Raw genomic sequence first — 72,089 nt, 5'->3', positions numbered from 1 at the left:
AGTTGGTTTTAACAGAGTACAGTTCAACCCTGCGACAGACTGGCGACCTGTCCAGGGTGTACCCCGCCTTTCGCCCTATGACAGCTGGGATAGGCTCCAGCGCCCCCCGCGACCCTGAAAAGGATAAGCGGAAGCAAATGGATGGATGGATGTTCAGAAACAGTTACCACGGTGATTCAGCCGGGTAAAAAGAGCCACTTTTATGGCAAAGAAAACTGATTTCATCTCGACATAGCTCGCTAATGCAATAACCTCACATTGTAGGTGCTCCTTGTCCTCCACCTGCTCCCCCCCCACCATAGTAGTGGGAGAAACAGAGCTGTAAAAAACACCTCCATGTTTTCATAGCTGTGGACTCACTCAGACCAAACGGTGGCTGCTAGGCTAATTAATTTTTAAGCTGACATTTGAAAACCTTTGCTGAGAGTCGGCTCCAGGCTAGCTGACAGCCTGTCAAGGAAGTAGTGAATGTGGCTGCAGCGTAAACTGTTGAACATATCAAAACTGACATGTTTCAGTATGTTTGCTCATGCAGTAGTTTTCTAACGGTCAGTAGACACATCCACACTTAGAACAAGCTCATCTAAATAGACGACTGGCCTGTTGTATATTTATTATGTTTGTTTTTGCAATGCATGCTTTTTATGTGACTGTATGTCATTTAGACTATGAAGGAATTAGTTTAGCTTTATCAGGGAGTAGTTTCATATGCAAGGCAGTTGTAGGCTTTTGCACACTAATCAATCTGCTGTCAGTGCATTTAGGGCTTTAGATGAGGGACATTCAAAAAAATCTATTCTGGTTTTGCTCTTTTGCCAATTTTTTGCTCTATGATGGATCACAACCTAAATGTCACCCATTGGGCAGAATACTGGAAATTCATGGTTTTCCATTAGATTATATACCTTGTGCTTGTTCCAAAGTATGTTTAAATTATAATTTCTTTAAATTTGATGGCCTCCTTATATACTGCAGGGGAAGTGCTCATTATTTTATTATATTTCACATAAATTTTAGATATGTGGTATCTGTTGATTGCAAAACAACTTTGATTACAAAAATCTTTTCCCAGATTCTCAGCTTAAAAGTGTCAGGACATAAAATCTAATCAGATTTATTTATTTAGTATTTATTTAGTAAAAAACGATAAAGCACGAGTGTCGCAATGTGAGTGCTTTCGTGCCTGCGAGTGCATGCGTGTTATCTTAAATGATGTAGCAGGTCCTTGTTGTACTCCAAAAGCAAACACCTCCACACATTTCCCCTGAGGTCCAAATAATAAAGTCACCTGCTAATACTAACTTTATTAGTCCAGAGAGCCGCCGCAGTCTCAGAATCTTTCACGAGTGACGTGTTATTGTTTTTAAAGCTCTGTTTACTCTGCACAGCCCTTCAAACCGAGCCTCTCTCTGGGCTGTGACCCAAAAGGCTTTATTAGGTAGATGAGCGGGTGGCCAAATCCCAGTGTGAGTTTGTGCGGGTGTGTGCATGCAGTGTAAGAAACTGTACAGCATTGCTCACTATCTATATATTTACCCCCCTGCTGCGTGTATTATTATACGTGTGTGTTTTACTGTGTGTTTCTGGCCAGCTGCTGTGGCTGTTGGTGTGATTCAATTCATCTCTTAAAATGTTTGTGGGCAGGTGATTATTGTGTTATTTGTTTGTTTCTTTTACAGAGTCTCCAGTGAAACTAGGCAAGTGTTTATCTCAGCTAGCTATACTTTGACCTGCTGACAGATGCAATGCAGCACTAAACATTTTATTTTTATTTTTAGAGCTTTAGGTGTTTTACTTACTTACAACAATATACATTTTAAGAAAAAAACACAATCAGACACTCATCAAAAAGTTGGAGACTTGTGGCGGGCAGTCATGCTGTCTTTTGAACAAGTTAAGGCCTCATTTATTGTTTTTATATAAGACAGTAAGGCATGTATTGACTTTTAAGGGGTTTTGATGAAAACAGTAGCTTGTTGCTGCTGCTTTGTGACATTTCTGCACTGACAAAAATATCTAAAAGCTATTGCTATCCTAGCAACACCCCACCTTTGTTTTTCAGGTTCCCCTTTATTGTTTTTTTTTTTTTTTGGCAGTTTCACATCAATACACAAGGAAAATGTGGGTACAACAAATCCTCCAGCTGAATCCCTTCATATTTTGTTTGATTGCACTATGTGATATGACAAATTTTGGAGAAGATGAATACAACAATTCTCACCTTTAAGGAACATCAAAGTTTATGGTAGTCAGTTATTTACATCATTTTCCAGTTTGTCCATAACTTCACCAGATACAGGACATGGATGCTTTTCTGTTTTTGAGTCATCTCCATAATTTCCCTCATAAGTGCTTCGATCCTTTGCTCATACTGAGGCTGCCGGCTTGTGGTTGGCTCTGAACTTGGGATAGCTTCAGCTTTAGCTCCTTTCCCTTTGTTAGCTTCTTTAAAATGTCCATGTTCAGCTGTATGTTGGTTTAAGTGTCTGATTAGGTTTGTTAGTGTGAATGTTTTCGCTCCGATAAAGCAGTTTACTTTGGCTACTTCCACACTAACAACCTTTTAAATGTGCTGCTGTGAGTTGCCTTTGCCATTGTGCTCATGTTGTGTATGCCTGAAAAAGACCGGCTCTTATGCCGGTATTTTTTTTATGTTTTTATGATCAACGTGTTGCTTGCGTCACACACCGATTTTGACGTAACATCACGTCCCACGTGACACAATCTTTGTGGCAGATACACCGGTCGCGCATCTCTCTTTTATAACTTGGCACATTGCGCCATTTTACTGATATTGCAGTACAGAAGCTCAAAAAATGTTGCAAAAAGCACTCGACACAAGTCTTGGCTGAGTGGATGGTCACTGGTCAGGGCTAAGAGAACTGACAATCAGCCAGTTCCAGGTGTTACACACCCAAAATTCCTTTACTCATCATACCTGTAAAAATGGACACAAATGCACTATCATGAATCTGTATTTGCTTATTCAAATGCTTCTTTTACTTTAAATTGTTGCTACAGGTCATAACAACAGCTTAAGCAAACAACCTCTGCTGTCATTTGTTGGGGGCGACTGTATCTGTGTTTACTCTGACACATTTGTGTTATCCTGCAAAGAAATGAAGAAAAAGGCTAGTTTGGAGGTAAGCCCAGACAACATTCTTACTGAACTAGTATGGAATGCTTAGATAGAGATGAGGAAAGAGAGCAGGCTTTGGGACACAAGCGGTGACTCAGTATTTGCTGTTATTGTGGCCTCGTCTGCAGTTTCTTCTTTGCAGACTTGTTTGTGACCATGCGGGATTACTTGTTCACATTATACTTGTTCATTACTTCTTAAGTGTCTCATAAACTCAAATTGTTTCTCTGTACACAAACAAATACAACACAGACAAGTAATGCAACATTAAATGTTAAAAGAGAGCGGTTCTGGGATTTCTCCTCCTTCTAAAGTGCGTGCAGCATGTTGGAGCTTTTCTTCACTTAGAGTCGGAGACAAAGGTTAAACACTGAAATCAATTTCTCACAAACCTCTTGTGTGAAATAGGGAGTCAAGACTTGCTAACTTTGCTAAGTCAACATTCGCTCCATTGACAGATAATGAAAAACTGACTTCACAGGCACCCACAGTACCAGAGGAAACTTTAGAGTATGTGGGTACATTCGGGTTCATGTCAACACTGCAGTGAAATAAAGGATGCAAAGTAAAGTTCAAACACAGAAATATTTGGCCTTCAGTTCTTTCTTAATTCATCTGGCTTCAGGCTTTGCAGAAATGTATTCTTGTTGACTATCAGGCCTTTCAGAATAACACACAGTAATTCTGTTTAGAGTGACTTTTCTCTTCAGTATGGAGCACGTCAGGACTGATTAAGCCGACGTCGTGTTGAGTGATTTGTCCACATGCGGTCTGTTTTAAATGCTATAAAATAAATGCCAGATATTTATGATAAGATAGCACACAGTGACCTGCTAGAAACCACCAAACAAATTTAGAATAAGCCTACACCAGATCCAAAGAGCTGTTATTTCTTTCTGTTGTACCTAAGCAATTTTATCTGTCTCTCTTAGGACTTTCTTTCTCTTCTTTTTCATGTCTCTCACCTTCCCTCCATCTTTGCATTTCTCTCTTTCGTGCTCTCTTTCTCTCTGTTTAGTGGGTCAACATGTCCTGCCTCCTCTTCACATTAATTGTTGTCTTGCTGTATCACGCAACCATTCACAGCTGGGATCCATTAAACCTGTGTCTGTACAAGTGTGTGTGTTCACCAGGCCAGGGTAATTCCCCCTCTGTTTCTGATGAACAGGTTGGTCCAAGGCTCCGGGCTGAGTTCTGAAAGATGCTTCACACTTGGTTGACACGCTGGTGTTTGTAGTTTTCCACGCATTGCTTCTGTCTCACAAGCGTCGTGTCAAAGCGGCGGCTGGGAATTCTGGGAACTTGAGGAAACATGAATGTAGGGTTTTTTGATGGCCTGCGGTTTATGTTTAAGTAGTGCACGAAACTAGCCTGTCGTGGGCTGTTTGTCCTAAGGGTAACAGGATAATGTGGAAAACCACATGAAGAGACCACACAAATACATCTGCTATATGTAAAATTTAATGCACTGCATTGTGGAATTGTATGTGCTGAAAATGTCTGCATGTTATTTCATATTTTTCTCTTTGTAATTTCATACAGCAGGACCTTCTCTGCAGCAGAAATCCAACAAACACAAAACAGAGGAAAACCCAAATCCAGGACAGATTCAAACTCACCTGAGCCAAAAAAAGACTAATGCCTTTTCCCCACCGGTACTGGCTTGACTGGACTTGACTCCGATTTTAGGGTCATCCATTATGTGAGAATACCTGGTACCAGGTACTTTTTATTACCCGGTTCATCAGACTTCATCCCACAAACTGGCCAGTCGCTGATGTCACTCGATGAGTGATGAGAGCAACTCCTTTACAGAAATCAAAACCGCCATTTTTGAAACCTGATAATGACGGAAATGGCAACACAAAACACATCAGCATGGTTCATGAGTCTGAGATAAAGCCATAGATTGAGCAGCAGCTATACTGTCACCTAAACGTCCTCCACTGTTGTTTTTGTGTTGCATAACAATGACATCACTAATGTACTAAAAATCGTGTTGAATTGAGTCGAGTGGAAAAGAACTAATGGAATAGAAAAGAAGTCAACTTAAAATTTAGGGTCAATTGTCCGGTTCCACCACTCTATGAACAAAAGTATTAGGCCACATCTTTTAATCTTTGACTTTAGATGCTTTGCCGGGTGTATAAAATCAAGCACGTAGCTTTTCAGTCTGCCTTTACAAACATTTGTGAACGAATGGGTCCTTCTAAAGCACTGACTGAATTCAAGTGTGGTATTGTAGTAAGATGCCACTGACTCAGTATGTGAAATCTTTTCCTTCCTTATTATTCAGCGATCACCTGTAAGTGGTTTTATTGCTAAGTGGAAGCATTTAGCAGCCACAGCAACTCAGCCACAAAGTAGGAGATCATGTAAAGTTACCCTGGGGTTGCTGAGTGCTAAGGCGAATAGTGTGTAAAAGTTGCCAGTGCTGACTCAATGACTGCAGAGCTAAACACTTCCTGTGGCATTAACGTCAGCACAGAAACTGTGCACCGGGAGCTTCAGGGCATGGCTTTCCATGACCAAGCAGCTCTTGTAGGTGTAATACGTGGTCGCATTGCGCTTTTGTATAATGTCCTGTGCCATAACCCAGGTTTTTGAGTTTTTATTTCATTATAGATTTTCAGAAGTGGTTTTGTTCTATTAATGTTTTGGATTATTGTGCTTTTGAGTATTTCAGACCCCTGTATTAGGTTCCTATTGGATTTTTTTATGTCTCTAGTTTAGTTATAAATTCAGGTTTATTAGTTCCTTTCCTGTTCCCTGTAGTTTTTTCTCTGTCTCCCCTAAAAGTTTGTCATGTCTTCTAGTTTCTTTACCTTTCTGTCTTTGTGCCAATTCTGTGTTTCTTTCCCTAAGTTCTGTCTATTCCTGTTTTATTTTGACGTCTGTCTGTTCCTTGTATCTTCTCTCTAGTTCTACTTCCTCTGTCTCGTCATCTGTAATTGGCCCCAGCTGTGCTCCCACCTGTTTCCTTTCCATCATTATCCTGTGTGTATACAGTAGTGTCTTTCCTTGCTCTATGTCGTGTCTCCTTGACCATAGACCTTAAATATAAAGAGTAAAAGTCACAGAGGAAAATGGAGAATTTTACAGTGCATGCAAATTTGTTTGCTTTTACAATAAACTGCTGACTTACCAGTATGACTGATCTACAGCTGGACGTTTGTGAAAATTAAGCTGAAAATGGCCTTTAAAATCTACTTTTTGTACTCAAGTGGCTTCTTGGTTTTAGAGAGACACTGTCTGAGAAAAAAGTTTGGGTTTTTTTAAAGTTTTCTTTTTCAATAACTTTATAATTGCAACAAAAATAGGAAAGTACCAAATAATAACTAAACCAGCCAACTGCAGAACAGTAACATGTGCTATTTCAGTTATTTATACCTACTGCTGTAAGTTTGATAGGTTAAATAGGCTATGTTACTGTCATTAACGTAACACTAGAGAAGATACACTTATCTGATTTGTTACAGCAGGTAAACAAATTAAGCTCAATAAAATAGGCATATAACAAACATGTTTGATAAGTCGGCACTGTAAGGCTCCGTACATATTAATTTTGCCTTAAAATTGGTCTTATGTTAGTAAAGGTTGTCAAACTGTGTCATTTTGTTTTGATTTTAGTGAAACTTGAGCTAAGTTTGTCCTAAGGGGTCATCGTCCAAATTGTGCTTGATGTCAAGGTCATTTTTGTCATTTTAGGGGCACTTTTCTCATTTTCACAAGAATCACTGCTCCTAAAAGTATTGGTCAGATTTTAGGGTGACTGCATTCATTTCTCCAGGATATGACTCACTTTGAACCTCTTGACTCCTCAGTAGTTTTTAATTCTCATTAGTTTATGCAGTACAGTCTGCCAGTGACTGTTATCCTATTTTTTCAATCTATTGATTTAAGCAATGCTTGTGCTAATAGATGGTTTCATGTCCACTCATAATCAAGGGGCAGAACTATTAAATGCATTATATCATCATCATCATCATCTTGAATGGGTGGACGGTTGAGATCAGACATGAATACAATACTCAATTTCTTTTCTTTTTGTTTTTTGCTAACTCAAAGTAGGAATATCCAGCTGTATAATATTCTCATTACAGACCACCGTTTTGCTTCAGTTTACTCACAGGTTACACACTAGAATATTTATCTTCCTTAAACACATTATTAGATTTGCCAGAATTACACAACATTTTTACCCTCATCCAATTTCAATAGTCTTGCTTTCCCTTCATTTGCCATCTATTCAATCCCAGTCCCACATTTGATGGTCGATCTAAGGTTTCTTTTAAACTCACACAGGTACTTGGACAGAAACGGATACGTGAGATGAATTTTAATCACAAAGACAAAAATTTAGAAAATAGATTTGCATATTATCACTGTCATATTCTGTCAACAGACATGCACGCTTACCTATTAGTCAGCCTAAATGTATGTGTGTCTGTATGTGTGTCTGTTTTGCGTGTTGCACTAGAGAGGAGCTGGATTTCAAAGATTGAAAATGATACTTAATCAGAGGACTAACCCTCATTATTCACAAGGATGGATGTGTTGTAAAACACAATTTTCTACTGTACATGCAGCTGCAGTATTTGTGTACTCAAAGTGATACTTGCTACAGATGGATGTGTATTCAGATGTATCTTATCCTCCAGCAGCCTTTGAATACACATGAGAATTTTTTAGAAATGGCACGTGTGATGAAAACTGACATTTAGTTATGAAACAGAATCAGCCAAACATCATTAAGTGTTAAACTGATTATAAAATATTCAGTCATGCCTCAACCTTAGCATAAAATATGCATTCAAATTCCCCACTTAATCCATGCTATACCATTCTGCACAGCTGTGTGTCGAGCATTCGTGTTGGGGAACATTAACAAAGCTGCAACAGTCACTGTAGGATGCATCTGTCACCCCCATTTTCAGCTCTGCTTCCATTTCGCTTGAACAACTTTAAGCTTGTGTTCAAACAGGAATTAGGAGGAAGACCACATCAAAACCCTGTGGGGAGCTTCAGTGGTGCAGCGGTGGTTGGACATTTGATTCGCCCAGCTTTGTTAAATTATAGGTCAAACACACCTCAAGGTTTGTGACCACAACCAATTCAAAGGTGGAAACCCCCCGGAGGGTACCTCCCGCACTGTAAATAACACAAGCCTGAAAATTTTCTCTAGCTGTCCTTATACAACTGTTTGTGGAGCACTGCAGTAAAACATCTGCAGATTTGTGTGTTAAGTAAGATACCTTATTCCTGTGGTGGAAACAGAGAAACAGGCAGGGAGTCCTGTGGTTTTACGGCAAGATTTTTTGTCAATATTTCCCAACCTTAGTGATAATTCATTGTCTATATCGCATTCCTTTAGCACTATCACAATTCCCATCTTTGGCTATATGGTTCTGTTTTTGGACAAACTGTACAAACGTTTTGTGTGTCGTGACCAGCAAAATTAAAATGAGCCACTATTTTTCATAAAATGGTACATTATCTCAGCTCAAATATTTGATTTATTTTCCATGTTCAATTGTAAGCAAAATACAGGTTCATGAGATCTTCAAATTATTGCATTCTGTTTTTAATAATGTTTTACAATTTTTCCAAATTGGGTTTGGTTTACATGATAATCCCCATGACAATATCTACAGGGGAATATTGCTTCATTGCTTCACTTTGATATTAACTGATATCTGCTTTTAAATTTCTTTAAAATTCTTGCCTTGCTTCCTCTGTGCCCAGAACACCACTGGTGAAAAATATGACAACATGTTACTGTTACAATATTATTGCAATGAAATCCTCCCATCAAGTGTCACATCCAATGTAACTGTGAGCTTGAGTTCAATTAATGTTGCTTGATTGCCTGCGCTTTTTCTGCCTCACCAGTTACTGCTGCTAATTAACAGCATAATACGTACAGATTTGAACTGAGTACATCCGTCCCTTAGAGTCCAACGTTTTGAAATATGTAACATTAGAACTTTATTGAGTGTGTAGAAGAGAATGAGTTCTTCTTTTTCAGCCACTGCTGTTAGTATCTTCCCAATGAGCCCAAAAGAATGATTTGTTGTTTTCATTCATGAAAATAATTTTCAGATGTGTTGTTTATTTACACTACATTGTGTCATTCTTGGAAATCCTGGGAATTAGCCTGAACCTACTGCATAACCAGGCTAGACTGTGATGTAATACACCGCATGTGGTTAAGAAAGGAGTTTGAAGCTGGCTTTTCATGGTTTTATTCCACCAAATGTAAAGTGAACAGATCATGAAATGCTTGTGGCCAGACATCTGTTGTTGTAAACCCCACCCTGAACTTGTTAAGACCCAGTCCCTGCAGTTGCAGATTTGTATATTCTGTACCTGCTGAAAGCAGGTATCAGAAGACGCATATATTAATGTTCTCATAAAGCGATGGACACACTCAGGTAATCTGTTCTGTTTCAGTGGTGCTCAGTTGGTACTAAAGTCTAAATGCAGTGTAAGGGGGCCCTTGTTGCAACTGCTGTTTATTAACGTGCGTTTCACGTGTTTTCGTGAGTTGCTGTTTCCTTCATGTCAGCTATGAGCAGTCTGGCCATTCTCCTCTGATCTCAAGGATCAACAACGTCATTTTTAAGCTGAGAGCTGCTGCTTTTCTACAGTTCAGATCATTCTCTATAAATCCTAGAGATGGATGTGTAGGAAAATCCCAGTAGATGAACAGTTCCTGAAAAAGAGACAATCCCGTCTAGCCATGCCACATTCAGAATCACTGAAATCACCTTTCTTCCCCAATCGGATGCTTAGTTTGTACTTTGCGTGATCAAGATGAGCTACTATACATTCTTACATGTATTGCTTTAAGGTAAAATATTTTGTAACCCCTATAGACATGGTTACTAGTAGAGCTGGGCGATATGAGATTTTTTCATATCACAATATGTTTTTTTCATTTCAGGCGATAACGATATCTATCACGATATAAGCCAAATAACTATATTTGTAAGATTTAAATGTGCCGTTGCTCACAAGTAAAATGTGAAATAATCAGCAGCTTGTTTTTATTTAAATATTTATTTCCCATAATAAGTTCAACAGGGTAGATGTACTTAAGGAACATGAGACTTTTTCAGATAAATAAAGGCAAATATTGCAAACTACACAAAAGGCAGCCAAGTTTCAAAATAGAACAAACGAAACAGACTAAATTGTCAATTCCACTTAGAAACAAAACATTAATTCTAAAAATAAATCTTAGTTTGTTTTACAGAAGAACAGACAAAATTGACTAACTTTTGTCAATATCAAATAAACTGAGAACTAAAAGGAAATTCTCAATCTCTCCTTGTATAGCTGAGCTTTTCAAACAGTTTTAACAGTTACTTTAGTCTGACAAAAGCCGAATGACGAATTAGCGCTTCCAGTCAGAGACTGAGGCTACGTCCACACGTACACGGGTGTTTTTGAAAACAGAGATTTTCCGTTTCCGTTTTAAAAAATAATCCCGTCCACACATAAAGGCAGAAATGAAGGAAAACGCTGCTATGAACATGCCAAAGCAGCAGGTGGCGCTGGATTCCTAACCGTGCGGAAATGTTGGCCAATCAGAAGTCTAGAAGCCTCGGTGGGAAAAAGTAAACAAAGCTGCGGCATAGAAGCAGAACCGAGTCGTATGTGTGGAGGGACAGTAACTGTGTGTATATGTAAGCATTTAAACACTGCAGAGAGTAGAATTAACAGTATTGTAGAAATTCATTTCACCGAAACAATAACGTGGCGCACAGTGTGACGCATGCACCAGTTTATTGTATTTCCAGACTTGCTTTCAGCACAATTTACAGTGCACGCTACTCTGTTTTTTGTCAGACTTGAAATAGCCGAAATACCTTCACACTACGGAACTTCTATGGTTCTTCCGTTCGACAATCTCTCTGGCATTGGAACCATCATCTGTTTTCTCTTCGGTCATGCTCGGTTGATTTTTCTAGTCGGCACACTCATTTCCTCCATTACCCGCTGGCTGCTTCCCAAACAAACACATGTGCGGCTTGGCACTTGTGCTGTACGTAACAAGTCACGCGACGTGACGCTGCGGCTGTGATTGGTTCGGCTCTGCGCTACTTAATTTGGATTGGCTGACCTTGTTTTTTTTTTTTTGTTTGTTTTTTTTTTTTTTAAGAGGACAAGAGCGGCGAGGTCTATCGCGATAGCTTAATTTCTCTATCGAGTAAAAGTTATATTGCGATACATATCGCTATCGTTCTATCGCCCAGCTCTAGTTACTAGTATTTTTTGTTTTTTTACCTTGTGTATTACTTCTGACACCCCTTGAACACACATTGATTTTCCGTAGTTCAGTGAATGCAACAAAAGCACGCTGCTGCATTAAGCTAGGCAAAACGGAGCAAGACACCCGAGAGCAATTAACAAGCTACACAGTGAGTCTTTCGGTATAAAATAAGTGTTATAAAGTATTTTAACAGTCTCTAACTTAAAGTTATGTACTTTTCAGAGGCCTTTATGTGTTTTACTCTCGACCAAAACCCGGCAGAGCGTGTGTTTGTTCTTGGGAACTCCAGTGAGTTACTAAAAATGATAAGTTAGCAGGAAAACTAGGGCTGAACGATTATGGAAAATAATCTAATTGCGATTTTTTGCCCCAATATTGCGATTGCGATGCGATATGCGATTATTTTTTAAGGTCTTTGTCTTCTGTATTATTAAACAAAGACAAGCAATACATCATATAGTATGGCCAATACTATATTACATTAATTTTAAACTGTTCTTTCCTGGAAGACAGACCTCTGTTATGATGACATGAGGTGATGCATGAATTGATGACTGACATTTTTATTTAACTTCTTCAATCACAACAGTATATTTGAACATACACAATAGTTTATTTTTAGCTTACAAACATCTGAGCATAAAGTGCTGACAAGGAACCCTGGTGTAAACATTAAAATGAAAGTCAGTACAATGTGCAGATTGCAGAAATATACATAAACAAAATCAGTGGCTTTACCACACTCAGTTTTTCGACATCTGTGAACTACTAGACAGTCATTCAATTAAAAAATAATATTAAATAAATAAAACTAATAAATAAAAAATACACACATCTTACTGATCTCTGCAGTCAGTAACATTACACATAAAGTGCAAACATAATAGCAATTGTATAAACACACACACAAACACACCTTTAAAGTTTAAAGGCGTGAAATTGGACGGTCTAGCCTTCTGAATCAGAAGGCTAGTTCTGATTAGTGTCACCGCTGTCTCGGTGGAGTTTAATAAACTCGGCCGTCTGCTTCTTGCTATCTAAAATATAACCAGACACTGGTGTAAATTCTCGACTGTCTCATACTTCTGTTTAATAAGTTTTCTGTTTGACGTTTAGTCAGCTGTGTGAAAACCAAGGAGGAACCCACCCGGGGATTAATAAAGTTTTATTTTATCTAATCTAATAACTTTAATCTCAGCCAAACCGATTTACTCACGAACAAACAAAACACTGAAAAAAGCCCAACAATAACATTTTTAGGTTTTTACGTTTAACCCGAGCAGCGAAACTCCGCGGTGATCTGAAAATGATGTGCCGGGAGTTGTGCCGTTCTCGGCCGCATCAGTAACCCTCGAGCTCCCGGCTAGCTGTCGAGCTGGTGGGTAGCAGACGCCTCTGAAAACGTCGAAGCACTTTTGCAAATATGGGATATCTTGATAAACCCAGAAAGATTAGTATGAGTAATTTTAAAACTTAGTAGCGGCCGCCATTGTTGGAAACTGGAGTTTGGCTGGGCCGCGCTATGAATTCTGGGATATGGTAGTAATTTGGACAGCCTTCGGCGCGTCGCTGTGACGTAATCGGTCTACAAATGCGGCCTCAGGAGGATGCAGCCCATGAATTTGGACATGTCCAGAGTATAATCGCAGCCTTTGCGGTTAGAAAATTGCACTTGATCATGTCGCGATATTATCGCAAATGCGATAAATCGTTCAGCCCTAAGGAAAACCTACGCTAATTTTACATGTGGTAACTACTGCAACAGTGAAAATTCTGTATTGTCTAAAAAAAGATAAAACCAAAACCTAAAACTTGAATTGTGTGTGAAATGGAATGTCGTATTTTATTTTATTGTCTATTTGATTGGGCATCTTCACAAATGCGCAAAACTAATGCAGGATGCACTTTTCTTTTAGCCATAAATGTTGTTCAGTGCTTTTTCTGCACTTTGTCATTTCAGGTATGGGTTGATTCATGTAAATAAGTTATTTAAAACTAGTTACGTTACAAACATTTCATGATGTGATTACATATGCCTTAAAAAGGGGTATATAAATACAATTGATTGAAATGCTGTAAAGCAGTACAGATTGAATTCATGGAGACAGAACAATGTTAAAACAACAGTGTACTTGATTTTGAAAACTTTATGAGATCTCATTTTATTTAGAAAAACTGTTAAGAACTATTCCGCTCATTGCTTTGTACTGTATGTGCAGACTGGTTTTTGTGATCCTCGACCTGATTCTGAAGTGGTTCTGGATAGGGATGGCGAGCCAGACCCTGTGAAAAGCAGTGTGCCAGCTGTTCTGGATGCAGGAGTAGAGCTACAGTCTGAATTACTTCAAATCGCAGGATTTCAGATAAGCAAGAGCAAAAATTGCTTACTTCATACGGATCGTTTCTCCGGGAAACTATTGAACTCCCAATATCCTGCTCATCAGGAGTCAGGTCTAAAGAGACTACTCATTTTATTTTATTTTATTTTGTTGTTATTTTCAAAAGAGCGCTCTTCTCTGTCGATCTTCGGTATAATTTTCTTGTTGTTTACATTAGTTTATTGCACCATTGTAACATTGTAATAAACCTGCCAGCTGTTCAACACTCAATTCTCTCAAATTTATTTTACTCCTCTCGAATCTAGTCTATAAGCTTAACCTTACTATACTAAGCAGGTGTTACAATTTGGTAAGTGAACAGTAAATTAAATGGTTAAGCAGTTGCTAATAAATATTGAAAAGCATCAATAAAGACATCAGGAGTAGTTCTTTAATTAGATACTTAAAACAATGCATTGTAGCAAGGCAATAAAAGTATGGAAAGATTCTGTAGCCTGAAGCCACACTTAAAAAATGAACATATCATCCTTAGTCAGCTTTTGCCTTTTTCTTCTCTCCCCGAGGTGCCTCATCTTCTACTTTTGAAGTCTTTCCTCAGTTCCTGACTCATATAGAGGGCCAGATTTTTAAAGCCAAGGTAAGATAAACTCTGAATATAGAGTACATCTGGCTGGAAGAGCATGCTAGTAAAACAACAGGAGACAGAAAGGAGGAGAGAGCCAGTAAGATGTCAGGGCAAGGGTAACTGCCAGCAGAGCAGGATGAGCAGCACAGGAAGCTGATTAGAAAAGTATAGAGTATACAAAAGATGACTAGAACATCGGCCTACGTAGAAACGGGGAAATGGAAAGGTACGTTTTTAAAACTTCCATCACATTTCTTTGAGATTGGATGCCTATTACAGTGGGGCAAAAAAGTATTTAGTCAGCCACCGATTGTGCAAGTTCCCCCACTTAAAATGATGACAGAGGTCAGTAATTTGCACCAGAGGTACACTTCAACTGTGAGAGACAGAATGTGAAAAAAAAATCCATGAATCCACATGGTAGGATTTGTAAAGAATTTATTCGTAAATTAGGGTGGAAAATAAGTATTTGGTCACCTCAAACAAGGAAAATCTCTGGCTCTCACAGACCTGTAACGTCTTCTGTAAGAAGCTTTTCTGTCCCCCACTCGTTACCTGTACGAATGGCACCTGTTTGAACTCATCATCTGTATAAAAGACACCTGTCCACAGCCTCAAACAGTCAGACTCCAAACTCCGCCATGGCCAAGACCAAAGAGCTTTCCAAGGACACCAGGAAAAGTATTGTAGACCTGCACCAGACTGGGAAGAGTGAATCTACAATAGGCAAGCAGCTTGGTGTGAAAAAATCAACTGTGGGAGCAATCATCAGAAAATGGAAGACATACAAGACCACTGATAATCTCCCTCGATCTGGGGCTCCACGCAAGATCTCATCCCGTGGGGTCAAAATGATCATGAGAACGGTGAGCAAAGATCCCAGAACCACACGGGGGGACCTGGTGAATGACCTGCAGAGAGCTGGGACCAAAGTAACAAAGGTCACCATCAGTAACACACTACAACGGCAGGGAATCAAATCCCGCAGTGCCAGACGTGTTCCGCTGCTGAAGCCAGTGCATGTCCAGGCCCGTCTGAAGTTTGCCAGAGAGCACATGGATGATACAGCAGAGGATTGGGAGAATGTCATGTGGTCAGATGAAACCAAAGTAGAACTTTTTGGTATAAACTCAACTCGTCGTGTTTGGAGGAAGAAGAATACTGAGTTGCATCCCAAGAACACCATACCTACTGTGAAGCATGGGGGTGGAAACATCATGCTATGGGGCTGTTTTTCTGCCAAGGGGACAGGACGACTGATCCGTGTTAAGGACAGAATGAATGGGGCCATGTATCGTGAGATTTTGAGCCAAAACCTCCTTCCATCAGTGAGAACTTTGAAGATGAAACGAGGCTGGGTCTTCCAACATGACAATTATCCAAAACACACCGCCCGGGCAACAAAGGAGTGGCTCCGTAAGAAGCATTTGAAAGTCCTGGAGTGGCCTAGCCAGTCTCCAGACCTCAACCCCATAGAAAATCTGTGGCGGGAGTTGAAAGTCCGTGTTGCTCGGCGACAGCCCCAAAACATCACTGCTCTCGAGAAGATCTGCATGGAGGAATGGGCCAAAATACCAGCTACTGTGTGTGCAAACCTGGTAAAGACCTATAGTAAATGTTTGACCTCTGTTATTGCCAACAAAGGTTATGTTACAAAGTATTGAGTTGTATTTTTGTTATTGACCAAATACTTATTTTCCACCCTGATTTACGAATAAATTCTTTACAAATCCTACCATGTGGATTCATGGATTTTTTTTTCACATTCTGTCTCTCACAGTTGAAGTGTACCTCTGGTGCAAATTACTGACCTCTGTCATCATTTTAAGTGAGGGAACTTGCACAATCGGTGGCTGACTAAATACTTTTTTGCCCCACTGTATGTGTCATGTTTTATGTACAATCTTAGTCATGGTGCCATATATGAGCTAAAATGAAACCCAGTAATGGGGATATCTCTCCGTATTCACGGACAGACAGGCATCTGGTACAGCATATGAAACTGAAGCTTCGAACAAGCTGAACAACAATTTCCTCTGCATAAACCTTGCCAGCACATTTTTATTCGTTTATTTATTTAACTTTCCAGCTGTACTTTCAAAACTTCAGTAGCTTCTACCTTGTCCGTTTTTCTCTGTAACGTCATCATTACATACATCTCTGTACTAACTGTGACATTTGAAATCCTTTAATTACCAAATAATAATTCAAATGTGGCTTAGTACTTTGTGCCATGCATAAAATGGCAGATTACTTTCATTATAACCTGACAGTCCCAACACAGGCACCCTTCTTTCCTCACATGTCTGCACTCCTGCGGTTATGCATTGCAATGCATGCAATTCAGCTTAAGTTAAAGTAATGTAAAACATTTTAGCCTGTGCGCAAAGGCTAAAATGTCATAATGAAAGTGCCAGCTGTTTCAAAAATGCCTTTCTTATTATGGAGTCGGCCCATGTGTAGGTTTTCCCGTGCTTTTAGGTGTCCTCCTCCTTCTTTAGCATTTTAGGATAGGTAACACTTGTAGGTGTATGCTGCCTCCAGAGGAATTTTTACCTTAGTTCCTACAGTCTGTACAGTACGAAATAAAATCACGTTTTCATCAAATCTTGATTTCAAAAGTATCATTAGCTCTGTTTTATGTCCCGATTTCAGTTAAGCTGTACAAAAGTTGCAGTGGAATAGTTTATTTAATCTGTTAGCACTTTGGCCATGGGAAATGACAGAATACAATCAAAAACAGATAACAAGAGTGACTCATAACTGTTGAGTTGGGACAGACCTGCTTCCTCAAAGGCACATGGAAGTGGAACCTGCAAGCACCGCTTGTTAAATGTGTTTTTTTGACTATGTGCGAATAACCATTGCATGTGTGTTTTGAATGTTAATTATGTGTGTCATTTTCTTTTAGTTTCTTGTACATATACAAATATTTGATGGGATATTCTGCATTACAGTAAGTGTGTGTGACCAATCCGATGCATGCATCATGCAACAAAAAGCCCAACACTGTAACGCATGCCATATGGAGGTTGTTATGATGAATGACGTTTTGTGTTGTTTTGTTTATCTAATAATACGAGCGCAGCCATCTTAATTATTAATTATATGTTATTCATGCTGATGTTTAAAGTTCAATTTTGTTGCTTGTTCATTTAGTTTTTATTTATTCTCCCTTTTCTGCCAGAGGATCAAATAAAATCTTAGCGTAAAAGCCACATTTCTGGTACTCCTGCCACTTTGAATAGTTGCAGAAACAAAATGAACAAATCTCCTGGTTCACTTGAACAGGTTTTCCTTTCCAGTAAAGTTTCCAACCTTACTGAGACTTTCTGGTTAAATGTAGTTAAAATTACCAACAACAACTACAACAAAAAAACCTAAATAAAGATTCTGCAATAATGCATAACAATGAGTTTTAAGTATGTTCACGTTTTTGTTGTGGGTTTTTTTTAAGAGATAAATTGTTTTTCTATGACATACCAGCTGTGACGTTAAAAACTCTTCTGTTTATCTCAGTTTACTGTAGAGCCTTGCAGATGAAAGTCATTTCATTATAAACAGTTAGGGTGGCTGGATTAGCAGGGATACATCTGACGTCTTGAAGACAAATGGAAGTGGAACCTGAAAGTGCTGCTTGTTAAATGTCTCTGTGACTGTGCGCGAATGTCCGTTGCGTGTGTTTTTGTGTTTTGATTGTTAATTATGTGTGTCGGTATCTGCTTGTAGTTTCTCGTACATTTTCCTGCGTTTGAGGGGATATAACTGTTTGTGATATAACAACTGTGTGTGATGTAAGGTCAGGATGTCATCATCATCAGCGGCTCTCTGATGCGTTTCATGCTAGAAAAGAGCCCAACACTGTACCGCCTGCCATATGGAGGTTGTTATAATCGAAAGCAAAAGAGTCTGCTTGTGAATGCAAGTTGCGCAGACCGGACTCTGCAGAAGTAGAAGAAGCACACACAGACACACACACTGAGATACTAAGGATATTGGACAGTTACCAGAGAGAATCAGAGATAAGGAAATTGAAGAGTCTCTTTCCTCTGTCCCATTCGGGTTGTTTTCTCTCTAAGCAAACAGCCGGCAGCACCGCAGTATTTAGGAGCCCTTTATGAAATAGTCCTGCATCCTTTACGGGACACACAGACAAACACGCACAGGTTTCTGATAAAATCGACTCTGACACATGTGCAACAGAGGTTAACTAATTCCAGCAAAATGACACTTCCCGCCAAATTCAGCAGCTGCATACTCAAAACACTTTAAGCTGCTGGCGGTCCCCAGCGGACGCCACCAGAGTCACAAGCTATCTAGCATCTGGATCTGAAAGTGACCAGAGGGGATAGGCAAGAATGGCAGTCTAAATCACCACTGTTATTGCACCATGAAGTGGCAACAAAAGGTGGGTGGTTAGTCGTCCCATTGCAACTTGAGGTGATAGATAGATAGAGAAAAATGCACACATGCTGTAAATGCACATGCAGGACACAATTTTACAACACATGGGAATGTCTTTTTTGCATGCGTTCCCTCTTGTACCCACACGGAGTCTGGGCACAGTGCTGTGAGTGACATTGTGGTTGCCCCTCCTAGTCTTGTTCTGTCATAACCACCGTTTTGGCCTCAGGAAAAAAGTCTGTGAGCCCGACTGCACCAGACTCAGGCTGCAAAAGCCTGCGGTTCCTATTAGCTGGTCATCATTTTTGACAGACTAATAAAGCCAAGCCTTTCCGGAAGGGTTTTTCTTTTTGTTTTAGGCTTTAGTTTTGAAGTTCCTATTGTCCACAGTTCCTAGACAAATATGGGCAAGAATGTAGCGTGGAAGGGTTTTATTTGTTAAAGCTGTGGGAATAATGATTTGTGAATGAGGGTGCGAGATGAACCGGGACACCCAGAGGGCATTAGCCAGCCTAGAACACAATATAGCTGTCAGTGAACACACCAGCTATGGTGAAGTCACCCGAATTGCCGGCCTTTAAAAAGGTTAAGGTCCGACTGCAGTTAATATAAGAAAAGTGTTGTGACGAGGCAAGAATGTTTAAAAAATGGTATAAAAACTTCACAATAGTCATATCAAAACCAAAAAAACAAAACACTGAACTCATTACTGATATTACACTAAACTGTTACACATGACTTTGGTTAGGATTTCAAAATGTGTGATTAGCAGTGAATGATTGTGTCTCGTATAACCTCAAGGGCTGGAAAGCACCATACTAAATAATTAAATATTATAAATGTTTGTTGGACACTCATCGTTGCACGCCCTGTATGATGGCTGGGATTGGGGACATGGGGCCAGAAGCTGTTTATTGCTTTCATATGGAGCCAACATGTGTTTCACATTTGCCACAGGATTTTTTTTTACTGTGTACACTCACGGTACCATTGAGACATCATCGCAGTACCTCTACTGCACTGCTATCATTTGTCAGGAAAACTAATCATCAGCTGCACTATATTGTTTTCTCCATGTGTTTCTCCAGTATAAATGGATTACAGAGTTTTGTAACAAATGGGTGCAAATCAGCTTTTGATGCGTACAAAGGAAAAGCTGCAGCGAAGCCAAAGTGTAGAGTTCCAATACGATGTGTGTATCACCTACTCAGAGATGGCTGTGGTTCCTCCATGATTCATCGGGCTTCTTTTGATTATCCTTTGCGATTTATAATGCGGACAGTCGGTGGGATCTCTGCAATGCTAGTGATACACTGGCACGGAGCATGTGCAAACTCTGACATCAATGAGACATCTTCTACAGTGTTGAAAGGCTAAGCGCATCGCTGAAAACCTCATCAAGGTTCCTGTGTGCTCTGCACTGGCAAGGCCACATCATTCATATGCGCACATGTGTGCACTCAAACACACCACAATCAAACCATCACAGGGCTCATCTTCTCCATGATGAGCCTTCTGTGAGGCCCAGCAGGAATATTTTTGGTTGGCATTGTTTTATTCTCAAGCTGGAGGGAGATAAATGGATGAAATTATTTTCTCAGGGCCATGTTCCACTTACCCATGTGAGATTAGTGGGTTTACAAGTTAACTCAAGGCTTAACCCTGGCCATTTGGTCTCTTGGTGGTGGTTTGTGCTGTTACAGATCATATAATTATGGTCACTGCATAACTAATCTGATTCCAAGGAAGTCGTGTCAAGACTCTGTTCCTAAGCCTAACTTTGAAGAATTTTTAAAAAGTTCAGCGTCAGATTGGAGCTGTGTCTGCAGTGATGCCAATTCTGTTCTGGTCTGTTGTGATGACGAGCGGAGCTAGCTCGATCTACGTCCCTCCCTGAGGCTCAGAAATAGGGTGAGGAGTCCAGTTTGGGATGGACTCTGAGTGAAGCCTTTACTCCTCCACAATGAAGGTGGCTGGGGAGAGGGAGGTCTCGACTTCTCTGCTTAGGCCTCTGTCGACGCAGCCTGAATAAGCAGAAGAGGATGGCTACACAGAGAGAAAATGTAATAATAATTTTAATATTAATTAAGATCTGAGTCTAATAAATTATAATTTGTCACAAAATCAAGATAAATGTTGGGTAAAGTTGTTCTTCAGTCTAGTTTAAAATGACAACAAACTGCCCTCACAAGTAATTTTACTGTATACACAGTTCATATAGTTCTGTTGATTATTCATGTTTGAGATGCAAAAGAGTAATGCCTTGCTTTCATTACAACCACTCTGTTTTTTCCCGATGGTTGACTTTTTTTGTTCCTGCTAGTTTTTTTTTTTATTATTATTTCTGTTACTTCTTTCTTTTCTAAAAGAGGAAAATTGGACTGTTTCTTTTGAATTTCAACTTTAAAATTGACAAATAAAAGCTTTCCTCTCATCCTAGTGATTTAGTATAAACTATCTTTTCTGCCATCTGACTTATTGCTGCAGTCAACTGTAGTTCCGTTATTCAGATTGGCTTTTAATTAGATTTGTGCTGTATGTTTGATTTTTAATGTATTTTATGTATTTCTGTTTTTATATTACTGTGAAGCACTTTGTGGTTTTTATCCTGTGAAGAGTGCTATATAAATAAATTGAATAGTTTGAATAGTTTGTATGGAAAACAGCCACTTGTCTGCAAACACTCACTAACCATTACATAAAGTAAATTTTGTGTCTTAGAGCTGCAACCAGTATGTTTAAAAAGGTGCAATCTGGCCTGAGTGACCAGGGCTTTAAATCTGGGGGGTCAGTTGGCAACTATCTTTAATTTGACATGAATTAACAACTGTTGGGGACATGTCTGTAAGTTATCTTTGCTTCTGCCTTTCTCTAATATACTTATGCAATCCTTGCTCTACTCTGCCTCTTCTCACTAAGGACAGCAACACTGTGTTGACATGAGATGAGGACACTTAGATTAGAGAACCCCAAAAGGTTGATTCTCTTAATCTGAACGGAGCATTTTCAGTGGAGAAATTTTTTGTCACTCATCCAAGTAACTTCTTCAGTCTCAGCTGACTGCAGGTTTCCCCAAACTTATAAACAGTACATTTACACAATGACAGAAACTAGCACCACTGAATGAACAATGGGCTGTAAGGTCAGTTCCTTGATCATTAATATGTTGTCATGACCACGGATCAACAACCACTGATCAAAGTCCAGCAAAATCAACGAAAACCCTTAGTGATCCCAATGTATCAGCAGCATCGGAACAGTTGAGACGCATTTTTTCTAAACACTGACTCTGTGGTTTTTAAACCCCAACACACGCTGTGCCAAAAAATGGTCTACCCCAGGTTTCCCGACACAAACAGAGTAATATAGTGTACGCAGTTAAGTGCCAGGCAGATTGCCTCGATTTATACATCATGATTTATACTCTGACGAAACAGATGGCACAACACAGAAGAGCTACCTCATCAGGCCTGGACTCTGCAGTCTACTCACACCTACAGGCCAGTGGACACTCTTTCAGTGATGAGGATGTACACATCGCTGGTTTGAGCGGGAAGTCAAGGAAGCCATTTACGTGAAAAGGGAAAAACCATCTCTGAATCGAGGAGAGGGCCTAAGGGTACATCACCATCTTACAATGCTGTGATTGCAGCCGTTCCCCAACTCTCTCTGAATGGTACTCATGGCCATTGATCAGTGGTTGTTGATCAATGGTCATGACAATTTGGATATTAATCATCAAGGAACTGACCTCACAGCCCATTGTTCCTTCAGTGGGCTGGTTTCAGTCATTATGCAAATGTACTGTTTATAAGATTGGGGAAACCTGCAGTCAGCTGAGACTGAGGAAGCCACTTGGATGAGCGACGAAACGTTTCTCCCACAAAACGGACCGGTACCAGTCCGTGAGTCGTTTGGTACCGGGCCGCGAGAGTTGAGGCTCGGGTGTGAAATGTATGGTGTTCAGGGTTTTTATCGGTTTTCAGCGTTATTTTGTTGTCGTTTTTATCGTTAACTCGGTTTTTCCTGGGTCTTTTCACGTGTGTTATGAATAAATCTTCTTTTTTTTCGGTACCGGTACTAGTTTTATTTTGTTGTATTTATCTGCGACACCTTAAAGGCCGGTCCGTGAAAATATTGTCGGGCATAAACCGGTCCGTGGCGCAAAAAAGGTTGGAGACCGCTGGATTAGAGAACTTTTTTATCTGTTCATTTTTCTGTAGGCTCAACAATCTGGCTTCACTATGCCATCCAAACACCTGAAACGGGGCATCCAAACATTCATATTAACAGTTCTTACTAATAAAGCATCCAACACTGTCACATCAAACTACTTTTATTCTCACTCTAAATCCAACTGAGGCAAACTATCAAACTTCATCCTGGTTCAAGGGGACACTTGGACCTAACAATATGTATAAATTATCACGCATGACAAGTTTCAAGAGTGTACCGGACTATCTCGTTTTTTTTTTTCCCCCAAATGTGTTGATTTTCTTGGCTTGTGTGCCGTGAAATAGTTCAGGAGCCTCCAAGAATGAGCTCAATTGTAGCAACAGCCAAAGTGAGCTTAGCTAAGGGGGGAGTAATTGAGAACAAACTAAAAAAAGAAAGCACTTAACTCCCACTTTCACAGTCACAGAGATTTTCAAGTACATGATGTCATTTTAGCACAGTTTGTGAGGAATAATATATATTGTGGGATTATATTACACAGGTGCCATTAGGTGACCTTATATTCACAATTCAAGCTTTTTGACTAGTGATGTTTGTGGCCAATGGAGGAAAACCAATAACATTAAGACAGAAGCATTTGCTCAGGATGCTGAGTAAAGGGTAGATATTGAACAGAGAAATCTTAAACTCACATGGGAAAAGAAAAAAAATGCCCCAGGTATATTTATAGTCCATCAAAGTACAAAATAATGTTGGAAATATTGGAGTATTGTACAAGTTCAAATTATTCAGATTAAAATAAATAGATTTATGGAAACTAACTGATGGACCTTTTTGCATTTTACAGTAGGTCTTTGCTCATTTCACCGTCCTGTGCCAGCTTTCTGTTTTTGCTACATGCATGTCTGTCCCTCTCTTCTGTTCTGCAAGTGAAAGCGCGCTCTAAGAGTGGTGCATGTTGTGGTGGGTAGACGTAAGAGACGTGCTGTCGCTTCTGGCTATTTCTGAGTGATCATTTTACATATGGTGATTTTTTTCAACAAGGTTGTGGTTAAATACCTGTAATACCTGGAAATGCCAGACCTCAGAAATGGGATAGCCTTAATTTCTCCTTCTCTTTTGATTAGTCTGATTAGTGCATTTGTTTTCTACAGTCATTGTTTACAACTGGGGGCTTTATGTTATATTAAAACATATAATGGCAAAATGGAAGAGGTTAGGGTTAGGGTTATGGTGGACTTAGTGTAAAATTATTTGTTCACTTAAATGACAATCAGTTTCATTACCAAGTGAGATCTGTTTAGTTGTTATTTAATGACAAATGTAGTAAACAAAATATCAGAATTTGCCTTTCAATGTGATTTTAAGTAAAAGGCCCAACGAGACATCAGCGCAAGTGAGGGAGGCCGTCTTTGGGTGAAAACTTTATTGTAATCTGCTACATTCTTCAAAAGACTGACTGCTCTGGCGAACTCAGCAGCACTATATCATCTATCAACCATGGTGACAGGTGATGCTACAGCCAGAGGTGGGACCAAGTCATTGTTTTGCAAGTCTCAAGTAAGTCTCAAGTCTTTATCCTCAAGTCTCAAGTCAAGTCTCAAGTAATGTCAGGCAAGTCAGAGTCGAGTCTCAAGTCACTGGTGTAAAAGTCCGAGTCAAGTCACAAGTCTGAAATTTTGAATTTCAAGTCCTTTCGAGTCTTTAAAAAAAAACAACAAAAAAAGCATGTTGCAGTTATATGCTAAATGTAAATATTAGACCATGTAATTTTTAAATCTGTGTTTTTCTCAACACATGACAAAATAGTGAACTTAGAAAATATACACAAATTGTGAAATTGCACCTCTTTAAAATGCAGCTCAATTAAACCTAGCTCCAAGAATAATTTTCACCGACAGTTCTGAGATAAGCTGCATGTTATTCTTGGATGCGGTTGTAGGACCGGCTTTAAAATCGCATGACAAAAATATCATACATAAATAAATGATATATTTTTTTAAAATATCATTTAAAAAAAAAACTGCATCACCAACGTAGCCTGGAAAACATTTGCTAGTTAGATGGAGTCAGCTATCTCATCTTAGCATATTTATATGCATATTTATAATCATACGGCTCTTGGAGTGAGTGCATACACTCATGAAGTTTAGTAACTTCAGGTCACTGCAACAAGCCCAGGTACAGTTTACCGACGGATGGATGCAGGACCTTGAAATGTACCGTGTAGAACGAAAGACCATCATACGTATCATAAGTTTACCAGTCTCACAAATCGTCTTCATAAATACACATTCCTTAACCGTTTATTAATAGGACCTTTGAGCTCAACGGTAATTAATTAGCAGTGGAAATAATTTCTGGTAGCGTCACAGAAATGTAGCAGTGACAATAATATTGTATGCTGTAATCGTACTGGACAATTAGTGATACAAAACAACTGTTTTACCCTGTGAATAAAAGTATATGTTTTTGTCAATGTACCATAATAACAGAAGCGAAACGCAATATTGTGTCAGGACAATTCACTATTTATGCACAATAAATAAAGGAGCATAGCGCGACAATTTCTGTTCAGCGCCAGACTTGCTTGTAACCTATATCACCAATTATGTTAAGAAAATGACGTATTAACTACTAAAAAACACTGACCTTCGTGTAAATGCTTGGAGCAGACTAACCTGTGAGCTGGAGTGTTCTGGGACGTTATAATTGGTCTTTGAATGGCTGCAATCCAGTCGCGTCTTTGTTACTTCGGAAACATGGCTCGAACAATTTCTCTTCAACGACGTAATCCGATAACAACCGATCTCTTTACCCGTCGGCTTCCCGTGGCTGTCATGCGACCGGCTATTGCAGTTAATAATACAACGGCTTCTTGACATTTTTGTGTTTCTTTTTATCGCTGTGTGACTGATTTCAATTGAAAGCCTGCGTGCGCTAGTACCGCTTGCCACGAGTTCCCAGAATCCTTTGCGGTTCTACCCGTGAATGACGTCACATTTTCAATCTCTATATAATATGCATGTTAAATTTTATATTTGGGGTGAAATATCAAGTCTTTTCAAGTAAACCGGTTCAAGTCCAATTCAAGTCCCAAGTCATTGGTGTAAAAGTCCAAGTCAAGTCACAAGTCTGAGAACATTTTTTCAAGTCAAGTCTAAAGTCATAAAATTAATGACTCGAGTCTGACTCGAGTCCAAGTCATGTGACTCGAGTCCACACCTCTGGCTACAGCATTACCTGCCAGTGGAATCAGGTCCCTAGTGTCTATTGATGATGTCACAGCTGATAGAAGTAGCAGGATGAACTGTGAAGTGTTCAGGGCCGTACTCTCTGCTCAGATACAATCAAATGCTGCGAAACTGATCAGACAGTGCTTCGTTGTGAAAATGGATAAAGCATACTGCAAGAGCATCGCAAGACTTTCTCAAGGCAAAGAAATGTCTTCAATGATCAAGTCAGTCACCTGTCTCAACTAAATAGAGCATATGTTCTTTTAAAAAAATACAAAAATGAAGACAAGTGGGCTCAACAAAGGCCTGGTACAGCATCTGAAATAAGGAAACATCTGGTGATGTCCATGTTTACTAGAGTTCAGGCATATCAGTCACTGCAAAGGATTTTCATCCAAGTATAAAAAAAACAATTATGTTTACAAAGTTTTGAACATTTGAAAATGTTCAGGAGCCTCCAAGAAATATTCATTTCACGCACATCTTGATTGTCTGATTTTAAAATCCATTGTAGTGGTGCACAGAGGCAAAACTACAAAAATGTTGTCTTTGTCCAACGAATTACTGGCCAGTATTATGTTTAATACTGTGGTCCTTGATTCATGTAGTACATGATGAGGAACAGAGACAGCGTTACAAATACAGTGACCTTGTATATGTTTGCCATTATCTCTTTGTGAGTGTCTGGTATTGTGGTGTCAGAATGGATTAAATACATCAGCCAAATACAAACGTCTCTGTTCGAACTCTACTTTGGAGATCTGTGTGGTTAAAAAACAAAGTGAGAGTGATATTGTGATTTTAATCCTTTTGATGACACTTTTCTACATGTGAGTCCACTTGAATCGATAGCAGATGTTAAAAGCATTCTCTATCATAACAGCTTCAGATTCTATGTACCGCAATCTTTTCCCTGCAATCTAAACATGACATTCAACTAAATCCTTTTTAAATTAGCAAATGCTTCGAAGTAGGGAAAAAAAGTTTGGCAGTATTGTTGCTTTTAAATGAAACCAATATGATATTTACATAAAACACTTATGTTTCAGGTGTCGTGTAAGAGTTCCCTAATAGGTCGATGAGTTCTTTCACTGCTTTCTCTGAAGAGCAGTAATAAAAAGGCACAAAACTAAAATCTATATTTGTAATTTCACCCCTTTTTCATTTAATCGTGTCACTTAATAATTTCAACATATTAAAATATCAAAAATCAAAGCCAGCAAAGGCAATGGTTAATGTGGTTTTACCATATACAACCAACCAATAAATTAGTCTTTATTTGATCCCATGTTGGGGCCTAATGCCCTGCATGTTGACTCGGCTGTCAAGCAGCCAGTGATCAAGGACTAATAGAGCCTTTCTGCTGTCATAGCCGCTTCCAGCGACCCTGGGTCTCAGGCTGAATCGCGCCAGTGGAGTTTGAGGAGACAAGGCCAACAAAAACAACAAATATATTTTCATTTGGCTGCAGGCATATTCCTCTGGAGAGCAGGGGATGGGGGAGGGAAGGTGAGGAAAAGGGAGGAGAGGTAAAGCAGAGCAGAGAAAGCAGAAATAAAATGGATTAAGTGAGACTGATCTAGAGGATGAAAGAAGAGGACAGGAGAATAATTAGGGGCCTGTTCTGGCTCTAGCTCTGGAAAATGTTTCATTGGTTTATCAAAGACTTGACTATTAATACAAAATACATGTTTACATTCTTGATTTTATCTTCGTGTAGCAAATGTATTAAGATGAAACGCACTCTGCTTCGCGTGACTCACATATTAGGACTCTTGTGTTAAGATGATTTTTTCCTAAATGTTTCTTGCTTCTGCCGACAGGCTTTAGGTTTATTTTTTAATTTTGTTTTTTAAATGTCTGTCTTTCCCTTCGTCTGCCTCTCCTCAAGCTTTCCGATTTGATATACAGAGGCCTCACCTCAGTGCAGGCCAAGGCAAATGTTTGAGCCACCTGTTGCAGGAAACTTGAAGCCCTCTGGAGATGTTAAGACGCTGGAGCAGAGGCTGCGATCCAGGTACAGGTCACCTCTGAACCTGTGAGCTGGTGTGAAGAAGCAAGACAGGGGTAAATGAATGATGTGATGATGCAGATGAATCAGATTTACAAATATGATGAAATTACACTAGTTTGTTTCTTCTATAATTTGTTGTTCATGCAGTTAGCTTAAAATTTTGACATAATTGTCAACACAATCAAGTATCAATCAACACAGTCTTCATCAAAAGACTAAAAAAAGTCTACAAATGTAGGCAAGGTGGAGTGTGGTGAAGGGTGACAGAAAGAGCAGTTGCTGCTGAGAGTATCCATAGCGGCACCTTTTTTTAAGTTTGTCTCTTGGTGCTTCTTTTTACTGTTGCCGTCTCCTGTAGGCAACACCCTAAGTGTGGATAAAAACCATACAGATCCCAGTTTCATAGAAAATCAGGAGTTTAAGGAAAACAGTTTTCTTTTAAACATCAAAAAGAAATTTGTAAAATGGTTGTGCCACAATTTTCTCCAGCTAAACAAAAACAAAACTGAGGTAATAGTCTTTGGCGCCAAAGAAAAACGATTACAGGTCACCAGAGAACTTCAATCTATACATCTAAAAACCACAAACCAGGCGAGAAATTTGGGTGTAGTGATGGATGCAGACCTAAACTTAGAAAAACACATTAAGACAATAACAAAGTCAGCTTACTACCACCTCAAGAATATATCAAGGATAAAAGATCTGATGTCTCAACAGGACCTGGAAAAACTAGTCCATGCATTCATCTTTAGTAGGCTTGATTACTGTAACAGCATCTTTACAGGTCTACCTAAAAAATCAGTCAGACAACTACAGCTCATTCAGAACTCTGCTGCTCGAGTCCTCACTAAGACCAAAAAAGTGGACCACATCAGTCCAGCTCTGAGGTCCTTACACTGGCTGCCTGTCTGTCAGAGGATAGACTTTAAAGTTCTGATGCTGGCCTATAAAGCTCTGAATGGTTTAGGACCAAAATACATCAATGACCTCCTGACCCAGTATGAACCATCCAGATCCCTCAGGTCATCTGGATCCGGTCTTTTATCAGTTCCCAGAGTCAGAACCAGACACGGAGAAGCTGCATTCAGCTTTTATGCTCCTTATATCTGGAACAAACTCCCAGAAAGCCTCAGATCAGCTGAAACACTCAGTTTATTTAAATCCAGGTTGAAGACTCACCTGTTCTCAGCTGCATTTGAATAAAGCACCAAATCCACACTTTAAGCTTAAATTTCAAAACTTACATTTAACTACTGATTTTATCTACTGTTCTGATTTTATCTGTTTTGATTTTATATACTGTTGTTTGTTTGTTTGTTAATTAGTTAGTTAGTTTATTTGCTTGTTTTAATCAATTTTAAATCATGCTTTTTATTTGTTCTTGTTTCTAATGTCTCTGTAAAGCACTTTGAATCACCTTGTTGTTGAATTGTGCTATACAAATAAACTTGCCTTGCCTTGCCTTGCCTAGAAATTTTTTTTGATGCTTCAGTTTTCCTGTGACTGCCAAACTTTGATAAATATTGCGTTTCTCCAGACTAAAAACATCAATATGACCAAGATATGTAGTCACTGCCCAGCCGTACTAGACAAAACCAAACTATCCAATGATCGTGATTATAATGAACTTTGATCAACTGGTGTCTACTATGGACACATACTATAAGAGACACTTATCCTTCAATCAGAGTCCTGTGTCTGGCAACTGATGAATTCTGCTTCTTTCTTTTCTACTTTGTTTTGGTCCCTATCAAATACTTAGACATGGAAAAAAATAAGAACAAAGAAAGATGTAATGACTCAGTCACACTACAGTAAAAATGGGACAGCAACCTCTTTGTGACTAGGAAAGACCAGTGGTTGCCAGGTGATTGCATTAAATCTTATTCAGGAATTGACTGTAGGTAGTAACTGGTCACCCGAAAGTTGAGCATGCAACCTCGACCTCTTGGCAACCACTTCAGTTTGCAAGATGATTGTACAGGTAGCCAGGTGGAAGGCAACCTGCCTCCAAATAGTCATGGTCTGACTTGAACTGACTGTACACATGAACCCAACCGTACTCATCTGAGATGCATCTCTTTATGAATGGGGAGTTGATTCAACTGGTTGACAACTTGTTGGGGTTGCATGGTGCCTATGCTGTTTTGCAGTTAAATTGCTGTTCTGTGTCACTTTTTGTGGAAGAATGTTAAATCTCTGACGATGGACTTTATATATATATAGACAACTGTCTCAGTGATTTATTTGTTGCTTAATTTATTGGCTATTTGTTGGATTTGTTGGATCTGGCCGATAGAATGACCACAGCAAACACAAGAGACCAAACACAAGAGTTGTTTGTGACGCTGCTGTCAAAGTCAAACAGTCATTTAAAACAACAACCAATGACCACGGTGCTGTACAATTAAGATAATTACAAGAAATAAAAACATAGGGAGACATGATAAGAGTTAACAAAAAGAATCATAAAATTCGAAGATTTGAGTAAGAAATAAGATAAATAAAAGTAATGCAAACTCATTCTGATTAAAAGCCAAGGAATAAAGATGGGTTTTTAAAAGTGTCCAATGTTGGGGAGGTCCTGATGTGAAGGGGCAGTTTGTTCCACAGTTTAGGAGCAGTAACAGCAAAGGCCCGATCTCCTCTGTGCTTTAATCTGGACCTCGGGACAGTCAGGAGCCACTGATCCGCAGACCTCAGTGAGCTTGAAGGAGTGTACCAATTTAAAAGATCAGAAAGGTACGAAGGCGCTAACCCATGCAGTGCCTTAAAAATAAATAATAAAATCTTAAAATTAATTCTAAAACTAACTGGCAGCCAATGTAATGATGCCAGTAATGGGGATATGTGGTCTCGCTTGTGTGTGCCAATTAGTAACCGTGCTGCAGCATTTTGGACCAACTGTAGATGGCTAACTGATGACAGAGTACTACCAGAGTAAAGACTATTACAGTAGTCGAGGTGAGATGAAATGAAGGCATGGAAAGCTCTCTCAAAGTCTCTAAAACAGAGAAATGGCTGCTGTGACAGTAAAAAGCTAAAGCATGTAGACCAAAGCCAAAGGATTATCGCAGAAGCAGGCTGGAGCTCTGACTCCCTCCTATTATCATCTTCATGCACCAAAGTTGTTTCGAAGACTGCAAGTGGTCGCAGACCTGGCCCCCATTTCAGAGTCAACCCAAGTTTACTGCACACAACTGTAATAATTTTGGTCATGTCATGGTCTCCAACTGCTGTTTTCCCAAGGGTGACTGTAGCACAAAACAGTGTCTGCTATTTGCTGCCAAGCAGCTGGTGCACCGTTTACACTACGTTTCTCAGTTTCTTTTCTCTTGAATAACTGTTTGTCTCAAACTGTATTGGTGCGAGTGAGACTTTAATGCTGGGTAAATTCTCAGTCGAATTAAAAAGAGGCTACGCAGTCTGTAGTGTTTTGGTTTTGATTGTTTTTTGTAATTACACAATAAGTCATCCATTTCACACATTTACGAGTAATTTAATTAATTAATTTGCAAAATATTGCTTTGAATCAGCCTGGATGCTAAGGACTGAGTAGCTGAGCTTCAGAGGACTCAAAGGTCGAAAGAAAGAAATAAAGTCAAACGAGCTGAACATAAGAGGTGGAGAATGACTGGTTTATCTTCTGGGTTCTAGGAACTCCCTTGGACTGCTTCCAATGATTGCCCCTTTGCCCCCCTCTTGGTCCTCTTCGTGCCTGCAAATACCCCTTCAAGTCACCCCCCACTACTGCCCTACAGTTCCAAATTTTCTTGCAGCTCCTTCCTCTCACCCACTCACCCCCTCTCCTCTCACCCTTTGGCATCCCGTTCAAACTGCTGCCCTCTCAGCAAACATCTCCCCTCCTCCCCACAACTGGGCTGCTGTAAATGCCCCCAGGACTGAGGTTCTTTCAGTTATTCACCTCTGCTCCAAACCCACGTCTTTCTCCGATTCCGAGCTTGCAACCCCTCTCTTCCTCCCTCTTTCTCTCTCGGTCTCACCAGGATGTAAAATATTCACAGCTGCTGCTGCGGTCAGGTAGCACGGCCACAAGACTCTCTGAGCAAACAGAGGAGCTGTGAACGTGTGAAGCCGATGGTGTACGTTTCATTTGAGGTTCGACACAGGTCCGATAGATCCCGATGTAGTCAAAACAGAAACCGCATACTGAGCCTCGCCACATGCCTCAACAAACCAAGCTCTAACCAAACATACCCAAGTACAACACTGAAAAAATGACACTGCAAACAGCTTTTAGAAACATGTCAGGCGCACTGCAGAAATAGGAGAAACGATACGTGGCTTGGTGCCGCTGAACACAGTAACTGAGATATCACTGAGGTTTATAATCAGTGTGAAACATCTGTCTTGAATAAATGCCTCGCTTTTAAAGTCTAGCCTCGTTATGCATTACGGGCAAAGGCAAGAGCGCATTAAGTCATGTTAGAGTTGCAATAAAAATACATCAAGCTCTCTTCCAAGAGGTCTACACATGTTATATATGCGGACTCGATTCCAGGTTCTCTGAATGAAGAAGTGTACAAATTTGTGTCAGATATCCAAGTTCCAGTCCAGGTTTCCTTGTTCAAATATGGACTTAAATGAGATGTTTTACATCTCTGAAGCTGTCCCACCAAATAATAAAGACATCTTGGCCTGGGAATGCCAGCCCTTGAACTTTATGAGGGAGGGCGAAAGGGGGAAAAGAGGAGGGGTATCGGTGTCTTGAACACATTTCAAAGTAATTGTACTTGATATGTCGTTTAGAGAACACCCAAGTAATCATATAAACAAAAGACTAGATGCCCTGGGAGGATGAAAGGAAATCTGAATCTCCCACTGATGTATCATACTTACTCATTTTTTGACATGAGTGTGAGACGGCGAGGGATTCCTGAGCACAATAAGAGGATCGGGGACCTTTTTAGTAATAAACACAGTGGGATGGACGGACTCCGGTGGATTCCTTCATACTCACAAATTAACTTACACACACACACAAAAACAGATGGCAGAGGGCTGAAAGTGATGGATGCAATGTACAAATTAGAACTGCTGCAGGCCCGGGGACAAGGAGACTGCATGTGTGCATGTGTGTGTGTTTGTTCTATGTTTGATCCTGCACCTCAGCCTTACCGAGGCATGACTTACGTTTAAAAAACTTTCCAAAAAATAAAAAGATGAATTTGAGGGAAAATCGCAGGACCCAGACAGCAACAACACGAGAGAACAAGTTAAAGAAAAAGTGAGGGAAAGCAAAAGAAGAATAAAGAAAACATGAGATCATAGTTAATTAGAATCAGGTGATAAACAATGGAGTGATATTTACGTTATACCATATGCCCCGCTACATGTGTCTTTCTGTCTCGAGGGATACAGTAACAGGTTTCAGACACGTAAGGTCAAGAGGAGGCTTTTCCCAGCTGCTAGACCACACTGATGCACACACACGCCCCTGCTCAGCCGCCCAAGTGTGTCGTCCATTTCTAAAGCCTGTTTTGTCTTTGTTGTTATTACATAAAAGACAGTGTTTATCCTCCAGGAAGCCATGTTTGCCATATGAACTTGTAAGGCAGAAGATTTTGCAGCGAGAAACGAAAACCCCTGAGCCAATCAGGCAGGTTTGTCTCCTGGGCTTCACTTCAAAATCCTAATCTCTTACAGATTCCCGATTCACGCCTTGGATTTAAAAGCCCTCCAGTGGCTTACTCTTGTTTGTTACAAACCCTCATTATTTTGGCAGACTCCAGTCAAGTATTGTCTCACTTAGTCATGAAATGCTGCGCTTCTTGATCTCTGAAATATTGACTTCAAAAAGCATCTCATGATGGATTCGTCAGCTGTGAAGCTTTCGACATCAAACTGTTTAATCACTGAAAGCTCCAGCCATGTAAAGTCCACAGAGCACCATGTTTATCTTACTATGATACACCAAAACTCTCTGCCCAGAAACTACTCCTACACTCACACAGGAAGCTCAGAAACCAACCCTGGCATAAACACTTTATTGCCAAAAGTACTCAATCACCCATCCAAATGATTGAATTCAGGTGTACCAATCACTTCCACAGAACAGGTGTATAAAATAAAGCACCTGGGCATGCTGACTGCTTCTACAGACATTTGTGAAAGACTGGGCCGCTCTAAGGAGCTCGGTGAATTCCAGTGTGACACCTGTGCAACAAGTCCTGTCATAAAGTTTCCTCACTACTAAATATTCCACAGTCAACTGTAAGTGGTGTTATAACAAAGAGTAAGCAGTTGGGAACAACAGCAACTCAGTCACAAAGCAGGGTCAGCACATAGCCTGCAGAGGTCACACATTTCTGCAGAGTCAATCTCTAAAGACCTCCAAACTTCATGTGGCCTTCAGATTATCTTAAGAACAGTGCATAGAGAGCTTCATGGAATGGGTTATCATGGCAGAGGTGCTGCATCCAAGCCTAACATCACTAATCGTAATGGAAAGCATTGGATGTAGTGGTGTAAAGCACACCTCCACTGGAGTCTAGCGTGGTGGAGATGTGTTCTCTGGTGTGACAAATCACTTTTCTCTGTCAGGCAATCTGATGGAGGAGTCTGCGTTTGGCCATTGCCAGCAAAACAGTACTTGTCTGACTGCATTGTGCCAAGTGTCAAGTTTGGTGGAGGGGGGATTATGGTGGGGGGTTGGTTTTCAGGAGTTGGACTCGCCTCCTTAGATCCAGTAAAATGAATTCTTAATGCTTTTACATATCAAGATATTTTGGACATAAAAACATGCATGGGCAAGTTTGGTGTGGAAGGACTTGACTGGCCTGCACAGAGTCCTGAGCTCAACCTGATAGAACTACTTTGGGATGAATTAGAGCAGAGACTACGAGCCAGGCGTTCTCGTCCAAAATAGCTTTTGGAAGAATCAAAAGATCCCATAAATGCACTCCTGAACCTTTTGGAACAGCCCGTTCTCACTCCCGAGGCGTAACATGTCGACGTTTTGTCACGTCCCGCGGCGTTCCTGAGGAACGCGAAAGGAGACCTTCGGCGTTCTTATGGTACGCGGCGGGTTATGGCTGGAATCCAGTGCAATGACGCTCCTGCGGTAATAGACATTCCAGCCCTGTATTCCAGCCCTAAACCTAACCTTATTCCTGATCTTAACCAGGACTATAATGATGTTAAATAGCGTGTTTCTAAGCAATTTGAAGAAAAAGAGCGAACATGTGTAGATTCAGTCCAGACGGTTCTCATATTTCCTCTTTTTTCCGAGGTCGTCATTTAGGAACGTGGTGGGTAGCCGAAAACGTAATATGTTGACGATTTGTCGCCTAGCGTAAAATGTTACGCTTTGGGAGTGAGAACGTTGATTGGAAAGAATAGTTGAAATGATGCAATGTTCACATGTGTGAATAAAGACTTTCGCAAAATAACGTAGGTACTGAACACCTGAAAGCCATTATGTTGCCTGGTAATCACCTTGCAACAGCTGAAAATCCCAAGATTTTAGGATTTATGCACCTCAGAAAACATTATAGCATCTATTTAAATTACATAATAATATCTAATTTATATTAAAAACTGTTGAATATTAAGATATCTGTGATATGACACCACCATGTGACTGACTGATTAAAATCCAATTATATAGTAGCTAGTATATGAGAAGCTTACTGTCTGATAAATAGCTGTGGAAATGAAAGTGGGATTTGTAGTTAATTAATTCAGCCTACAAAATCACCCTTTTTCCCTAGCATATCATTATATAAACATTTTTTTAGGTACATGTTTTTAAAATATGCAGGTAGCCCATAAGGCACGTATGGAAACATAATATAATTAAAAAGTTATTACATCTTCTTGTGTTATATGGGTATAAAATTAATAGAACAATATCAAGCATACCAATTATTTTTTATTAATGAGAGTGGACAGTGAATGGTTTAATAATCCCTTAATTATATATAGAAGTAATTTGATTTTGCTGTATAGAAATATGCAAACAACAGCTACCCAATCTAGTTTTTGGAATTTTCTCAGTGTTATGAAGTATATCAGTTATCCAATAGCATGGGCAGGCCAAATAATACTCTAGCATGGGCGTGCACTGGTTTATAAAATGCATAATTTATTTGAACTCACTGACTTTCATCTATAAAATTTGTTTCAGTCTTGCAAAAGTACATAAAAGTCTCTGTCTGCAAACACAATCATGGGTTCAGAAAACATATTAGGCCCCAGAAGTGTCTTAATTGTATCAGCCATTATCATGTCTAAGAAACCTCCCACCAATGGGCTAAAATCACCTACTTGTACCCTTTATACACCTAGAACATTGTATCATTTTGATAACTATACAATTGAATTTATATTCCCACAACTTCAATTTTACGTTCTTATCTGTATCACAAACTGTATTGTGACGTCATCCTGTTGCCTATCAGCCACTTATTAACTCACTAAAATGACCTAATTGTAATGTTTATGTGCCTAGAATATCTTATAAAAGCATTGTACCATGTGTTTTTACAGCAATAACAATTTATAGAAACAAAACTTGATTATGATTTATGACTCCGTCATGTTGCCTGGCAAAAATCCAACTAAAGACATTTATGTGTTATTTATTGTGTTATATTAGAGCTGAACCTGAGCTTTGCAGACCTAAAAACTTATTATTTACTATTCAAACAGTGCCACTTAAACTTAAACACTCAAAGTGATTAATTATATAGGCTTGCTAACAACATGAACAGACCAAATGATATTGTAGCTTTCATGGTTAGTAATAATGAGCTAATATATATGTTACAGCAATGGGCTGCATCAGTCAAAATTCAATCATATCCTTTACGTTTGCATTTATTTTTATGTTTTGTTGTGTATTTTGAAAAGAACAAACAATAATCACACGCTGAAAATAAAAATAACCAAAGTCAGTCAGACAGGTTAAAGACAAATATATTCTTTGTATTTATTCAGGTTTAAATGTATAGTATTCAAAGAGAAGCATACATGGTAAAAAAAAAAAAAAAGACTTTCTTTTTTGTATTTTTGTAGGGTTTTTTTGTTAAATATTACACAAAATAAATAAATTCAAAGAAGAAACATGATAGTTTTAGACTTGCTGCTGTGTTGGTACTTGACTAAACACAACACAACCTTTTTTCATTTTCCTCCACCCATCTCATCTTTTCTTCTTCTTCTATCAGTCAGCTTTCTGCTAATACTTCCTCTGCCTTCCCCTGTTTTCCTCCATGTTTTCTCTTTTGCCATTTCTTCCCCAGTCACTGACTTCACACGTACACAAATCTAAAAATGTGAGTTACCGTTTCACATTTTGGCACAGAAGTCATTTCTTTTCATAATTTTACCGTGCCAGTGTACTTTATAACTTAAAACAGAAAATAATATGTACATTGTATAGCGATATATCTTATTTCTTTCTTTAAAAATAGAAATGTCTTTATCCAACTGTGATAAAATGTCTGTTTGTTTCCTTTCTTTTCCTCCTCAGTGCATCATACTGTTCAGACTTGAATCTGTCCAATGAAGCCATCACTTCAACTCCAAAAAACGTCCAATAGCCTTTAATCTGCAGAGCTCTCCCTTTGCTGATTTGTCCAGTCATCGCTGTTCTGACAAAATAGGCAGGAAGTGAGTGGCTGGGTTTTTCCTTCGTGTCTTCCTTCCTTTCATTGGCTTTCCCTTGGGGTTCAGTGCAACAAACATGCGCTTGTCCTTGTTGAGCCACTGAGCTGAAGCGTAGGTGTTATACTTGTTTTCCTCGATGCGTTCAATTAGACGGCAGTCTGGGCCGTACTCTCTCTGTGGAGGAGAAGCAAAGAGTTTAAAAGAGCTGAAGAAAAAGATAATAATTTATATTTAAAGTAAATTAGTACAGGTTGCCTTTTTAAGATTTTCTCCATTGATGAAAACCACCTCTAGCAGGTAGCCAGTGACTTGAAACTTCCCACTGTACCACATGTGTAAGTTCTCAGTCATGGTTAGTTTTTACTCAAAAATAGTAACTGTTTTTTTGTTACCTGGAGATAGTTCTTGTGACAACATCCAATAACAAATGGTCAGCCATTGCTTAAGAACAATCCCCAGCGTAATTTTAAAAAGTCAGACGTAAAACTTGAATAGTTGTCAGTGTTGTTTGTGTGTCAGTAGTTTGGATGGCTGTGTGGTGGTGGGATGAGGGCAGAGAAGTTATTGTGACTTCTCGATGGTTCGGGCTTAGTGCCGAGCAAAGAGCATTGTGACACAAAGTTTGTGGCTTACATTACCGCAATGGCCACCCACTGGTAAATGAAGAGAAAATGATCTGAGAGAGCTGCATTTGTCAGTTTACTGGAAGCTGCCCTTGTGCTTAAAGCTAACAGCGCTTAAACAGCCAGTTAAATGGATGCAATTGATATTCGCAAGCAAAAATGTACTTGCTACACACACACACACAAACACACTCTAATAGCCAATATCTCTCCTTCACGCGCTCTCTCTCTCTCCACCACAGCTGTTCAAATTGGTTCCAGAAGTAAAGCTGAGTGTTCCCCGAGCAAAATGAAAATATTTTACGAACGCTATGCAGCTTTTTAAATTACGCTGGTACAAGGTACAATTAAATATCGCGTGAGTGCATGATGTAGGAATATAAGCCTGTTCATGGTCAAATGGTTAAAAAACGTAAGTAGTAAATCGGTAAGCTTTAAGATGAAGACATGTTCAAAGGCTAAGGTTAGAGTTAGGCAAGTAGCAGCTATAGTTAAGGATCGATTGAGTCTCAAAATAATGGTGTTAATAGGCAAAAGAATCGTTATAGTAAGTACAGAAATGAACGTAAAAGTAGTAAAAGTTAAAGGTGATCATAACCTGCGGTGTCACCTATGTGCTTTAATCTGCCAATACAATGAAACAATGAATTCAATTGATTAGCACCAGATAAAGAAGTCACTGTGTAAAACCATCAAGTGTAATCGAATGCCGGCCCTTCGCCGCTCCGCTACTAGGGCTTGTGTTGTGCTGTGGAGAAGACGTCATGGGAATTCAGTTGGAGGCCATGCAACAAAATGCCTCTTTTTATTTTCTGTCTTTTCTACCGTGTGTCATTTCATCTGTTGTGTGGCTCCTCAGAGACATGCTGAAAATCAGGTCTTTCAAAGTAGGGAAAAGAGGGGGGTGGGGGAGGCAGAATCGAATGAAGGAAAGAAGGGTGAGTGAGAGAGGACAGATAAAACGAGGGCTGCTCTACCCAGAGAGACTGAAGCAGAACAGAGAAACTGAAGGATTGTGTTTCCTGTTTCTGAATGGAGTGGAGAGGAGAGGTAGGCAGAGGAGAGTAACTGTGGTTCCTATTTCTGGAACAGTGAGTCGTACAGCCTTGTCCATTGTTTTATAAAGAATTCAAGAAACTTCAAAGCCACAGAACCACCACTTTAGAGGGAAAACGTCCTTTTACCAATTTTTTTTTTTCACTATCATCATCAGTCAAATTTAGCAATCGCAAAAGTGCAGAAGTGCGTTTGCAAAGAGTGGAGAAGATTTTGAACTAACAAGCTGCAAATCTCTTAAAGTGGACCTTATTTTCTGTCATAGACTAAGGGTGACCAAAAATTTCAATTAATAAATTTGATGTTTGTGCAAGTAATCTGTTCAACAAGTTTATTATTTAAGCTCTCAAGCTTAAATAGGTTAAAGTGATTGAGTTCTTGAGAAACTGTGGTTAAGAATTTAATCCAAACCAAGATATTAGCTTCATTATTCAAAGAAGAATGTGGAGCTTCTCTGAAAAGAGAGGCACCCACTGGACTACAGAGCTGCATAGGACTCTTTGTACAATACTCAGTTTCAGAGGGTATATTAAAAGGGTCTTCTCACCCATCTCCACCCACCTGCTGTTTAAACCCTCTGTTTGTTAGGAACAATCAATCACCAAGGCCTAGTATAAGATAAATAGGGATGTTTTTGGACTGAGAATAAAGCTATCCTCTTAGACTTAGAGAATAATGCATATTAAATAAAAATGACAGGTCAGAGAGTTAAACAGCGTTAAAACTTACCGCTCCATACAGAACGCCATTCTTCTTGATTGCCAGGTAGTGGTTACTTTTGAGGCCCTTGATGGCCACCACACCCACATCCACTGATTTGATCTCCAAAACACCTGGTGGAGCAGGGACAGGGAGACAAATAGGGAGTCAACTTTTGTGTGGGTCATTTACTCAGATAGAGTTACATTCTTACAACCACATATTTTTCTATTTATAGTCTGGAACAGGACCCTGAACAGGTTCCAGTTTCCTTTGATGATTTATTTACTTTTTATTCTGTCTGTCTCTAAAAGTAAAAGTTTTTCATTACATTACATTTACATGCATATGTATGTCTGACAACTTAAATGACTTTAATGATAAAGTAATTACTTTGGAATATAGCTCAAAGTTTCCCGTCACTCTTCATGCAAGTGTTAATGTTGTAATGGAGAGACTGCATCAAAAAGCAGAAAAATAGGTGTTTGACACGATTACTATCACTTTAAAGTGTGGGGAGATGCATTTTTATCTGCACGCCTCTTAATGCTGCTATAACATATCTATATTTTTGTTAATTTCAGGGTCTCCTGCACTGTTTTTTTTTTATTTCATATTTTCCCACAAGTGAACCCCAGTCTTGTCCCCCTCCCTTTCTTTTTCCTTCACTGTGTGACAGTCAGCCCGGCCTCTTACCCCTGGTTAGCTTGTGGGCTGTATGCTCTGGGACCAAGGTGTTAGCCAGGAAAAAACATTTCTGCGCTCTATGTTTGTTTTTCTGACCAGAGGAGCACAGGCAGGCTGGACGGAGCAAGGCTTTCTGCCTGCCAGACTGGCAAGAGGTCAACGCGTTTGTATCAGTTTTCAAGCCTGAACCAATTACTGATTTAAGCTGTGGTTACCAGCCCTTCCTTCTCTCATCCTAAAGCCAGTTACAGCGGGCCATAAAGTAATCAGGAGATGAGGTGATTAGCTGAGGGGGGTAGTAGGAAGTGGAGGCTGGTTGCAGGAATGCTTTAGACAGAAAAGAGACTTGGATATTCACCTGATCTTTAGTGGTAAATGAACAAAAAATTTAAATGCAAATTTTCACGTGTCCCCAAAATCTGGTTGTGAGACACTTAAAAAATATTCAGTGTATCTCAGCTGCCTCGAACAGTAGCTGCCTTTTTACCAGACGACCCTTCACTGCCCTTAACCCTCTTCTCTTGTACTCAGACGGAGATTTGCAACTTCCTGCAGGCTTTTGAGTTTTATGAAGGTCAGGCCTGAGGAGATTAAGGGGATATGTGAGCCTCCAGCTCAGAATGATACAAAATCTATATAAAGAATATGTCTTTCACTGACTACGCTGCGTCGCCTAGTTTGTCTTTGTTGTCACTGGACAAGGATTTGGAGAATGTTTGTGATTTTTTTAATGACTTGTGGCCTCGTGTTAAATGTTGTGGCTGATGCATTTATCCCTCATGTGGTCGATTTCAAGAACTTTGAGAAGAGTTTCGCAGCTCCACGGTGCGTCATGCAGGCTTGCTGTGTGAAGTCCATTACTCACACAGGCATGTGCTGCAACACAGCGCTGATCTATCAGGTTCAAAATGTTCCAGCTGACATTTCTGAGCTGTGATCCATTAAAAAAAAAGGGATCTGTCTGTGCTGCGCTACAGGCTGGTCCACCTGTTCAAACCTTCCTCCTTCCATTTGATGTGGTTTGTCTAAACCAAAAGCACAGGGCTCTTTTATGGCCCCTGCGCCAGTTACCAGAAGCAGCCCGCCTGCCTGTGAGTGAAAAAGCCTGGCTGCAACAAAAGGCTTAAATTGCAGCAACAACAGTTGGCAGTAATGCAGGGAGATGGAGAAAAACAGGACCTGAGCTTGTGTCAGGCTAACGTTAACCTGCTGCCCTTAAAGCTGCATTTTATTATTTTACTCTCTCACTCAACACCTTGTCTTTTTTGGTGTCTTGTTAATGTGTAATTTTTATTTTTTCTGCTTTTCCCCCCCTCTCTGCTGTTTCCCTCCCTGTGTCCCTTGGATTTCAGCCCAACATCTTTATGAATTATGTTTTAAGTGCAAAGGGGGAGTTTTATGATCTGGCACTGAAAGCAAAAAAAGAAGGGAAAAAAAGCACAAAGTTTACTTAATTTAAAAGGCATGGTCATTTGCTGCTATCAACATTATTTAAAGAACTACCAAAGGCAAACACGTGTGTGTAACAGGGCAACATTTCAACTTTCATAAGAGCGAGCCAAAATGGTCTCTGCTTGTCAAGCTGTAACTGACAGAGCTGGAAGTTCAAATAAACACAGCCCAGCCGTCTAACAAGGAAGAAACTGTTCATTAACGACTCCATAATGACCTTAACGATATTTAATTATCAGATTTTTATTTTTTTTAAAGCCAAATCTGAGCTCACGAGAGCAGGTTTCGTGCATTTTAAGACTTAATGATTGCTATTCATAGTAGCGGTTTGGATCGTAACTGATTGAGATTTTTGGTGTAATCGATTGTTATACTTGTTGTTACAATGATCTACGCAGTCTCTCTGACTTACAGGCAAGAGAATTTCTCAACCAGATTTCTATTTAAATTTGGCACCAATTTCAACCGGATTTACAAAGCAAAAGAAAAACCCTAGTGGACCGGCTATAAATCAGCCACCAACCGACTGATGATAAAGGTGCTATGACATAATTAGAACAGGAACGAGCAAAGAATTAATTCAAAGCTTAATTTAGCTTTTGCATTATTTCACATACAGGTCAGCAGTCACACCGAGCTTGTCTGTTTGCCAGTTAAGCGAAAACTGTAATAACGTACTGACGTCACAGGATAAAGTCACTGGATGTATGACGGTGTTTACTTTTTAAGACAAAATACTTTTGAAATCAACCAATTTAAAAACAACTTCTTTGCAGAGAGACCTATGAAACCTGAACTCTGCTAAATACTTAGTACTTATATGTTAATACTTACTGACTAAGCAGCACAACAGGACTCACTCTTGCATTACAAAGTCAACATTCCAGTGAGCAGTGTAACCAAGTGCAATAAAACTCAGCTGTTTTATTTTATAATTGTACTGAATTATATCATAGTCATGTGTGTTAATTATGCAGGAACCACCAGGACTGCTACAAATTTCATTGTAATTTGTTCAACAGATGTGAAAATAAATGTACTCTAATGTAAAGATTAAGCATCAGCCTGGGATGTACACTCTTCTATGATCATTCTAGCTCATGCAAATCAGCACAGTCACACAAATATTAAAAAGACACACTCTCACACAGGAGCGCGCACATTCGCAGACCTCACACCGACCCCTGTTAGGCCCCTTTCTGGAAACGTGGTCAGTTAGACTCCAGCTGATCCCAAAGGTTAGAGGAGGTTGTGAAAATGTTTCCACTGTTTATCCAGGGGCTTTTTGAAGATTATACTGCAGTTGTTCACATTGTGACCTCGACACGGTGACCAGCTGTGAGCGGGTCTACTGCGTGTCTACAGCTCGGAGAGGTCTTGCTCCTCGTTGTGAAATATCATCACTTGCGGAGCAGTTTGTGTCGTGAACTCCACTCCGCGAGCAGAGTGAAAACGGTTTTTGTTCTTTTATTCTGCGTCCAGTGCTCTGCTATGAACCTCTGACTTCACTATTTTTATTTCAGCAGTGACTGATTTCTCTCACCCTTTTTGAGATAAATGTGACATCCAAGAAACAAAATTCTCATGAAGACAAAAAGGACCCTATTATGTATTTCTCTTAAAAAAAATTTAATAGGAACCTTTCATGCGTTGAGGTCTAAACAGTAAGATCATTTTTCTCTTTGAAACAAGCAGCATAGTGACTGACGACATTTCATATTCACAGTGACATGAGAGTTTATATCCAGGCAACCACCAAAGACTCCAAAGCAAAGAAAATCCAGTGGGAACGCATGCAAAGGAATAGAAGAATTCAACAAGGGGGGAAATGGACCACCAAATCAGATACGAATTGCTCTATCTGGTCACATAAATAGAGAAAATGTCTTTTTAATTTGTCTCGGCCTTTGAGGCCACAGTTTTATCAGGATTAAACAATTTTGTTAGCGTTATTTATTTCTCGGAGTTTGAGCGGACTATTTCCGTTCCTTTATGAAGTCCAAAAGAGAACAAACATCTCTCGGTTGTGCAGATTGCTTGGTGAGAGCTTGTGGAGATGTTGGGCTTGAACAGAAACTGCTGCATGCTGTGTATTTTGGGGAGCACTGAGGTATTTGTTTAGACTGATGTGGCTGACAGCAGTATCTTCTTGTGCTAAGTGGCCACATCAAAGCACGCCTAGCTGATGGATTACATGAAAGAGGGAACAGAGGGCTGTTTCTGATTTCCAATATGGCCAGAATTTTTCTACAAATACAAGTTTTTTTTGTAAATTGATTTCTTTTCATATTGTGTTCTGCACATATTTGATTTGCTGTGTAAAAATCATATTAAATAAATTGTGTTTGGCCTTTGTGAATTACATTTAATGTGTTTTTTCTCAGTTCATTTCATTTTCTTTTTAGCCCGCACTCACCATATCAGCTTACTCTTGCCCGGGCAATGGTTTTATGTCCTTTCCTGACTGATGCACTCACATCAAAATACAGAAATGAGCAAAACTGCACGCTGTTAAACCTTCATCTGATGTCATTGGCCTTGGGGTGATCGCGTGGGAGAAAAAAAATTAGAAAGCCAACAGTCTAGGTGAGAGATAACATGAAATTTGCAATCACTTGCAATCACTCACGCTTAAGAGCAGCCAGGAGGAATTTGCAGTGGTGTTAACCGGGATTTGATTGAGTGGAGAAACACCTGAGAAATTGTGATTCCTTAAACGTGGTTTACTTTGTAACATGATAGAGCGCGCGTGCTGCCAGCTTCTGTCAAAAACCATTCACAAGCCTGACACAGCAGGAGTCGTGTTTTCAGGCAGAGTGCTGTGATGGTCGTCTGCATTTCACACATTTTTCATTTACAGTTCAGCTGTCAGTGCGGTGTTGCCCAACTGTTGTGGCTAGAGTTGTTGCTGAGGGACTCTTAGCTTTTAGAGATCTTCTTATATTACACCACAAGTATTACCCACAATATCATTCAGCTTGTCACATCCTCTCTCTGCTTTGCTCTGTGTTGTGTTTGTTTGCACATGTATTAATTTTGTACGCATTCAACACGCACACACTTAACACACACAGAGTAATGAGCCGGCATTCCTGACGGCTCAGTTCAAACAGCCAGACTGTCCAGATGCCTCTCTGGTCTCAACTCACAGCACTACCTTTGATGACTCCATTAAGAGGCTCAATTTTATGCAGTGTGTGTGCAGCAGGGTTAGGGGTGAGGTGTGCGTGCATGTGTGTTTGGTTGGGGGCTTCTCCTAAAGCACGTGGTGTCTATATGGCAGCAGCCCTGGATGTTATCTGTCACAGATGCTATTCTCCATCTCCCACTGCTTTACTGGCCATGAATTCAGCCTGTTCACAGGCACCAAAATGACACTTTGTGCATTCGGCTTCATCTGGACATTTTACAGCAGCGCTGCAGGTAGAAAGAGTCTTGTAAAAAATACACTATAAGGCAGTTGTGGCATTTTACAATTTCTCAAAGAAGTTTTCAGAGGAAAGGAAACAAAATTTGCTTCACATCTTCAAATCTAAAACCCGATGATGTTCAAGGAGATACTGCATGACAAACAAAAGCCCCAAATCCTCATCTAACCCAAAACCTGACACTAATTAACTCTTTTTTTTTTTTGTCAATTGATGACTCACATGTCTAACAGTTTTACCTCTGTTCTGCTACAAGAGGTCGCATGTAATGGCTCAATCATACAAAATAGGACAATAAGCTCCTTAAAGCTTTGAAAAATTTAATTGTCTTGTGATTCCACTGAATTTGTTTTCATTCAGTCACCAATTCCAGTTTGTTGCTGTAATCATTTTCATTTGCAAGGCGATTGCATTGGTTTCCTGATAGGAAGCAACCTCTGTCTAAACAGTGGCGATCCAACTCAGAGTGATTGCAAAGACTGGCAGGGTTGCAAGTAATTGCCACGTCGCAACAAGTTTGCGTCATTCTGCAACAATGAACACAACTCCTCTGTTACGTGTCTTTGTGCAGGAGGGGACTCGAGTCAACTGGTTGGCATCTGGTTGTATTCTGGTTATATTCCTATATAAATACAAGATTGCTGAGCACCTGTGTCATTTTACAGTTAAATCCTTGTCCTGCAGCAACTGCATACGTCACTATTTGTGGCGGGATTTCAGAATTTATGTTTCAGATACATGAGGTTCTAACTGGACTCTGAATGAAAGAAGTTAATCTGAATTTCTGTGTATGGAGACGACAGCAGATTGGAAACAAACAGTAACAGATTGGCAGCAATTTTTGATTTTGATTTCATAACAGTTCAACAGTACCACACATGGCATAGTAGAATTGTCAACTTGACTTAATTGATATAATTGCAAACTGATGGCAGGCTGATTCAGACGGACTTATGTTCCAAAGGTGCTTTGAAGACCCCGAATAATTGTGTTCATGCCACGGTCTCCAACCACTGTTTTTACTAATATGACTGTTTGTGACTGAATTGATTCTGGGTTATCTTATAAAAAGAAATAATAATTTTCCTGCAGTTTTTGGGCATTTGTACAATTTTATGATGTTAAGCTCTCAGCATGAGTTTGTTGCTCTTACTTTTCTCCATAAATGGCATTAGCAACTTTTCCATTGTTGTGATTTGTTATTTAAACAACAATAAACTGTTTGCTGCTACAGCATCACTGAGATGACTTCTCAGATGCTGTCAGTTCTTCCATGTTAATAATATGAAACTCTGCATGCTGGTAAAACTTAATGACCCATGGATACTTCCAAAACTTCTACCTAATCATTAAATAAGTCCGCCTGCATCGCAGACTATCATTAGTTCAGCGTTTTTGTAAACCTTTTGTCAAATGCATGAAAATAAATAATTCACCCCGAAGCTTTTTATAGAAGTACAGAAGTATGAAAGGTTATCAGAGAATCTCCTCCTGCTTTTCTCTCTCCCAGTCTCAAGTATATGTCAGAGTATTCTTCAGCAATCGTTCACAAAATATACACAATGAAAAAGGTTTTGCGGATAGTAATGGACTCTCGATGTTTGGCCCTCTCTTCACTGAGCTGGAGTGCTCCAAAGGAGCGGAAGATCTTACAAAAACATAATTTGTTGCTGAAAGACTTTTGTTTAAGGTGGTGCCCAACTGGGTTTGTGGCGGGACTGCCTCAGTCTGCCTTCGGAAATCTGGCTCTTCCATCTTGTTGTAGCTGACACATTAATCGACAGGGGAGCAAATTTATGGGAAGATATCAAGTGGTGATGACAGGAAGTGTGTAAATAGTGATGGAAGACAGATCCTGTCATTGTCCTCAGCGACTTTTTGCAAAGAAAAAAAAAAAAAAGTTAAACAAAGACAGCACTGAAGTAAAAGGGCCATCTTAACGAGAAAATTATAATAAAAGTGGAGGTGTTACTGTCAGTATGCATGCGTTTCTATTCCTGAGGCATCCAAACATCAGTGAATGCGTTAAAGGACACTTGTAGGCTTATCCCTGTGTATGAGAGACCCCTGAAGAGTTTGCACGAAAGACTCAAACATTCAACTCTTAAATTTTAAGAGGTTTTAAATTCTCTAAATTCTCTAAATCAGTGGGTCTCAAAAGAGGGACCTGGAGCTCCCGGGGCGGGGGGCGTATTCTGCACCAAGGAGTCTAAATATTTTACTATAAGCTATAAAAAATGTGCTGATTTGGGACATGTATCCTATTAAAGACATCACTGTTACCCACATTGTCTCTGAGCAAACACAAACTCTGATATGACTGTGTCACATAAAACTGCTCTGAAAAGAACCCTTTGCTGTTGCTGTGGTGTGGCTTGGATTATTAGCGAGCTAGCTGGCAAGCTTAAAGAAGTATTAGAGCGAGTTTCCATCATCAAGTGACGATAAAAGGCTAAATGAGCTAAATTGATAAAATATGCAGATGGTTACATTCAGCTTGATTTTTTTGATGACAGCAACAGAGAACCAAAATGCGTCATGTGTCTCCAGGTGCTGGCACATGATGCCAGGCCGCAAAGCAAGCACTGAGCGCGCAGATTGAAATACTTCTTTCAGTTACTATGAAACAGGTCTGAAGCCTTTAAGGTGAAAGGTTTTAGAATACAAACAGCTCTAATTGCATCTGAGAGTATGAATGGTAGTAAGGATATGCTTAATGAAGATTATCAGGGGGCCTTGGAAATGTCTCGCCCTTGTAAGAGATCCCAAAACGTTTATTTTATGGCCTCGCTTGCTCCGCAGATTAGAGTAAAATTAGTCATAATTCAAAAGTGACATGATTTGATCCAGACTCCCGCTGCAACAACATCACAGGGAAGATGTGCAGTATGAAACCAAAATAATTTATCGCAGTTACACACCCACAGGAAGACTCTAACTAATTTCACTGATTACCACGAATGGTTTTTCCATTATTTTTGTGTATAGCCAATCAGGGGCACCCTTAATGGCATCCTGCATGTAAACAACATGAAAGTTGTAGCTGAATTAAAGGTCAGAAAGAGGAAGGTGTGTTTATTGTATGTTTTCAGAGTACAGCCGAATGTAATTGTTGATGTTGGCTCTTAAGAGCACCCGTTTAGTTTTTCCTGAACGAGCTCCTTCAGTGATGTTTGCGTGCCCGTTTTATTTACAGCCGCTAGGGAGAAGAGTCCGTGCAGAGTAACTTTAAATGAAAACCAATGCTGACACTAACCTCTGGTACTTCCAGTACCTCCTCATAACTCTCTTTTATGGGCCACACTGTTACCTTTTCCCATGAGAACCCTAAATACGCTCATCGAGCATCCCATCGAAGGCAGCAACATAGAGGCGACCAAAAGTAGAAGAGCAGAAGACGGGGACTGATGTCAGGACTTGTTACTTTTGTTTTTGGCTCTCACCTTGCTGAGTCATTCAAGCTTTATGGATGCAAAGTACGGAGATGAAGAAGTGCATGTGGTTTTAAATATGTGCACATTTATTCCACAGCAACAATCTGCAATGTTGCATTTCTAATTGCATTTTTTTTCCTTTACAATACACAGTGCAGCCTACAGCGCTTTGATGGAGTTTCAATAGTCTAGTTTTGCTAAAGTGTAGTAAAATATATTTTAACATTTTCCTGTAATTTCTTCTTAAAATTGCCCTAAAATAATTCTAAAAGTTGAAGAGGACTCTGGATCCCAACGGCTAAACAAAGTTATTTTGGCTGAAAGAAGATTTTAGCTTTGGCACCGACTCCACAACATACACAAAAATAATATTTGGATACAAATGCATCATTCCAAATACAATTCTGTCTCTTGCAGACTTGTTAATATAAAATTTGGCTCTTTGAGTTGCAAAAAATCTGGCATTTGCAGAGTACAACCAAAAGTGATACAATACTTGTAGTGCTGACCTTTCCATTAGCAGTGCTTCCTGACTCAGGTCAATAGGTAGAGGTCAAACAAGAGGGGGCAGACCCGTGTAATTATCCAGGACAGGGAAATCCTGGTCTAAATCAGAATGATGTCCAGAGAATTAAGAGTCTAAAATTGTGGTTTGCTTGATTCTCCCATGACAGCTCAGTGATTAATGCATGATAAATGTTTGAAGTGTGTGTGTGGCAGCTTTTACAATGAGAATCAAACCTCCAACTGCTGTCACCTTGGCACCGTTTAGTAGTAACTGAGCTACTCACAAGCGCAAGTCTGCAGTCCAACTGCAAGCGCACGTCCATTTATTACACTGTGTTATTCGTTTGTTTGTAAACAAGATGTGACAGTCTGTGGACAAAATGGAGGGAAGGAAACAAGGACAGTCTTGTTTCTTACAGTCAGTGTGAGGATGGATGCTAATCACATGGCAGCCCCAAAAGATTTCCAAACTGAGACCAGAACCTCTCATTTCAAAAGGCCTTATGAGGTGAGATGGATAGATGGGCGTTTAGAACAAAACACATCAGAACGCACGATTCGCTAAAGCCTGAGTGATGTGCCGGCCTCGGCTCTGACAAGATCATTAGAAAGGTTCCGCTGCGGAGGAGAGCAGCGACCCGGGACCAGCAGCTAAAACTTCTCCGTCACCTCTGACACTGTCTAATGACACTCATTTGCAATCTGACTTCCTGAACATTAGCAGACGATTAGACTACGATAACCACTGCAATTAACCTCCGCGGTAGTTTTTCAATCTAATGCTTTCCTGAAGAACTGTCGCATCGGGTAGTTCCACACCTGAGTTTACACTCTGGAGAAACTTGAGTGCACTGTTTCTGTGCAGTTGTATTATATAAGATGCTGCATATAGAGAAAGTTTGCGACATTATTTCACATAGGCCATATGTTTCTAATAGCCAGAAACCAGCATCAGAGAAGTAATCTGTCTAAAAGTCTGTGTTTAGCTTCAAAAGTATACCAGTGTAAATGAGCAATGTTATAATCTGAGGTATAAAAATAAACAAAAAGTGTGTTCAAAACTTGTGCACAAACACACCAGAGCAGTTTTGAGTAGGACCAGTCATACGCTGTCTAGTATGTGAAAAACCACATCCATGATCACCATTAGGGGAACGGAATTGAAATATATTCTGTTTGGTTTAGTTTGAAGGGTACAATTTGTTCTTTGCTTATTTCAGAGTGCATAAAAAATGTCAGTAAGTGGGAGTGTTAGCATAAGCATAAACGCTGCTCTGCTCGCAAGCCTGTACGCAGTCATGCTATATGAGCACAAGCACCTGGACGTGGAGTATAGTTTGATGCTGGGCAGACACACGCATTATTTAATCACCAAACTTTCAGTCTGAAGCATGTCGAACATCTGCACTTACCATCAGGTGGATACAGATTGATGAAATGCTTTTTCTAAATATGCCGCCAAGACAAAATATGGCCTGAAAGGTTTAGCCTTCACGACCGAGTTCCCATATTAAGATTCGCTTTTCTCCCTGGAAGGTTCTTACCTATTTCCTAAAACAATCAAGTGGCAAGAGCTGCTGAAATTGATGGATTGTGCCTCTAATGCCATGACCTGATGCCATTATAGTTAGTGACACGTTGCAGCCTAATGGCTGAGCTCTTTCTGTGCATGTGAGTAAAAAAAAAGTGTGTACATGTGTGTGTGTGTGTGTGTCAAAGAGGACTGCAGGCGAGGGGAGGGAGGAAGAGACGCTAATTGAAATTCCTTCAGCCATGTCTGGCAGAGCCTTGGTGTCTGAGTGGCACACACACGCACACATATTCACACTGGCCCTAATAAAAGTGGGCTTTGCCATATGGAGGCCATGTGCAAGACTGGCCTCTCTGTGCTCAAGCGTGTGTCTGCATCTGTGTGTGTGTGCACATGTACTCAGCAGGCGAGCCTTGTACAGCACCAGAGCGTCGAGTACAGATGCATGCAACCCTATGACATGTGTATGAAGGTGTGCGAGTGATAAAGACCAGTTTAGAACAAGTACACAGACACTTGACATCATACATTTAGAAGAAAACTATTCAGTAATGCAGCGAACGCCTGTTTTCTAATAATAAAGATATTAGCTTGAGTTTTGGACATCACCCATCTAATTCAGTGAACTGGCAGGCAGACTGTGGGCAGGTAAATGTGGGAGCAATGTTCTGTTCTCACTCAACAACTACTGTCAGTATGTCCTTAGGCCATGCAGTTATTCTGTGCTGCTCACAGGCCAAAAGACTGTGGCAGACTTGGAGAACTTCCAGATGTGTTCAACTAGAAGATAAAGCCGCACACTACAAAATGATAACAGCTGATTTTCTGTTCTGAATCAGTCATAACTGATTATGATGAGCCTTGCAAGTCGTTAAAACTATTTAGATTTGCTGCAGTACAGATCTGATGCTTTGGTGAGATTTGCGTGATACCATCTGGCTATTTAGCATTTTTTTTAGAAACCAAAAATAATTTGTTTTTATTTTGGGGGGCAGGGTTTTTTTTTCCTGCTGTAACTGTGGATTTTGAACTCATCCTTGCATTTGTACTATTTTCCTTCAGAAACTTAAGGTGCTTTTAATATACTGGCGGAGTTTCTGAGTTCCCAGCAGCAGAGGAACTGTGAGTGTGAAAGAGAAACTGTGTGAATGTGAGGCTGAGTGATGCTGACAAATAAGCATGTGTGCTCAGTGACCCTTCTCAGGATAAATAAAGGTTAAAATCATATTTCCCTGCCCGCAAAATGCACAACCAGGAAAACAAAAAAAGGGGGAGCAGGAAGCGTTTGGTTATTACTTTATATCTGAGTCAGTACAACCTCATAGTTAGCATATGCCCAACACTATTATAGCAAGAGCACAATAGCAGCAAGGAATAAGAGTACTTGTCATTCTCCCCTGGGGTTTGGTAATAGCTGTGTTTTAGATATTTCCTCAAACAGGAAGAACTTTCTCTGGGCAATTTCTAATTGGTTCCAGTGGATCATCGCTCTTTTTTTATCTGCCCGGTTTAGTTTTTTTTTTTCTTCTTCTCTCCTGCTCTTCTACTGTCATGCTTTTCTTTCCCAAACTCTTTGTAGTCAGGCAATATGCCTGCCTCTGCACATGGTGAAAAGGCTGCAGGCACACAGCTCTGTTACTTGTTCTATTGCCCAGCTACCTGTCTGGAAGTGCATGGGTGCTCACAGAACGGAAACAAGGAAACATCAGTGGCCACAGATAAACATGTGAGATGAAGTGGAGGACAAGCAGTGCTGCATTTGCCACAGTTGTGCCACTGACAGATACTAAGGTTGCGTTTGGCTCTCTTTAAAAAGTCTAAAAAGAAAGATCTCATATCAGGATCTTGAATATGAAATTGATTTCTGACTTTCATAAACTGCTGTGTGTGTGGTTAAAAGCTGTTTGCACCAGAAAGGATCAGCTGACACATTAAAGGCAGATGACTTACTGTATGGATCGTCCTTGTTTCCGGTGCCGTTAACCTTTCCCTCCTCGCCAATGCGAAGGTAGAATTTCTGGGAGGAGAACAGTTTCCGCCAGCGCACGTCCCCTTGTAGATGCTTGTAGCTGCTTCGCACGTGCCGGCCAACGACCGTCGCAGACGACGATGACACATTGGTCGCCCTTGGCAACCTTGCAGAGGATGCGTGAAGCGGTGTGGGTGATGAGGAGGGTGGTGGGTATGAGATGAGGAAGTGAGGAGAAGTCCCTGCTGGTGCATTGCGGCCGTGTTCGGACGAAGCGGACAGCGGGGAGGATGAGGACGGTCCGAGCAGGAGAAGCAAGAGCAGCAAGGTGAGGGAGAGGTGTGAAGGAGGTCTACGGCAGGGGCAGGAGGAGAACCAGGCGGCCGGTGCACCTTGTGTCACTGTCCATCTACACATGGTAGTGGAGCTGGGAGAGCTGTGGATGTGCTCAGGGGCTGGGGCATGCTGAGCTGGTGCAGGGAAAGGGAATGAGAGTGGGAGAAACTCCCCCCAACTAAACCTCCTCTGTTTGGGAAACCCCAGCCTCACTGGGACTGTAGGTGTTAAAACCTGTAGAACAGCTGGGATGAAGATGGTGCGACTTGCTGTGGCAGATGTAGGTTGATCAGGAATATAAACGTTGATGTAGCGGGGGGTAATGGTGAAGCCCACAGCGCTGTGGCTGACGCCGCTGTAGTCCCCCGGTGCTGTTTATTCCTCACAATCGTCACAGGAATGCGTCAACAACCATAACTCAGATCACCTCACAATGAGAACTACTAGGCGCGCTCCTTGGGGACCTCTCGCCTCCTCCTCCTACCTCTCCTCCTGACACTGCCACTCTCTGCTCCTGGTTTCTCAAAATCACTCAAAATCCCATTTTAAAGTTCACATCCAAAGACAAAAACACACATCATCAGTTCATTCACACAAACACACACACGAACACACGCGTCCCAGACGATTTATCCCCCCTCAGTCCTGGTTGGAGGAGAAGCAGGTTAGGAAAAAAAGATGGCAAAGTGCTTAGTAAAAAAAAATAATAATAAAATAAATAAATAAAACAAGCAAGAAAAAAATAAAATAAAAATGCTGTTTCTTATGAAGTGTCCAGGCCACCAAAAAAAGGAAAAAAAGAAGGCGTCACAGAATCCAGACTTTCTTCTTTTCTTTCTTTGTTTCTCTTGTTTTGTCTGAGCTGGTTTGAAGTTACTTGAGTGTGTATCTGACCCCCGCGAGCTCTCGTCTTTCTCCCCTCTCTTGTAGTGCGTCTGTCAGTGGGCTGAGCTCCCTGTCTGTCCTCTGTCCTTGCCTCTCAGAGTCTGAATGCTGGAGCGGTGCGTTGCCTCTCTTCTTTCCTCCCGTGTGTGGCTCCCTCTCCTTTGGCCCCCTCCCTCTTTCCGTTGCCTCTCCCTCTCTCTCCTATCTGTCTATCAGTGGTTCGCTGGTTATTTGGAGTTTGTCTGAGGTGACTGAATCTTGTCTTTTCTTTCACCTTATTTATCTGCTGTAGTTCCCCAGATGTCATCTCTTAGTGTAATTGGACGTCTATTAAAACCACTCGGCTTTGAAGGGCTGTGTGCATTTATGTGTTTGTGCGGGAGAGGGGAGCAGGGGGTGGGGTGTTCTGTTCCACCCTGTTTTCGCCTTCCCTCCCTCTCCCCCATTTCTCTTTCTCCTCCCCTTCCCAGACCACTAGCTGAGCGGAGCAGGTCAGAAAGAAGGAAAGAGAGCCGTTCATCTCTCCCTCTCCCAGGTTTTTGGGAGTGTCATCCATCTTTCTGATCTTACTTTCCTCTTGATTAGAGGCACTTTTTTTTAATTTACCAAACCGTCTGAAATACTAAACGCTGGCCAAACTTCACTCCAGGTTTGCCTGAAAAGAGCCGTCAAATCTGTTTAACAATTCATTGATGTATTTCTGACTGACTTGAAGCCAAATAATGACATCCGTGTCTTCTTTTAAATCGGCTGAAAAACTTGTGATAAACAGCTAATTTTCCCTTATTGCATCTTCTTTACTGGCACTTAAAAACTCTCCTCCCTCTATGACACGTGATTTCCTGACAGTGTCACAGACTTTCTCTTTCTGATTTAAAAATGCAAAAAATAGTTATGAAATGAGTCATCGTTCCTCAGCTGTTTTGACTAGCATTTAGCAATTTCTCAGCCTCAGTCACTTAAGCCCCTGAACCTTCTGAACACCTCTCTGTGTTTGGGTAATCGCTGTACCTGACGTGTGTTGCTGCATTTCACCTTTCAAGAATCTAGGTCTGCTGTCTGGCTTCAGCACTGTTTAATTTCCTATTCACATTGTCAGACAACAACCATATCTCCTCCTCTTCTTCTCTTCTTCTTAGTTTATCTAGTATTATTGCTGTAACAGCTCACGCCTGTCAATGGTATGCTGCAGACATATTTGACTTTTAAACAATTCCATTTGGGGATGGATCAGTTGCACAGAAATAACCGTGTAAAGACAACCTGTACACTTTCAGTCAGCCAGTGTTTCCCTCTGCGGTGGTAACTCCAGCTGAGAATGGACAGATGTTGGGCGCTGCCAGCAATCTGTCGTTCATGTCAGCTTTACAGCCTTGTCTTTCCCGCTGAGGTCCCGACTTCACAGATGGTGAAGATTGATTTGATGAAGGCCAACCACTGTGCAGAATGTCATGATGAAATGACGATCAATCACTGCATAAGTTTAGTGTGTATTCTTAAGTGATAGGCAACAGAAAAAATCCTGCACGTGCCGATGTTGTTTCTACTTTTTTCTTTTATGGACTTTACAAAGTAAGAGCGCAACTAATTATTTTAATCCATGAGTTCGCGGGCTAATTGTTTTCTCAAATTAATAAATGATTTCATATATTAAATGGCAAAAAACGTTACTAATTGTTTTGAAGCTCAGTGCAGCTGCATGTGAACTCCAGACAATGTTGGGAAATTTCCTTAGGGACTAATAAAGTATTCTGATTCTGAAAATCAAATTGGGGTATTGTTCACAGTTGGTCGTCTGTCTGGACATACTTTGCTGAAGATGCTGGTTGGGTGAAATGTGCAGTAAGAAGCATTACATGCCCTCATGGTTGAAAACCTAGCAGACTACCCGCTGACCCCCTGACTGAATACAAAGTAATCAATAGCTGCAGCCCTAGTACACATCATTCTCTTGCAACTAGTTGTCAGATGGTCATCAACTGGTCTCTAGGCCTGTGTGACTGAGGCTTACGAGGGACCCTCCAGGGTCAGTTCTATCTAAAATAACAAAATCAACCAACTGTTAAACTCCTTACTTGGACTTTTTCCACATGTATGCTGTTGGCATCGTTCAGCACCGCGGACAGCACTTGACAGTGTGCTATTCCAATATGTTAATGCTTTAATTGAAGCATGTCACCTTTGAAATCACAACAGTTCTTGCCTCCGTTTAACTTTTTATTCTGTTCAGTAGAGATTGAGGTGACTCTCTTAGGAAGATGGAGAACAAAAAGATATCCCGCTGATGGAGAAAGCGGAAGAGTCCCAGAAATATGGTCTTAGTTGATGTGACGTAGCGTGCCAAGTTATATAACTTGTTCTTTCATTTAGGGTCTATAAGTCTCTAATGGTGATACAGTTATAAGTTATAAACAACACATATTTAAAAAAAAATGTAACTTGCACTAATAATGCTTAACTGCACGAAAATAGCAAAGTAATTAAGTGTAACTGAATCCTGTTAAATCAGTAATACAACTCTACTTTTATCTAGTTGTAAAAACAACACCATTAAAGTATTTTATGTCAGTAATAATCTTTTTACCTGGATGCCTTTTGTAAAGATACTGTGCACTTGTAATTGGCTTTAGGTGCAGCTATGAACGCAGAAGACCTTACTGTAAGCTAAGCATGCTTGATGTGAGCCAAACTACTGCAAAAATGAATTAATTTGGACTTCTGCAGCAAGTGTGGGAAAACTCTGAGGGAAAATAATGAGGGAAAAGAGAGAAAGATGCCAAGAGATAGAGCAAGAGAGGGAGAAAAGGACAGAAAACATCTGGTCAGTGGCTCTGTGGTTTGATGTTGGGGTCTAGATTGACAACACACAATGCGCACATTACACACACACACACACACACACACACACACACACACACACACACAGAGTATGTTTCTGAACCCTCTGTCACTGCACTGATGTTTTTTAAGCTGTATAATCATTGGTCTGTGGTAACGGTATGCACATTGCACTAATGAACTAATAATGAGTTACCGATCAGTTTCCGACTGATCTCTTCATTGCATTGCCCTGCAGTCTCGTTGTTTTGTGTAACCGTCCTAACAAGACTCAGATGTTGGAAGTCAGTTGTCCGTGAGGGAAAAAAAAAAAGCTTCATCACACCAGAAAACAATTTTCTGGATTGAGTGAAGCACCACATATTGGATTTTTTTTTCTAAACTATTTAGGAAAGCTGCAGGGGTTTCCCTCTCTGGAGCTGCTGTCATTCAAATGTTGTTTACTCTACTTCAAGCGACATGTGATCCCAAGATTGTTTTCATTCAGCGCAATGAATTTTATAGTAACGGCAAATATATATTTCCAAATACTGCGCAATACATAGCATGATCCCGCTGAAAAAATAACTATCTGTCGTCACCACAGTTGCAGTAAGTCTTGTATATTTTAGTCATGTTGTAAAAGCAGTGCTGTGCTAATGATGAAGTGTTTTAGATGTGGCCACGTTTCTCAAAAATCTTTTTCTTCTCTTGTAGGAAAGGAATTAGTTTCATTGTCTCGTGGTTTTGGCTAAAATTTGCGTTGCAATCTGAGGCCAAGCTTCAAAGTCCCAGAGAGCTGAAGAGCAGATCTGGGATCAGCACCCAAAGCTAATGGCTGTAATCGTATTTATTCCCAAAGAGCTGTGTGGATTTTAGAACAGCTAATTTGAATGGCTTTGCAGACTCTCGCCCACATGAGCTGACGCTGGTCCCCTCCGGCTCCGTTGGTCATGCCTTGGATAAGTCCTGATTGCTCATGCCTAGGAGGAGAAAGCCATTACGGACCAGAAGTTTGGCGCGCTGATTCTAATTGTTTCATTGCGGTTGAGCTGGTGGCTTTGAACTCATTATGGTCTTCAAACTAACTCTGCAGAAATGACCCTGGCATTTAACTTTAATTACAAGAACATTAAAGCTGTTACAGATAAAAGGAGCTCCTGCGATAAGCTAACTTACAGATAAACTATGGTTGCGACCAAGCTGCGGAACAGATAATTCTCAGCGAATGCAAACCATCAGTGACAACTTTAATAATCCCAAGCACTTTGATTACAATCTGTTTCAAGCAATGGTTTGAATGGTTTAAGTAAATCGGAGTCCACTTTAAAGGTAGTTTTACTGCCCCTCCCACTGAGCGAATTATTTTTGCCATTTAGTTGCAATGAAATGCAAACAAACATGGATCAGCAGGTTAACTGCAGCAACGAGAAAAACATGAGTAAACACTTATTTGTCAGTCAGTTTGAGAAGGTATGCTAGACTCTTGAGCAAAGACACACGATGTTCAGATCGCATAAACAAAGAAGTTCTGAGACGGTGACCTGGAACAATAAGGGTGATTTATGGTTCACACACCACAGTATTTCCGATGGTCTCTTGATACTAAAAAAGCTAAAATAAAAAACAAAAAAAAAGCACATACAGACAACACTGTCTTCAAGTAATAATTCCCTTCAGATAACGACACACTTTAAAGTTCTGATGATCTGGTTTCTGTCATTGACTGGAATGTTTTATTGTTTAGAAATTAAAACATACAACATCATATGAGCCACACATGAGGATTTTCTTGTGAAGGGAGAACCTTTGCCTTGGAGGCCTGATTCAGCTCACTATTGGATAACACTATTGGATTCTCTAAAGGATTCTTGAAAGAGATTCTACAGCCTATTTCACACTGGACTGAAAAGCTTTCGAACACCCATTAACATCTGGCTTTTGTCTTCTTTATGAACGAGAACAATTTGCAGTTAACAATCAGGTCAAATGGCTTTGCAGTATTTATTATCTTGCAAAAATAGAAACATATGATGATGCTGTCACCTCTACTGGTAACTTCAGCGACTCTGTGATTTCAGCCAAAAATGTCATAAAAAAGACAGAAAGGAGAAAACATACCCCAGAAACCTCGTGGTGGTGGGATGCACTACCATGAGGGTTAAGAATTTTTGAAAAAACTGACACTGATCAGACAAAAAGGGTAACAACACTAAGCTGTGAGGCTCTAACAGCAGAGCGAATGGTGGGACCCTGACACCTGCTCCAATCACATGGCAGCAGCTCAGTACATTTAGGCATGTACAGGTGGTAGAAAAGGACATGCTGAAATACAAACTGAGCATCAGAATTAGTGGCGTGCAGGTCGATACTAATACTGAAAAATCGATTCTTCCAATACCAGATAGTTATATTCTGCAATCGATTCTCATATTAAAATATCAATATTTTAGTAAATTGTGGTAAATTTGTAGGTTGTCTAACAGTAACACGGTGGACAGTAACATTCATATTGGGGTCGTCTAAATGGTGGTAGGAACTACTTCTTCTTCCGCCTGTCAAAGCCACATGCCAAATATGGCTTTAAAAATGCGTCATGGCTCACGTGTTCTCGGTCACACAGTTTACAATAATGGCTGATCATTATTGTAAACTGTCAAAACCACAAACCTCGTCAAACACAAACAAAAGTAAATCATAACACGGAATTTGATGATGAGATTATGATGAGGCAAACTGAAGGCGAGGAGAGCGAAGGTCAGGGACAGGGAAGGTCTTTAGTGGTGTAATTTTGAAAGGTGGCTTAGGCTTATGTTGATGTTTAAACAGCGGGTATTCCCTGCATCCTTAAAACTACAGAATGACATTTTTTTCAAAGTGACATTAATAAATATGGTTCCAAAATATGTAATGAAATAAATACATGCCACAAAAAATACCTGTGCGAGCTAGGTGTCATTAAAATATGCAGTAAAAACAGCTATTATTGGCTTTAAAAAATAAAAATACATATAAATATACACACAACTCAAAAACATTTCATACATATACAAATGTTTTCAGCCAGCTTAGATATTTTGTTAGCATTTCAGTCAAATTGTGTGGCAACTACTCAGTATTTTCCTTCTAAAAAACTAATCTGAAATGAGAGCCTTTATCGCCTTTTTTGACAAAAGAAATTGTTTTTGTAACCACCTATTCAATTTTACCATTTACTTTTGTTTTTAGGCTTCCAACTGGCTAACATTTCTGTCTGGCTCAGCAACTGTTTTCACATCACTTGACCTAATTTTCAGCATTTCCATGTGGACAGAAAGTGGAAAATCCCTGTTTTGCAAAACACCCACATTATAAAAGTGACAACGTCTTCAGGTGGCAGACTTATGATTCGTATAAACAACTGAGAAGTGATCTGACACAGGACTTCTGTTCTTCGTCCACAACTGTCCACTAATAGTAAAAAGGTGATATTTGATTTCTTAGGGGCAGAAAAGTATGACTCAATATGAAGTCAGCTAATTATAGAGCTAATTATATATTTGAAGGAAAGTGATGCCATATTTTAGTTTTCAGACACCAAACATCCCATCTGTGAAACAGACATAGCCCTCTGACATCTGCCTTACAGATAATATCCATACACCAGCAGCACTGATGCCATAATGAGCCCCACAGTCAAAAGAAGAGCACTGACAAATATTAACTTCACAGAGCACGGAGCAAGTGTGCGCAGCAGGTGTTGGGTGTTCCTCCTCAATCGGAAGTATCTGTTGCTTCATTTGTGTGCTGGCTCGCTAATGTCAGTATAAACTTCATTATTTAGCATTGTCATTAATGTTTAATGAGGTTAATGTTTAATGAGCATGAAGAATTGCTGTCAGTGGAAATGAGTCAGTCGAACTTTAGACAGATGAAACTGGTCCTGGTTTGTTATGATACAACCTCTACGAGTGAAGAAGCATTAACAGTTTAGGAAAAAGCGGACTCCGCTTTGGAGCACTTTCAGGTTTTGAATGTGACGTCACAAAATCTCATCAGATACGTCTGCAGCCAGTTTCACACTTAATTTATCACGTATTGGTTAAATTATAAACTGTTATTCTGTATATCAGCTGGTGCCGGGTCTGGGATTAAGTTTACATTTTGAAATGTAAACCCAAAGTTTGAAATGCTGCCCAAAGCACTGCTGACAGCTTCTTCGTCTTGTGGGATGGCTTCCATATTTTAATAATGTTACCTACATGGAAGTAATTATTGTGTGGCCCACGCAGGAGACTGAAAGCAGTCTGAAAGCAGGAATGTTAAACACAACTGCCACTGGAATTGTAAATCTCATGATGCATTTGCTTTGGTAGCGATGCTCATTTCCATGGCTTGACCGGCTGTTCACTTACTGGCAGCCAACTCAGTCGATGAAATGCATTTTGTGATATGACGCCTCATTTATAATTGTTGCACACGCACGAAAACACGGCTTGAAAGAAGTGTGTGCCATTTCCGATGGAAAAGAGAAGAATTGTAAAAACATACTTGATGGGGCCATATGCCCACCTTTGTGGAAACTTTGATCGATGTATACAGACAACACAGATGCTGAGGCAGTGAACGCGAGGCTGATATTTTCCTTTTTTTAATTTAATTTCATTTCCAAGGGAGAATCTGTGAAGCTGGAACAGGGGAGCTTAATTTAAATATTTTAAAGAATGGCACTGAAAGATAAAAACTGACAAAGAAAACATCGGCATTCAAAAAAAATGCTGATTTTTGTTAAAAAGCAATTAAAACGAACTGTTCTTTTACATTTACAGGTTTGTCTGTTTGATTTTTACACTCAAAGTTTCTTTTTACATTTTTGCTATTCAGTTTCAATTGTGTGGCACTCTTTTAGCATGTGTGAGAGGAGCAGAGTGTTGTACGTCTTGTATGCCATTTTCATATAATTTGCATCCTGCCTTTTACACTTAAGTTTTTGTCTTTCAATCCCATTTTTGTTTTGTTTTTTTGTTTTTGAAAGCATCCTATGGCACTGTTCTGGCTCCATAGAGCACCAGATGTTGGCACATCGTCTAATCCTGGAAATCCTGGAAAATGAATTCAATAGTTTATAGAAGAGAACTTTTCTAGGTGCCTCATAGAGACCGTGATTCATTTTACAGGTAACCAAGAACACTGAGCTTTATAACGCAGTATTTTAATGCAACAATAATCTTTTTGAAACCCAATCAATCAGCTGGTAGAAATGTAAATACAGAAGTAATATGGGAGAAAATGCAAAGATAATCAGCCTGCAGGGGATTTAAACTAAAAGTCCTCACTAGTTAGTTGGTCTTGGTCCATAGTGACATGGCAACACATTCAAAGTTGCTGCAGATTTTTCAGTTGCACATCCATGATCTGAATCTGCTGTTCCACCACAACCAAATGTGCTCTATTGGATTCAAATCTCTTGACTCTCGGGGTCATTTGAGTACAGTGAACTCATTGTCAAGTTCAAACATTACCCTGTTGGAAGCAGCCATCAGAAGATGGGTACACTGGGGTTATAATAGGACGGACATAGCTGTGGCATTTAAACAATGCTCAGTTGAACTAAGAGGCTTAAAGTATGCCAAGAATATATCCCCACACCATTACATTACCCCACAACATGCAGGGTGGATCCAAACTTTCTTGGTGTTCATGCCAAATTCCATCCCAACCATCTGAATGTCACAGCAGAAACTGAGACTCATCACACAAGGCAAGAACTGGTCTTTTTAAAATTTTCTGTTGTCTGATTTTGGTGAGCCCATGTGAATTTTAGCCTCTTTTTTCTGTTTTTAACTGACATGACTGGCATGCAATACAGGTCTGCAGCTGTAGACCATCTGCTCCAAAGTCCAACGTGTAATGCATCCAGAGATGCTCTTCTGCATACCTTGGTTGTAAAGAGTTGCTGAGTTACTACTACTCAATGCAGTCTGGTTGTTTACTGCTGACCACTGGCATCTACAAAATACAATACAACATTTTAGACCATTCTCTGTAAACCCTAGAGATATTAACCTGTCAACCCTCAAACCTACCTGTCTACCACAACCCTGCCACATTCAAAGTTACTTCAGTCCCTTTTCTTCCCCACTCTGATGATGCACAGTTTGAACTTTAGCAAGTCAATTTGGGTTTTTTGTGGTAGAGGATTTTCAAGCAGTGCCTCTGATCTGATTAAAACAAATCTACCTGCCTCTCTTTTGGTCATTTTGGCAAGATTTGTCAAACATGCATCGTTTAACTTCATCTCTCCTGTTATGATGTTTGAGCTAAGTCCAGTGGCGGGTGATGGGTCTTCACTAAAATATTAATGCGGGGACAGGAAATGTTGGTTCTGGGTGAATAATGCAACAGGTGGATTAGTTCTGGTTTCAGAGAAAGCGAGTGGGGGGATAAATTAATAATTATAGATGCTTCCATCAAGGTTTTTAAAATTAAATGAATTCAATTCAATTCAATTCAATTATGATGGTAAAAAAGGTTTTTTACTCACCCCTTTAAGCATTTTAGTTGTAACTTTGAGGAAAGTAACTGGTTTTGTTGTTGTTATCCTGTTCCTCAATGTAAGCTATTCCTTTTAAACTTTAGGGATACGTTGTTTATTTGAAACAAGTTAACAGAGCACTTTTTATGTAACTGTAATGAAGTTTGACATTTAGCATAAACTAGCACATCTGTCACAGTCCAGACACGTATGTAGTTAAAGAGAAACAACAGGAAAGAGGCTTACAAGAGTGAGAAGGAGAGAAGGTTTAGGGACACTGGGAAGTGGAACGTGTAGTGGGGGGGGGGGAGAGGGAGGTAATTGTATTTGATGACTGATGATTCTCATGGCTTTTTGTTTATTTCACCAGCCAGGAAGTTCAAAACAGAGGAGCCCTGTGGCCAATCAGTGGTTATCATTAAAAGGCGTGATGAGTGCCAGAACCAATCAAATGCCGGATGAAGGAGAAACAAGTACAAGATAAAATCCAGTGTATCATTATTCATTACTGCTTAAAAGCTTGGGCTCCTTAAAAAATGTCATTCTTTCCAAGGAAACATTTTTTTTGTACTGCAAAGGAAAGTAAAACCGAGACATTAGTAAGGTTTAAGACAATTATTTTTCCTTAGAATAATTATTTTATTTTTTAAGCTTATTCATCACGTCCCTGCAGACCACAAATGACAGTACTGATACTGTTCACATATGGACACGACAGTCATGAAAATTACACTACACTACATTAGGGCAATTATTGTGACAGGTGGAATGTAGGTTTTCACCTAGAAACAATTTCTAAGCAGCAGCAGTTGAAAGGTCCTTGGTTACCACTTAAACGTTTTGGGAGGGCAACCGTCTATAGGGAGGATTCTGGTGGTTCCATTTAAGAATAATGGATGCTAACGTGGTCCTGGGCACTGTTTGCCTAGACAAACCTTAGGCTACAGTCCCACACATCAACACGAATCTGAATCGTAATGAGGACACATATACAGGATTTCTTCTAGTATTTATGTAGCAAAACAAAGCAAAGATAAAAACCAGCTCAAAGAGACTTCACAGTGATCACCAAGGCGATTTTAAGGTAGAAATATTAACGTAAAAAGGAAAAGACTATCTCTCAAGTGCAGAGTGTGTCCTTGGGCAAGACGCTTCACCCGTTGCCTACTGGTGGTGGTCAGAGGGCCAGGTGGCGCCAGTGTCCGGCAGCCTCGCCTCTGTCAGCGCGCCCCAGGGTGGCTGTGGCTACAATGTAGCTTACCATCACCAGTGTGTGAATGGGTGGATGACTGAATGTAGTGTAAAGCGCTTTGGGGTCCATATGGACTAAGTAAAGCGTTATACAAATACAGGCCATTTACCATTGATCGATGGTCTACTGACCTCACAGCCCATTGTTCGTCTGTGGTGCTAGTTTCATTCATTGTGCAAAGGTACTGTTTATAAGGTTGGGAAAACCTGCATCAACTGAGACTGAAGAAGTCACATGTATGAGTGACGAACCATCCAGATGAACAGAATCAACTTTTTGGGATTTCCGTATCTGGATGATTGAGCATGCATCAGACATACGTTATGTAACTTTTTCTTCCTTTTCTTTCTTTCTGATGATCAAATAGTTCCAAGTGAATATTGAGTAATATGTTTACTCGAAATGTCTGCCACTAAAACACACAGTCAAACACATCCAGTTCCACAAGCTTTTTTCCTTCTTGGCCACCACCAAAGTTCACACGAGAAATCCTCTGTAGGGGACATCTGAGTAACTCCCATGACATGCAGGACTGTATCAGGCAGGAGGTAAAATGGAGGCCAGGTGTGTGTGTGTGTGTGTGTGTGTGTGTGTGTGTGTGTGTGTGTGTGTGTGTGTGTGTGTGTGTGTGTGTGTGTGTGTGTGTGTGTGCATGAGCAAGCACTCAGGGTTTATTTGGCTAAAATGCTCCCAGACCTTTCAAACATGAACACTCCTGCTTTTGACAGAACAGCACAACACCTTTTCTTCATTTTAAGGAACACCCTCTGTGTTCTCTTGACCTTGTTGCTTCCGCAAATGCACCCACCTACAAGCTTGCACACTTACTGACACATAAACACACACACGGAAACGGTATTATATACACAAACTTTTGTATAAAGGTCAGATGAGGGTGAGTCATCAAGGGAAAAAGTTCATCATCTCTTTCCTAATGTTACACTGGATTTTTGTAACCTCCAACCACACAGTAACAAACACACACCAACACACTTGCCCATTACGTTGTTCATTTGGAAGAGGACACCTGTCTTGTTCCATGTACTAAGGTAGGGTTTCAGGTGTCGGTTTCAAGTGAGCCATCAGCACCTCCACCCACCTGCACACACTCAGTCAGCACACGACTAGCATACAACTTTATCTTTATCTTCTACATATATGAACGTATGGCAGGTGGAGACATCCCACCTCCCCCACAAAACATGCTAGTGAGGGGAGAAAGAGGGTGACACCAGTTGAAAGGATGAAATTATGTCTGGTCTCAGATGAGAGAACAAACTGAGGCAGACAAAGCGCTGTGATGTGGTGAAGCCATCCAGCCATCCCCGGGTACACAGGTAGACAAAAGAGAGTCAATTCAAAGCCCTGCAAACTGTATTCTGTCTAGACATGCGAAAAACCAAAGCAAAAAAGAAAAAAGTCCATACAGAGCAGAGGACATTCCTCTGTAGGTAAGACGAGAACAAAAAACTATAAAGCTCAAAATGTTTTAAAAGCACTTTGAGCACTTGAATTAACCTGTTAAGTATTTGTCTCTATAGTGGGCACTTTAAAGATCAAACATGTGGGATTGTTTTACAGTTTTTTCTATGATTTGAGGTATTTAAAAGTATAGCTCCTGTTTTTCTAAGACATCTTAAGGGTTTTTTTCTTTTCACTTAATTCGGCTAAGATATTGCATATGTGTAGGTCTTAAAAGTTCTTTCATAGGTCCTGAGAATATATTAAGGTCTAATTTATAATTGTTTGTGCCAGAGATAGTGATTGCCATCTGTCAAATTACAGTCACATATTGTTAGCTAGATTTACAAGTAAATCATGAACTGCTCTCTAGAATATGTTTTCAAGTATAATATAGCCATTTTCTTGCCTTTTTGTTATGTTAGTGTTGCTACTGTAAGCATTTTTTTCTTACATCCATCCATCCATTCGCTTCTGCTTATCCTTTTCAGGGTCACGGGGGGTGCTGGAGCCTATCCCAGTTGTCATAGGGCGAGAGGCGGGGTACACCCTGGACAGGTCACCAGTCAGGCTAACACACAGAGACATACAATCATTCGTACTCACACTCACTTCCGCATTCACACCTATGGGCAATTTAGAATAATCAATTAACCTATCCCCACAAACTGCATGTCTTTGGACAGTGGGAGGAAGCCAGAGTACCCAGAGGGAACCCACGCAAACATGGGGAGAATATGCAAACTCCACACAGAAAGACCCCGGCCTGATGGTTGAATTGAACTTTTTTTTGCTGTGCGGCAACAGTGCTAACCTGCGCCTTGATTTGTCACACCCTTTTGTAACCCCAACATATCTTATCACAGCAGTGCAAGAGTTTTGGGGTGTTGTCTGGGCTCAGTTTCTGATTGACTGAACCTGAAAAGGTTTGCATTTAAGCAAGCCTGAGGTTTGCCTTTAATGAGAACTACTACTTGCTTGACCTCATTACGCTCCCCTTGCTGTTGTTTTAGCTTAGGGTTGAGTGAAAAGGTCCAGAGTCCAATCAGCAACCCCCTGGCAACCAACAGTCACATTTCCCAGCCAGTTTGCAAGTGGTTGTTGGAGTTTGTGGGCATTTGTTAATCGGTCATAAAGAGGACGTTGCAGCAAAAAAACCCTTGCTTTGGCTACTAGCAGATGGCCATCATCGTCTGTATTTTGCATAGAAGATGCCACCTTGTCTGCAGACACTCACCAACTACTCACTGAGCTATAGTAAAATTATGAAACATGTGATGCAAACTAAGAAAAATTGGAAAATACACATTTTTCACTAGTGATCAGAGGTTGACAAGGGGTTGTCAAGTAATGTCTAGGTCTATGTAACTAAAATTGCTCAGTAATTTTTTAAAAAGCCTGAAGTCTTGGCATAACATAAATGGGGGGTTATCCGGGATCTTTTGGACTCTCTGGACTGTTTTTGATAGGGTAAACGATAGTTAACCTAAGATGTTCGCTATTATTGAGAAAACACTCTTAGCATTTACTTAGAAGTGATCACCTGGCCCGTGCTTCTCTGATACTCACTATTTTCTGCAAATTTTCCCAGCAAATTTCTGCTGAATATAGGCAGATGTTTCACAGGGCTGATTTCCAACCCTAGACACTATAAGTCTAGTTTAAAACATAATCTAATTAGCATCACTGCACTGAATTTAAATTCATGTCTTCTATTCTTGATATAACTTGACATTGTCAATGAACACCACAGTCTGCTTTGCACCAACATAATGCTAACAAATTTATCCTTCCAAGTTTTTTCATGCAATAATTTAAATGATAAAATACTTAAAGTTACTTAAAGAAATTACATAAAAAGCACGACTTCAGAAATCAAAGATCCAATAGTCTGTCTGATTAAAACTTAAATGAATTTATTACATATAAGCTTTCATTTTCAAGTATATTAAATGTCACCTAATGAAAAGTTTATCTTCCTCTCTTGTCTTGTCTTTGTTTAATCGTTCTCCATCACTATGTTGCACATTAATTTTTTTCCTCATCTCTCTGAAATCGGTGACTGTATGTTTAGCTAACTAGACACACTGATACAAACTATAGGATGAAGATGAAAGAGTTTTTGTTTGTTGCACTGTTTGAAAAGTTGTATTTGAAATTACCTACCACTTTAAAACGTGTTATTCCATTGATATTAACCCTTCTTTATTTACTTTATTTACTTTATTACTTTATTTACATCGCAACATGAACACTTTACAGAGATGAGAAGAAATAGCAGATGTTTAGAGGGCGCAAACAAGTCTGCGGAGTGTAATTATTTTCTTATCACTGAAAACTAATCTTCAACACCAGGCAACACTATTGCCTGGTGTTGCTTCCAACACCAGGCAATAGAGCACAAAAATTTAACTCATTCAGCAGTAATATGCATTAACCTGCCAATCAAATTTAATTCTCATTAAATAAAGATGCCAGAATGCTATTCTGGATCCAATCCAATTCCCTTTAATCTTGTTTGTTTGTTATTTGTCTTTGTTTTTTTAGTTTATGGTGTTTCATTGTTATTCTGTATGTTTCAAAGTTTGGCAATGTACTACATTTCTGGACTGCTGCCTGCTCACAAGTTTAGCCTTTAAAGCTGCCTTTGTGTTACAACCCGGCTTGTAAGTTTGAACAACGACTCACTAGAGAGTTTTTGGACACAAGTTTTAATTTTAAAAAAAGAAAAACACCAAAAAACCAAGACTAACAAAAGGAGTGTCCCTTGCACGCAAACCTCTGGTATGCTTTTATCCACACTTCATCAGGTGCAGAAAATAAGCAGTTAAGACCAGACAACACCCTAAAACACTAGCACTGCTACCCCAAGGCAACTAGGGCTTAGATGAATATGACAGCAGTCCGTTGTTGATCTAATAGGTAATTGTTAACATAGTACTCACACATGCAAACACTGGAAACCAGATCACAACAACATATAAACAAAAATAACTAAAATAACCATCACAGAACTACTAAATTAACAATTTTAATGATTCCAAGGAGTCTTTAATATTTTATCCCTTTCTTTGTGCTTACTGCAAACTAAATGCTTTTTTAATCATAAAGATATCACCATTTACACTGTTCAGAAATCAATTGAACAGTGTAATTGTAGCTATAATTGAAGCACTGCCAATAGCCACAGCTGCTACTAATAGGAAGTTGATCTAATAAACACACATTGTACAGTGAAGTTGCAGAGCCATTTCTTTCCATACCATGAATCAAATCACAAAGTGAAAATACAGAGATTAGGGTGTCCTAGTAATCCTGTGGATTTGGATAGTGCCTCCCCCTTTTTTTTTTTTCTTTTTTTTTGCTGCTTTCCTGAATGTTCTATACTGTCACTATCAAATACAGACTGAAAAAGCTCAACATGCTTCAAAAGGTAGAGAAACTCGATTCAGGGCTTCATACGTTGAGTGGTGGATACTGAAGATTCGCAGGAGTGTATTAATTCCAGTATTATGTTCTCACATTTTGAAGTTTTACAGCATGTTATAAACTTACAGAAGTTTGTAACACTAGTTACCGAACTGCTGTTGCGCTTGTGGCAGTGTGCAAAATGTCTACAACAAGCTCTACACTTTTCTCTCTTTTGTCGAGAAATGATGTTTTGACATTTATATGCACACATCATGCGGCATTCTCCTTCTAGTCCTAATTTGTTTGTGACGGTTGATTGATGATGTAAGTTGTCACTTTACAATAATAACAGACTTGCGAGCTTTTACAAGGCTAACACGAGCACCTTTGATCATGTTCTGTGAGCCACTTTGATTCCATGCTGGGCCTCACAACAACAAATGCATCTGCAGCATCAGAAGAAGCGCTGCTACCAGAGATAGCACACACTTCCAGACGCACGGGAACCTGCGGCTTTCAAAACCACAACAAACACTTGCTCCAGAACTAATCCCATGTCTGTATGCAGTGTTTTCTCCTGTTTACACTCAGTAATGATAGGGCCATTAGACATGAGACTTGGTCTCACATAAAAGGAGTCATCACGCTTCATCATCACAGTGGTCTGTTGCGTGTAATGAACACAGTGAGGCTGGGCTTCCCCTCCTCTGCTAACTTGAGTCATGGATTCCCTCCACTGTTGCTCCTCACGTATCCTGGTTGCAGGTGAATCCACATATGTAGATGCTTTAGTCCTCAGTGGACCACTGCAAAGAGGAAAATAATAAATTAAGTTTGCAAAACAGAAGAAACATGTTATGTAAACCATCAAGGATAGGCAGGCAGTCTATACAGACAGATAGATAAAACAACGTCAGTGCTGCCTTGTATTGATGATGATAGAGTTCATCTCCCAGAGCTACTCTATGTTGATTGGAGTGGGCAGGAAAAAGTGGAGTTTGGAAATCACAGGACTAAGCATTTGACTTGATTTCAACATCCAAAGAGATGTTTTACTAAGTAGAAAGTGGAATGTTACTGCGTTGTTTGCCAGAGTGGATTACATCAGTGCCCCACTCGTCATAGCAATGTAATTGCACTTCAATTTCCGTCTGTGTGCTGAAAAAGAAAAATAAGGAAACTCATCAGTCACAGAACACAACATATGCTTTGCAATCCATAGATGGTTGGCTAGGATTAGTTGCTCCTAACCCAGTCTGTCCCACAGGTAGGAAATGCCTGCTGGTTCGTGCATGACCACTTGTATGCTGCAGACCTCCATCTGCAGTACACAGACAGAAATTTAGAGGTATATCTTATAAAGTTTAACCAATATGCTCAGCCTTTTAGCACAGCGGGGACTCCTTTACACATTACTTTGCTACTGAGTGGGCATGCCCTTTTAGACTTAACAATACTCAAAGAGTAACATAACAGTACTATTCCCTCTTGTCAGGGGCCAAGAGGCCTGTACGTAGGAGTGGAGCCAAAAGCAGGCCCCATGGACAGTTAGATTGCAAATTTAAGAAAGCCGATTGAACACAGTGACATTAATTGTAGGCGTGGGAATGTAGCGAGAGTCTTTGGTGTGAAGGCAACTGAAACAGAGGGAGAGGGTGGTTAATTCCAGGTTGGTTTGAAGGATGAAGGCTTACTTGCAGGTGGAAGATGAAAAGCTCTGTGGACGGTGACTAAGTGAGCGTCCAGCTGAATGGTGAGGTGAGTGAGGTTCTCACCTTGTATTTCCAGAGTTCCAGAGGAGGAGTCAAGCAGGTGAGAGTGGTGAGTAGTTGAGTTTCTAATGAAGGAGCTTACAGGCATACACACAGACTTTAGCACGAGTGACCAGCATCTAGGGGATTGTACTGCAGGTATGTCCAATCTGAGTCTTGGAGAAAGGAAACTGGAGGCGCAAAGAGACATAAATAAGTAATTCAATTCAAATCAATTCAATTTTATTTATATAGCGCCAAGTCACAACAATAGTTGCCTCAAGGCACTTTATATTGTAAGCTAGACCCTACAGTAATACATTCAGAGAAAAAAAACCAACAATCATAAGATCCCCTATGAGCAAACACTTTGGCGACAGTGGGAAGGAAACACTCCCTTTTAACAGGGAGAAACCTCCAGTGGAACCAGGC

General features: G+C 40.0%; 1 protein-coding gene across 1 annotated transcript; it reads right to left on the bottom strand.

Annotated features, from left to right (window-relative positions):
* Window positions 1–37,139: 37,139 nt before the first annotated feature.
* Window positions 37,140–53,923, bottom strand: fgf10a (fibroblast growth factor 10a). The gene is made up of 3 exons (XM_026174010.1): window positions 53,212–53,923; window positions 40,253–40,356; window positions 37,140–38,018 (listed from the first exon to the last, which is right to left on the bottom strand). Exons 1-3 carry the CDS (start codon window positions 53,645–53,647, stop codon window positions 37,818–37,820), a joined length of 741 nt encoding a protein of 246 aa, XP_026029795.1. The 5' UTR covers window positions 53,648–53,923; the 3' UTR covers window positions 37,140–37,817.
* Window positions 53,924–72,089: the final 18,166 nt, after the last annotated feature.

Source organism: Astatotilapia calliptera, chromosome 7, assembly GCF_900246225.1.
Source record: "Astatotilapia calliptera chromosome 7, fAstCal1.2, whole genome shotgun sequence".
Classification (NCBI taxonomy): domain Eukaryota; kingdom Metazoa; phylum Chordata; class Actinopteri; order Cichliformes; family Cichlidae; genus Astatotilapia; species Astatotilapia calliptera.
The sequence above is the reverse complement of the archived record's forward strand: the minus strand, read 5'-3'. Positions and strand labels throughout refer to the sequence as shown.

Coding starts and splice junctions, on each gene's coding strand:
- fgf10a (XM_026174010.1), bottom strand. CDS start 53,647: ATGTGTAGATGGACAGTGACACAAGGTGCACCGGCCGCCTGGTTCTCC. Junction 40,357..53,211: donor AAACAAGGACGATCCATACA/GTAAGTCATCTG, acceptor CTGCTCCACCAG/GTGTTTTGGAGATCAAATCA. Junction 38,019..40,252: donor ATGGCGTTCTGTATGGAGCG/GTAAGTTTTAAC, acceptor TCTCCTCCACAG/AGAGAGTACGGCCCAGACTG.